Raw genomic sequence first — 62,418 nt, forward strand, 5'->3', positions numbered from 1 at the left:
TGACAAATGAAAATGGGTTGGAGTGTGGGAAATCGCCCGTGTCCAAAGGTTTATATTGGGCGTTGCAATGAGAGAACAAGCGATCCAAAGACTGGAACCCCTTCGACAAATACCTCTATTATCCATAGTACATGAACACGTAAATGTCTACATTAAACATCAAACACGCTGGCTATATTTATATATATATATCAATCACCTTATTATGCTAATAAGCTATACTATAACCTCCCCAAACAGGTGAAAGCACGTGAGGCGTGAAAAAAGGTTTTTAAACTTTTACGCAAAAACAAAATCAAAAAAACAAAACAAAAAACTGCGGTTCAATATATTTTTGGGGGAAATGTGGTATTAAATAGAAAAGTGTGTTTTAACGATCATGGAAATGCTGGTCTGAACAAAAAACTTTGCAAATATAAAAATATAATGGAAAAAAAAGCCTCACAGTCTGTTATCTGTTTGCTCCGGGGTGTGAATCTGTGCGGATGCCTGAAAAACAAAAGTACACAATGTCTCGCATCGCCCCACACTTGTGGACTTGATTGGTCGCCATATAACCAGAGGAGCTACATTAAATTCGCAGACAAGAAATAATCCCATTTTACAGGCTTCTGATTTATTAATAAATTGACGCATGTGTGACTGAGCACCATTTTTTTATTTTCAAAACTGGAATCTGTCAAACTATCAAACTCAACAGATAATCTGTTCTATCTAAATGTTGTCATCTGTGTCTCAAAGTTTAACCCTTACGTGCGTAACCGGGTGTGTATCTTTGCTGCTGACGCGGCCGAAGACCTGATCTTCATCTTCAAAAGCGTTCAGGCGTCTGTGCTGAGGTCGGGGTTAAGGCGAATGTTAGGTTTAAAAACAGTAAAAAGAAAGAAAGAAAGAAAGAAAGAAAGAAAGAAAGAAAGAAAGAAAGAAAGAAAGAAAGAAAGAAAGAAAGAAAGAAAGAACCAAAAAAATAAATAAAAAATAAAATAATATAATTGCAGGTATGCTTGGCCTGCGTAAAAATTTATATAATTCAGGGGTTTTCCACCCTGTAGCATGGTACTAATAGGCCTTCAGCCAGATAACCCCACTGGAACAATGAAAATCAGTGTATAAGAGGCTCAGCTCTTCCAGCATATCCAAAATAGTTCTGAGCAAAATTCCGTTTCAGTATTTTTCCTTTTCCACACGGCCAAAGATCGACTTCATAAACTCTTTCACTCATATAACCTACACGTTGAGACGTAGGCTATCTGTCATTTTGTGCCAGTGGTCACATGGCTTTGGCCCTCAGGAATGGATAGAGATGGATCCCGACGTCAGCTTGTACGTCTAAGGATTTCTGCTCCACCAGTCTGCCTCAAAGTGACTGGAGCGCAGCGTCGCGGAGGAACTATGCAAGGATTATTATAGGACGTTTTCAGCCACAGAATATGGATTTTGATGAACGGATCTCTGGCTCCAATATGTATTTACCGAGTTGCACTTACTACGTCTCCGGAGCAGAGTTCTCGGGTCTCCCTCATTATTTAACCCAGAGCCAGTCCTCTTGCCCCATGACATACTCCTACCAGTCCTCAGCTCTGCCACAGGTCCCATCCGTGAGAGATGTGGCTTTCAGAGACTATGGCATTGATACTTCAAGTAAATGGCACCACAGCAGGGGGAGCCTATCGCACTGCTTCGCTGAGGACATCGTGCACAGGGAAAGCTGGACGAGCCCGACCTCTCGGGGGGGAGAGATCCTGGTGAAAGGCAGCCCCAGCGCCAGCCACTGCAGCTCGTCCAACCCGACGCCCAGCTTCTATGGCAGCGTTGGCAGAAACGGGGTCCTGCCACAGGCGTTCGATCAGTTTTTCGACACTGCCTACGGGAGCGCAGAGAACGGCGCAACGCCGACGGCACACGCGACAGACACGGAGAGACACGCCAAAGCAAGCCCAGCTCCTGCGCACCCGGGCTCCGACACGGCGGAGAGCTGCAGCCCCAAGTCGTCCTCCGGCCACAGCGAGGAGAAGCAGAGCAAAAGCAACAGTGAGTGAACCTGCTTAATGCACAGAGAAAAATCTTACGCCTTGCTCTTAAAGCTTTTTATATGCAGTTTTATAAGCACGTAAGGTTTATGGCGGGCCTGCAGATTTACCCTACAACAAAACTATGTTATAAACGACAAGATCACGTGCTTGGGATTGAAATTGGCCGTGAAGACTTTGGCGTTAAGCTCGTCTTCAAGATTTCCAACATGGCCTCTGTTTTTTCTCCTTCATTTGTGTGCTTGTATGGACTTTTATAATTACCTTGTAAAACATTTATATGCCAAATGTTAATTTTTATTTTATTAAAAAAAAAAAAAAACTACAGACATAACAGCCTAACAGCGACCTAGATATTTTAAACACACCACAGAGCCTCTGCATTGATTATAAGCCATTTTTGGATCATTTTAAGATTTAGCCTTCTTGTTTATTCCGCGCAGTGTAAAGTGGAGTGCGTTGGGCGTTTAAATCTGACTCTGGACAAGAGTTTAGGCTTAACCCTGCGTCTTTGGATAAATATTTACAAATTCACTGGATTTGCAAGGCTTTAATGCACCAGCTGCTTTCCATGACAGCATTTACAGTGCTAAAGCTAAAATAACAGCTCTCTACCCACAGCGAGATCAATAGGGAACAGTAAAAGAATATCAGATACATGATATTCCCATGTGTCGTTTAGGCCTACGCCTTCAATCCCCAAAACAGCCAAGATGATCCCCCCCCCTCCTCACTTTACAGATTTCAATACGCTTTCACAACTTCCGACAGGCAATCTTTAGTGCCCAACGTGTTTTACTATCAATCCCAGCCTTTGTTTACAAGTCTTGATCCTGTAGGCCTGAGTGTAGGGGGAAGATACTTGAACTTATCAGCGAGAAATACACTGGCGATCTCACTCGGGTGCAAAGGGGTCCATGTTAATCTTAAGAGACAATCTTTTGCCTTTTGTTGTCTTCCAGGTGGCCAGAGGACGCGCAAGAAGAGATGTCCATACTCCAAATATCAGATCAGGGAACTGGAAAGAGAGTTCTTCTTCAGTGTTTACATCAACAAAGAGAAGCGTCTGCAGCTTTCGCGGATGCTCAACCTGACAGATCGCCAGGTCAAGATTTGGTTCCAAAACAGAAGGATGAAGGAGAAGAAACTGAACAGAGACCGTTTACAGTATTACACCACGAACCCCCTGCTATAAAAAAAAAACTGAACAAAGACAGCGGACACACACCTCTCTCTTTTACACACACATCTATATCATTACCTGGACAGGAGGACGAGATTTTAAAGTGCCACTCTCCATAAATAATTATTTATACACCTTTAACATAATTTGCTCTATTATTATTATTATTATTATTATTATTATTATTATTATTATTATTATTATTATTATTATTATTATTATTATTATTATTATTATTATTATTAAGCTCGACAGATGTTAAAGTCTAATGGTTGCATGGGGGTGCTTACGCATCTGTATGATTTCCCTTCATTTTATTTAATAATATACATCAAGATGCATTTAAAAAAAATCCTATCCTTTTTCCACTATATGATTAAAGTTTACTTGCGCACGCACGTGTATCTTTCTGTCCCCTTTAATGGATCTTGATTTGGCCCAATTTTAGCGCGAACACACATCTTTTGCGGGCCGAAACGTTTGACTTCCCCCCGCCATCTTTTCAGTGTTCCTGTGCAAATACAAGAAGTCTGGGGATTTAAAAACGTTTTTTTCTAGGTTTTGGAGTTACTAACAGACCCCCCTCCTGATTTCTGACACCATTGATAGTGATCAGCTGGTCCAAAAACGCTTGCCACGGCATTGCATAGTTGTGGAATGAGTAAAGTCATAATCTGATACAAATTTGTTCGTCTCATACACTTAATGAATAATAATAATAATGGATTGGATTTATATAGCGCTTTTCAAGGCACCCAAAGCGCTTTACCATGCCACTATTCATTCACTCACTGGTGGAGGCTGCCATATCGCGCCATCGGCCCCTCTGGCCAACGCCAGTGGGCAGTGGGGTAGGGTGTCTTGCCCAAGGACACAACGACCAGGACAGAGAGCCCGGGGAGCGAACCGGCGACTTTCCGGTTACCCCTGAGCTACCCAACCCCCTGAGCCACGGTCGCCCCGTGAGTCTGAGATTCACTGATATTTAACATCTGGGCTTGACCCTACTACATGCGCTTTGTTGAGCCCTTGCTCGTAAAAGTTGGATTACTTTCCAAATTCATCCAAAGGGCAAACCTCTGATAAAAGAGCAAAGCCTCCAAAAGAAACATAATCCAATATTTTGTTTTATATGCCAGCACGTGGGTCGTATCAGATGCATGATATGTAGGTCTGAAGCTTTTTATTCCCTCGTGGCTGGAAATCAGATCCTCTGCAGTTATTATTTGATATCCGTTACAAGGCTTTCATTCATTTCTGGGAGGGGGATGTGGAAAAGCTTATTTTTGACCTTACATTCCTATTAAGTCAATCTGAAACGATCTTGACACTTAAAAAATCGCGTAGATCTAATTAAAAAACAAAAAAACAAATGTATCTGTTTTCTCATGTGGCTCCACGAAGTGTTGTAGCTGTTACTGGACGCTCAAGTCAGCCGGTGTCAGCCTGAACCAGCAGTAGCACATGGGGTAAATAAAGACACGGAGAAACCCCATACTGTGAGTACAGTCACCACCAACAGTATCATCATTTATTTATTATGTGGAGTGATTTAATCCAAAGACCTTACACAAGTATGTTAGGACATAAACAAGCTGGGAATCTTACATGCAAACGGAGGTAACTGCACATGAAAAGATGGTAAAAAAGAAAAAGTGTTCAATGTGATTTTATAATCAGCACTAGGGCCCTGAAAACAACTTGAATAGCCTGTCATAAGCTAATAAGGGCCCTGTAGCCTTCCTTATACTGTGCATCCTGTGAGGCTCCCAGGAATGCCGCTTTGATTGCTGCACATCCTCCCAGTTGCTCCAGTAACTTGGCCATAAAACGCGGATTCGTCTGGAGCGTTTGGAGTGCAGTGCAATAAAGCGTCTGAGACCAAGGTTATTAACTGTGACTAAGGGCCTGAAAAACAACGGCTGGGAGCACTGAAACTTGTGTTCACGGACCTTTCCGGCCTCATTTGTATCAGCATCTTGCCGTGGTAGGAATATTCCGTTGGTGTTGCGTTCCAGTGTGGGCCTGTTGTGTTTGCCCACTGGGTGGCGCTCCTCAGATCAATGTCATTGCCGTGAATTGAGATATGAAGGAAGTTTGACTCGACGTTCAGCCGCTTTAAAATATGTAACCACCTCAGGATTTTATTGTTAAGGTAGGCACAGACATACTGTCATATTCATTTCACAGTGACAGGGATGTGTTTTTCTTTTTCCCCTTCTCTTCTTGTGATTTAAGAAAGTATATTTTCCCACAACATCCAGAATCATTTCTGTCTGCATATAACTGACCTGAAGATGTTTTATTGTATGTTATCATATAATAATAAGATTTCTGGAAAAGTTCCGCAAGAAAACTCTGCAGAAAATTTATTTCTGTGTATATTCAATTCAGCAGTTCTCAGGTTGAAATTGTGCAACGTAATGGGCATATCTAATGCGCACGAAGAAATAAAATCTCAAAGGTTTATATTCCAAACAGTTTGTGGGTCACTAATTTTTACAACACCATACAGTTTTGTTTTGTTTTTAAATGTAGATCATACTTCATTTAGTGGGAGAGGATTTGATCATCCTTGGATACACGCTATGGGATCAATACAAATCTTTTAAAAAGTGGAAGCCATGGTTCGTTTGGTTACTTTTGTTGTCCCTTTGTGCATGCGTGCGTAGCTGTGCGTGCTTTTCACTCGATTTCTAACATTTATTTAATAAAGTCAGATAAGTAAAAAGCCCCCTTTTTACACCTAAGTTTATGTTTTATGTGAATAATAATATGAGGGAATGATAATAATCAGCAGACGCGCAGCACACACTTAGACCTGACGAGAAATAATCCAGAGGGTTAATGGATATTCTCATTCATTCCAGCAAGACTGCTGCACGTTTGCCGCCATATAAAATGGCTGTATATAAACTGCAGCTCTGATTTCTAGACTTTATGGCTCCAGGCTTAAAGGGAGATAGACGTAACCGGTGTTGTATTTTAGGATAAACCCCACGATAAGCGACATTTTAGGCTGACCTAAATCTCTCGGCCACAAACTCAGCTTCTATTTTTATTTAAAGGCGTGCTTTAATGTATTATTTTTGTTTTTTATTTTTTTGCTTTTAACCCAACGCTTATTGTTAACTAGCTTTAACTGACTTTGTCATGATATAAAATGGAAAATAAAAATAAACTAAGATCCTCGATTTGCTTGCTTGGCCGGCCGACTGGGATATGATCCGTGTGAGGTTACTGGAGCACTTTTTTTTAAAGTAGTACTTGTTGTTTCCTGAGAAGTGAAATATCTTTATACATTTGTTTATTTATTCTTTTATTTTAAATACGTAATACTTAACAGCATCTCTCTCTATCTCCATATATATATATATATATATATATATATATATATATATATATATGACACTAAGCTTAAAATTAGGCTAATAAAAAGTGGAGTATGTGCATATGGACCTTGGTGTTTCTGAAGAAGCAAGGAATAAATAGGTGAGAAAATACGGCATCCCAGCGGTGGCGAACATAACAGTAGAATTAACAAGTTCCAATCTGTTAAATAAGAAACTACCTTCCTTGCAGTATTGCCACTATTAGGCGACGATTACGCAAATGCAGCTCCAGGGCATTGTTCAACTGTGGCGCCTTTACTTCAGTGTTCCTGCTCGCTGCCCTTATAAATGCTCAGCAGAGCATCTGCAATAAAAGTTGCCTTGTCGTGACATTTTAATCCATAATATTCACACCAAAACGTGACCTGAAGTTTTGGCATGAATGCGACAAAGTTGAGCAGCTGTCCACTCTGCTATTGGACAGTCCATGAGAAATTTTTAAAAGGTTCTGGCCAATAATATTAACAATCAGATGAGCACAAGAAAGCTTAAGAGTCCCTGGACCAAAGAGTCACACACATTTTGGATCCTCGACGCATCCTGAGATTCTCAGAGGCACCTCTAGAACCCCTCATTTTACAGTGCTGTAAAACTGGCCATAAAGCTATGCATTGTACATAATGGTTAGGGACAGCTTTCAACAACTGAGTTTTCAAATAGCAGTTGTTGTGCTAAACTTAAGGCAGGCACCTCGAGGCTTATAGGTGCAAGAGTTTAAGGAGATTTAAAGATTTTACTTAAACCCATCTGATACACCACTTTCCCCCCTCAAAATTTCTCTTTACTTAGCCTAAAACAAAATATATGACACAGTGGAGATGCCTGATCGGGACTGGGAGGAGTCTGTAGTCGCCTGGTGTTTTAATTGGCTACAGGCTACAGTGAGAAGCGTGAGTATCAGTAATTATTCAGCAATGTTTTGCACAAGAAATGTCAGCCAGAAAGGGCTATCTTCATCCACCGTCAAATTATACCACAGCGATGTCATGCCCCAACAACCAAGCTGGAAATTCCTTTTTTGTGGACTCCTTAATCAACGTGAGAACCGACAGCGGTTCGTATTACCAAAGTAACAGCGTGTATTTGCCACCGGCGTCGGAATATTCATATGGACTCTCCGGTGGCTCTTGTTTCACGGGGATCGGTAAGCGCAACGAGCCAACGACCCAAAGCGTGATCCCCTCTGCTGCTTCGTATGTTCAAGGAATGGAAACGTGGCTGGAAACGTCGAGATCCTGTCGGGTGGATCAGCCCAGCGCCCAGCATATGGCTCAGTGTTCATTCTCGCCGAGTATAAAAGAGGAGAGCGCTTACTGCCTTTATGAGTCTGATAAATGTCCTAAAGGAGCGACAGTAGATGACATATCCTACTCGAGCGCATCCTGCCCGGGTAGCGGCAACACGGTGCCAGTCCCCGGCTACTTCCGCCTGTCTCAGACATACACGTCCTCCAGGCTCTATCACGATGTCCAGCCAAACATGAATCACTTCACTCTGCAACGACCTGCCCGTTTGGACAGCCAAGCCTCCCAGCCGCCGGTTGCCTCTGCGGAGTCGGAGCATGGAGAGGGCCACGAGGAGGCGCCTGTCCCTGCGCCCTGCGCCCCGGCCAGAGGAGAGGACAGCCGCCTCTCCTCGGAAGGCTCGTCCTCCCCCGAACCAACTGAGACATGCAGTACGGAGTGTCCAGAAAAGCTCGTAAAAGGTGAAGAGCTGGCATTAGCTGCAGAAATATGACTAAAAAAATAGGAGATGCGATCATTGATTTAAAACGTATGATTTCTGACTGCAAAAATACGCGAGGAAGATTGGTGCTTTTGGGGAACTGTCAGGCACTTAGAAGTTTATCAGACAGGAAGCAAAATTAAACGTGGCTTATTTAGAGCAGAGATGCAGAGCTATTGTCTCTCTCGAAGGAAAAAAACTAAAACTAAAAATCCCCCAAAAAATATTAAAACAGGCCTCGTGTATTTATTTCAACTATTAATAATATAATTAACTGTTATTTAAGACACACCTTAATTTTATATATATATACTACACTGCTACTATCAGTTTCTGGTAAGATGCTGATCTGCAGCTTTACAGTCACTCGGATATTTGTGCGTAAAATCCAAGTGCCGATCATTTAGATCTCAAATATCTGACATTGTACGCGGACATATATACTTTTACTAACAGTTGCAAGTGCAAACATTTGCAATAAATACGTATAGTTGAGGAATTATTTGAGTGAACATTTTCATGTGTGGGCACTGGCATGTTGTTTATGTAATGTTATCCGTTCATGATTTCTAATGAATATGACGTTTGTCACACCTGTTGCCTAATATTTGGCTAATTTTCATTGTAGGGGATGGAAAGATGGAAAGTACGGCTAATTGGCTCACAGCTAAGAGTGGTCGAAAGAAGCGTTGCCCCTACACCAAACACCAGACTCTGGAGCTGGAGAAGGAGTTTCTCTTCAACATGTACTTGACTAGAGAGCGCCGTCTGGAGATCAGCCGTAGCGTCCACCTCACTGACAGGCAAGTCAAAATCTGGTTCCAAAACAGGAGGATGAAACTGAAAAAAATGAGCCGGGAAAACAGGATCCGAGAGCTTTCCAGCAGCTTCAGTTTCTCATGAGACTGTGCGTCTTTGGCGCCCTCCTTCATCCATGCCAAGGACGCCTGTGCAGACCCCACACCCAACTGTGAGAATGAAAATAGGATCCTACTGCTAACTTATTGATTGTTGGTCTTTTTTGAATGATTTTTGTTTTCATGTCTGGTTTATTTTGTCGTGTTTGTATTTATAAATAGTTACATTTGTAACGGTGATCAGCTGAATACTCTGAATGTGACCACAGTGTTTCAGAGCTTCAGGCTTGTACATATTCTTTATTCAACCTGAGTGAACCATTGGAATTTGCATGCTGGACTAACCCTTGGGGAAACTTGTGTTCCAGTTACATGTAGGTATTTGTGTGAGTGCTAAAGAAGCCCAGAGATTTGATTAATATTTGCACATTTTGCTGGTCAAATGAATAAAACCCATCCATGCAACTGCAGCCTTCTTATTTCATTCACAAAACCAGAGCAGGAGCTGCGGGTTGTTTAAATTTTAAAGCTGGCACCGGTACAGCGCAAATGCATTTGTGCTCTTTGTACTTTAAATTGTTTTTTTTTTACACTTTGACGTTCTTCATAGGCCTTCGGCAGATGCCTGTTACGTCGTTGTTTTTGTCCTTGACATTACATCTAAATGTGCCACACAAAGCGTGGAGTAACAGTGACTCCTTTGATTGCGATTTTCTGAACTATCTGAAATTGTTATTACGTCGGGGTTTCTTGCATTCAACTTTTTAAATAGTAAAATCCATAATCTAGACGCCTAAGCAATAACGCACTCGGACTAATTTGACGAAAAGCAGCTCCAAATGGGTGGCTGTAAAGCCGTTTTGGTGCATGATATCAACTTGTGGTTGCTAACTGTCTGTACACTGAGTTCTGCGCCTTTGGAAATTTCTAAAGTTGTTACTAGTAATAAAACAGGCTAGAGTTAAGCAAAATTTTACACTTAAAAAACAGAAAGAAAAGAAATCAAAAACCCCAGAAGAGGAGAGCGGGCTGTGGAGTGGTTTAGGTAGTCTCATGTTGTTGGGCTATATTATTTCTCCCACAACACAAAACTGCCTTGATTACCTCAGTAAAACTCTTCGCATCATGAAAAGTGAATCGCTCTTAATTACTAATTGCATTTATTAATTGCTCGGCGCACACTGCTTCAGAGGCATAAAAGGTATTATTCCAAAAAGTGCAATAATGTGTTTTATGGCTTTGCGCAAAGGGGATAGACCACTTTTTTTTTTCCTTTTTGGTTATAAAGCCAAGTCCACATGACTACACTTTGGGAATTAAAAATAATAAAAAGAAACACCAAGTTTTAACCACGTCCATAATTTTAAGGTCACCGCTCTGTATGATTGTGAGTACATGTGTGTAAAAGGAGCAGTGTTGGAAGCAGGAATATGAAAGAATTCGCAGTGGTATGCGTCCTGGAGAGGGGGAAAGGACAGACAAGGCCTCGGTTATGATCATTGCAGTCTGCCAGTTGCCTCGAAATGCCGGATGCGTCTGCCTGAGCCAGAGAAAGGACACAAAGGCTGAGCTTTATTGGTGATATTTAGCTTAGACAGCCAGGTTGTAACCTTAAGAAAAACAACCCAATTGCCCGTGATAAAAGGGGCCTGGTATATGGCACCCAAATAACCTCATCCCACTTTCCGTTTTAGATTGCCTTCAAAGTGGACCCACAGACACGCAGACGCAACTATGTGCGTTTTGGAAACTGTCCCAGAATGTTTAAATCTTCCAAAGCCTGGTGATTCTTTAATGACGTGTTTGCTGCTTTTGTATATATAAAAAAGGAAAATCTTGACATATTTTATCTGCCGCTACCACGAGCCTCATTTTTGTACATATTAGAAGTTTTATAGAGGTCATTAAAGTATTACAGTCTGTTTTTTTGATGGGGGGTAAATAACCCTATGATGCTTTTTTATGAATACATACATACATACAATATACATACATACATATATATATATATATATATATATATATATATATATATATATATATATATATATATATATATATATATATATATATATATATGTATGTATGTATATATATATATATATATATATATATATATATATATATATATATATATATATATATATATATATATATATATGTATGTATGTATGTATGTATGTATTCATAAAACAGCATCATAGGGTTATATATTCAGCTGAAGACCTTGTTTGATGATTTTACAAATGGATACTTTAAAGGATTATTACCCCCGTCCCTATTTACAGCTAGATTTAATTACACTAACATACCCTCTCTTGACAAAAATCATAACGTTTATTGCTTATAAACGAAATAGTTCCCAATAAAAGCGCGGGGATTTGCTATTAAAATATGGTGGGGGAAAATGGTGGCCATTTAGCCGAGAGCTAGGCTGATTTATTATTTATTGTTCTGTCCCACGGTCACGTGTTTGGGGCGCCCTATCCAGTCTTGGGCAAGGTTCAACTTACTGGACGCATTGAGTTTCTAGCTGGCGCACGACAGCAGCAGCTTATCATGCAATGAAACGTTTTTTTCTAAACGCTGCAGGACTGTAGAGTGCCGTTTTCTGACTTTGCGTCTTTGCAATGTCGACTTTGGGGACCAGTTATTACATTGACTCGCGCATTCTTCCCGAGCAGGAAGATATGGCACCGAGGTATTCCTCGTCAGCCGCAGGGGTGGAGCAGGCGGTGGTCACCGAATATGGCGGACAGGAGTCTTGCCCATTGCAGGCGAAATCTTCTATTTTTGGTGGCTCTTGGAGTGCCATCTCGGCCCACACTCCAAACACGGCCGCTCCGACATATATACATCATCCTTACGCGAGTGGGGACAGCGATGGCATGTTTACGCGCTCTTGGGCGCTGGATCCGGTCTCTGCGTCCCTGTGTTTGACGGGATTACCATCGACAGGCATGCACTATGAGATAAAACCGGAACCCCTGATTGGGACTGCGGAATGCACGACTTTGGAGACGCACACGCATCTTTTGTCTGACACTGAAAACGGTGCGTCTCTTGTGGAGGTTCCCTGCGAAACTGCGTCTAAAGCCACTGTAGAGAATCCGTCAGTAGAGGGAAAAAGGGAGGTGGATCCAAGTAAGCAATGCAGGGTTTGGATTTTTATTATTATCACTCGATGTAAACATTTAGATAGCATAAGCAAAAGGGTTTAATTTTTCGGGAATGTGGAGGAATTGTTTTGAATGCCATTGGCTTGTATCATCTTGAAAACGCGTATGACGCTATCATAAGAGTGCATTGTTTCAAAGGTACGGAGACATAGCGGTCTCCTAGCTGATTAACATCATATCCAAAATAAATAAATAAATAAAATAATAAATAAGGTGACTATAACCCTAATATTCACGTGAGATTCTGCGCATTTTTCCAAATTTGGCAGAAATGTTGCCAGAGAAAAACCTCAAAATTGCCTCTCTGCAGACAAAAAGAATGTCTCTAAAGAAAAAGGTCATACTGTGCGTAAAATGAATAAGCAGGACTTGTTTTATTTTTGTTTTGTTTTGTTAATTTTACACTCATCTCGATAGCGTTAACTCTCTTGTCTCATGGTTTCCAGATAACCCGTCATCCAACTGGCTTCACGCAAAGCCCACCAGAAAAAAACGTTGCCCGTATACAAAGCATCAAATCCTCGAACTGGAAAAGGAGTTTCTGTTTAACATGTACCTTCCCCGGGATCGTAGATACGAGATAGCGAGACTGTTGAATTTGACCGAGAGACAGGTAAAAATCTGGTTTCAGAACCGCAGGATGAAGATGAAGAAAGAAAACAAAGACCGGCGAAGAGACAGTTAACTGTTTTCATTTTTTCTTTGTTTTTTCTTGGACAGACCTGGGATTAGAGCCTGGTTGGGAGGGGAGGGGTGAGGGGTTGAAAGGGAAAACTGGTGTCTGTCCTTAATGTTCCTGTAACACATGTTGTTGTAAAGTTAGTGCTGTTGAAACAATGCTGGGTGTTTTTTTTTCTTATAATATCGAGAGGAACAAGTGTTTTATGAGAACTTAGATGTGTTGTACTGCCGCACACAGATAGCTACCTTAGGCCATTTGTTATTTGCATGGATCTGTTGACTACCTGAATGTCTTTCAGCTACCTATTTGCATTATTTAAGTTATTGTTTTGGTAACTTGATATTGTTTTTTTAATAGTAAGATTTTGATGCATTTGTGAACATATTGCGCACACGGAAAATACCTCATCGTTCTTGATTTAACCTAAAATAAAGTGTAGTTTGTGTAGCATTTAAGAAAAGTAGTAATGTGATGTCATTTTTGTATTTAATTTCTCCCAACAATAATACACAAATGTAAATCAACATTTAAATTCCTAAATGGTGCTAGAGGATTTTGTTTTTAAATGCTCCTTTGTTTCGATCGTGAAATGTTTTCAAATCCTTTTTTATCTTTTCTTTTTTCTTTTTTGAAGTTAAAGCTTTTGCTTCTGTTATATACAAATTAAATGAAGTGGGGGAATATTTTATTACAGGAAGAAAACGATAAAAATAGACTTTTACTACAAGTTCTGGGCTGTAACCTTCGAGCTTTATGGCGCAAACAACCCAAATGAACCACCGAAACTTCCCAAGCTAAGGTTTGCCAAGTTAGCCATTCTCTCTCTCTCGCTCTCTCTCTCTCTCTCTCTAACTCATAAAAGTCTTCTGTCAAAGCCTGCTGGTATAAATTTGTATTTTAATAATTATCTATCTAATTATATATGTATCAAAGCTGTAAAACGGTCACAATTACGTGAATTGTCCTTAATCCTTAAATCCTTAAAAAAGAAAGAAAGAAAAAGGAAAAACAAAATAAAAGCGTTAGACTGCAAACAGCAGAGGCCTACCTGTATCTAAGAGAAAGTTAAAAGAGATTATTGTTCCATTGTAGTGATTTTATTTTCCTTATTTGTCTGCAGGATACTGTGGGCCTTTGATCGTCTCGCTATATGCCCCCCCCCCCCCCCCCCCCCACAATAAACCACAGCCAACCTCAGCTGTTTATAAGGTGCGAAAACAGCAAAGCATGCAGAGGCTAGGGCAAATAGTCAGATATGTAGCCTAATATTTGTCCATTTGCGCGCGCACACACACACGCACACACACGGGGGGGGGGGGGGGGGGGGGGTTGGGTTGCAAATGGGTCTGTTTTAAAACGTCTAATTACTTTACAGCCGCCCACCAACAATTAGACCGTCTCGGTCAAAAAAGCATCCGCTTGTTGTTTTGTCACTACAGCAGACACACTATTGCAGCATGTCTGACAAACTGAGTAATCTGCCAATAAAAATGACCGTTTATAAAAAATAACATTGAATGACCAAACAGATTTTTTTTCTGGTAAAGCTGACTATTTTAATTTACACTTAAACAAATAAACGGGGTCAAACACTGTGCTGGTGATGGTGTTAAAGCTCCATGCTTTGGTGAATGCTGCTGCTCTCTGACCACCAGCAGGTGGAGGCAGCGGCTAATCTGAAGAGCAGTGCTCAAAAAGGATGATGCGTTCATGATGATGCGACTAAACACCACTCCCCACCGATTTCAGACCTCTACTTCATATCGTGTACATAAATATAAATATCTAACCCATGTTTCAGCTTCATTTATGATGATTTCATATCATGCTTCAAAAATTGTTATATAGTTAAAAACGGACTTTGTTATTCATCAATTTTGACGTGTTTTGTCTGGTTTGAGAAAAATATAGCAAATATGAAGGGGTTATCTCATGAATCCAGCCCATGTACAGTTTAAAAGATTATTTACACATACGGCTTTATCTCATGCAACAAAAATGAGAGTAAAAGGCTGGTTACACTCAAAATCAAGCCTACATATTTTTATTTTGTCATTTAGCAGTAGTACTAGGATGCTTTAGATAATATATGTAAGAAAAATCTCGATCATCTGTCATCATGCCATTTATTTGTATAGAGAAGCAGTTTGCCCCAACATCTAATTTGCGTATTATTTCCTCAACTGTGCTAGCTTGTGTTGGTGTGGGATGCTCTTGAATGTAATGGAACTAAGTGCCCTGTAGTGTTCAAAATCATTCAATCATGCAAATCAAGCTCATGTTTAGATCCTGTGGCACCATCCGCACCACAAACCTCTGTTCAGGATCGATCCCTGGAGATGTCTGTGAGTAGCATTTAGTTCCATTATGTTCAAAAGAAGGCGGGCGTCTCTGTAGCTCACACCAAAATAATCTAGATGGATAAATAGCACTACTGAGCAGGGGAAAACTCACATTTGATTTTTGCTGTGACCTCCCCCTTTATTCCTGCACTCACATGCCTACAGATAATTTACACCAAAATGCTCCACTGATCATGATTACTGCCACATGATTAAGTTTGTCTCAGGAGCATAGCCGTTAGCTTATGTCTCATGATAGACTTGAGGTCCTGAAAAACCGTGAGTAGGCTCCTCTTCTTTCACTACAGTTCCTCCATTTCTCCCTCTGTCACCTGAAACGGTCATCCATGTGTAGATCAGTATGTGTCTTTATCAGTTTGTGAGGAGGAAGAAGGGATACTTTGAGGACAAATTCAAAAACATAAACATTATACATATGCTGTTTTACTGGGCTGTTATGGCATCTGTGAACTCTCCTTAAGACACAAGAAAACACTGTTGCGTGCAAATGGCCGAAGGTTCCGGTCTGATCCTCATGAATGTTAGGCTGGATAGCGTCAGTGCAAACAGCCATGCCGGGAGTCCTGCTGCAGAAAAACAAAGTTCCTTAGACGTTGTTTGCCGTGACCTTTGGTGACCCCTATACATCAAACCTCATGACACCAGCAGTGGCAGAGGAGGCTGTAAGCCAAATCTGGAATAGAAGTTCAGAGGAGTAAAGTCGTGAGCACATGGGAATCTGTTCCATCCACTTATGCTCAGTGCCAGTAGCCTGTTGTTTTGGACAAATTCCAAAGAGAATGTGGAAAGTGAGGTTAACTTTGTAATATGTGTCTGGGTTAGCAGAAGCCCAAACATTTTGCAGATATAATGGATTGACCTCTGAGACGAACCATAGAAAAAAAACTCAGATTTATCCAGTCTTCAGGGGAAAGACTCTTTCACTTAAAGTTTATGCTTATCGGCCATTTGTTCTCAGCAGTCTCACATCAGTTTGCATCAAAACCTCCCTCATGTACATTTTTCCTTTCACGGGTGTGATTAGGCAGAGATAGCCCACTTGAGTCAAACAGGGAGAGGACTGACAGACAGGCTGGCTGTCTCCTAAAAGTGGGTTATAGGTGGGAGAGGTGTCATCTTACTGGGAAGCACAGGAAACGCTTCAAATATGTGTGTATATATATATATATATATATATATATATATATATATATATATATATATATATATATATATATATATATATGAATAAAGCTGGTCGTGTATATATGTATATATACGACCAGCTTTATTCATGAACGCCATTTATTCATTTGCTTTCATCACCAAAAATGGAATTTTATGAGATTTCATTTATTTATTTATTTTCACTTGTCGACTTAGAGGGAAAAAATAATTTTTGATTTGCAGGCCTATAGTGCGCCTGGAGTATCTGTCAAATCATCCCATGAATCCAGGCGGCTCAATAAATAAAAGCGTAATATGAAAATGCTGTCGTCGTGAACGCTGCTTTGTTTCCAGGACACACACACACACACACACACACACACACAGGCTCAACCCTAAATGTGTTTTCCAGAGTATTATAGCTACTGTGCGCCTTGAATGCACCCATGCAATTTCGTTTTAAGTGTCCTCTCGCAGGGAGAGCATGCTGTGATATGATGCAGCGCAAACGACAAATAGATGCAGCAAACACTCAAGCCTCTCCACCATTCCAAATCACCTTTATTTTACACACATGACAATATACCATTATTATATTTATTAAATATATTTTTCACGCTTAAAAACAAACAAATGATAAAATAAAATCCAAAACAAAAGCACATGGACACGCTGTAATTTTCCAGCTACTAAAAATTTCTATTTTTTTAATACATTTAATATCACGGTATCTGTCTGAAAAAAGAATATGTGCTGAATGAAATATATCCCCTTTAAAACAACGCATTAGTGTTTCGCCCCCTTGCCTTCCAGATGTCTCTCGTTGTTTCAGAACAGACGGGAAACGTGCCACTCCAGTTCACGTCCACGGATCATCCTCTTCTCGTCTGCCGTTCAGGACAAGCAACATAGAATAAAATAAATTAAAAAAACGACTTCAGGTCGTCAAAGATCTATACACGGATAACAGCATCGATTCGAATTTTGTAGCAGTACGAAATGTGAAATATACGTTTTCAGCTCTCAGTATTTATAATATGATCAAATATTGCTGGGGGTTATATTTTGAACAGGGCTCTGTTCTTTCGTTTCCAAAAAAATGTGTCAGAATAAGTAAACAGCGTCTTTAAGTGCTTTAAAATTATGATGTGCAAATTAAAAAAAATAAATAAAAAATGGCAGAATGACGTGATTTATTCAGACAGGTATTATTAGGCAGCTATTTTCAGAAAGAGAATTAACCGCCATTACGTCGAATTCGTTTAATTTTTGTAACTTCTTAAATTTATTTCTATGTCACCGAAGTTTAATTTAGTTTTCTTTTAGTAAAGACATGTTAAAGTATATTTTATGATTTTATTCTTTCTACAAGATCTCATGTCTCATATTCAGGACGCATTTTTACAAACAATAATAAACCGTTTTACGCTATGAGGATATATAAAATCACTTCTATGCGTAAAAGCAGAATTATTCCAGAAACAGGCCACACAAAGACTTTGTCTACATGGTTCCTGTCAGAGAGATAGGTATGGTGGTGAATGGGATTTCTGCTGAATGCCAACACCCACTCACCTCAGCAAACAATTGATCCTATGCACAAAAGAAAAAAAAAAAGAAAGAAAAAAAGAAAGAAAGAAAGAAAAAAAGAAAGAAAGAAGAAGCTGCTCCGTTTTCGTTTCTATACCATCCACCCAGTCAAGTCTTCTCTTCTTTCTTTATATGCCAGAAATGTCCTTTCTGAGATCAAAAAAGTGAGAGGGTCAGAATTTCGTCTGGATTTATCGTTTATTATCAAATAACAGAGCAAAAAGCTTTGTGCGCAAAGCCCATGCGTCTCATCCCTGCTTTTAAAGAAATCCCGACCTTTCTAAATTGAAAACTCATCCTGCAGCTCACAGAGAGGTCGTCCTCTTCCTGGCCACATATGATCCAAGGGAGTGTTAGATGGTTTAAATGTGTTCTTAGGGCAGGGAGCTGTCAGACCTTTTGGCGAGAAAGATTGATCACGCACGGGCTACCAGGGCTCTTTGTTTAGAGCCTGAGCAATAAACAGCCATCAGATCCCCACCTTTCCTAAGCTTCACAGTGCAGTGGCAAATCATTTCTGCTCTCCCCTATGTTATAACTAATAATGCTGAAATGTATGGATGCCGGCTAAGGTCAACATCATCCCAATAGGTGATATAAAATGAACGAAATTGGACGAGGGGAAGGGAGCAATAAACTGTAAAACGGTGACAAATGCACGTTAAATTACCAAGCTGCTTTCTTACCTTGACACAGACACACAAACACACTTCAAATAATTTATACATCACATTTTTATTTAGACTTTAAATCTAACCAATCAAAGGTTAAATAATTCGGGGATTAAAATGTAATTGATGCAAAATCAGACTAAAATATGAAAATTAATTTGTCTCTTTTCTCTCTCTGTAGTCTGGGCGGTGGGGGAGGGGAGGACATGTTGCTGTGTCTGGTGCTGCCTTTCCTTTCCTTTCCTTTCCTTTCCTAGTCAATCCTCAAGAAACTCTCAAGATTAACGTCTCGGCTAGAGATAACGACTGTGGGCGTCTTCGTATTATGAGGCACAAATGTGACTGCTGCAATGATTTGCGACGCGCCATGCTGGAAATAAATGCCCATAAACACTCGTGAACTGCAGGCTCGCACGGGCGCGCGCTCCCGTGGCAGACGTGCACGGCTTTGTGGTGCATTTTCGGGGTGCTGTAAGGTGGGAGGGGGGTTTAGGCAGTGGTGGACAAACTGAGAAGAGGAGGGAAAAAAATGTGTAAATAAAGCAACCCCTACCCCCGGAATGAGGCGTTACCTCTCAGACTTTCTCGATCAATCATAGGGGACAGTGGCTTCTTTTGATAAAAAACCCAAATTGTCATTGGGCAGATGCAATCATGTGACAAGCAGCACGGTCTAATTCCGACCATGTCCTCCTGAAAGCAATAGTTTATGGCAGAGGTCTCCCTATGACTATAACCAGTTAAGTAGTTTATCAAAATAAACCTCGCAAACATATATTTATATAGAGAGATATATATTTTGTCTTTATAATTCTTCTCTCCTCTGAATACCCGCGAGCTTTCCGAGACAAGCAGGAGGAGATGAATTACGAATTTGGGCGAGAAAGTGGTTTTATCAACAGCCAGCCGTCGCTTGCTGAGTGCCTGACATCTTTCACTAACCCTGTCGGTGATGCATTTCAAAGTTCATCAATCAAGAGCTCAGCGCTTTCACAGTCGACACTGATTCCTCCTCCTTTTGAGCAGACCATCCCCGGCCTGAACCCGAGCGTCCACCCACGCCACAGCCGCTCCAAGCAGGCTCAGAAGGGCTTCAGCCCGCTACAGGCTGTGTCCCTACCCCCGGAGTACCCGTGGATGAAGGAGAAAAAAAGCATCAAGAGGAACCAGGCTGCTTCTGCTTCTTCATCTTCTTCTGCTCCTGCTGCTGCTCCTGCTGCGACGACGGATGACTCCTCGCCACTCTACTTCTCCCCCCAAGGCAAGACATGATGATTAATAACCTCCATGTAAAAAAGGCTCCTTATTGTCTGCGGATTCTCCCTCTGCAAGTAGCTCCATCCTGGGGCCTTGTGCAGCGTGGGCGTCCCTTGTGAGCCAGTCTAGGATTTTGATTTAAGTATTCTTAATCTCATCAAGTAACGCACTGACTTGTGATGCAGTGTAAGAGTGCTAATGTTTGACAGTAATGGAGAGTGATAGATTATTCTTACACGGGCCAGCAGCTGGCATGTTCATTAATCTTCACCCTCCGTCCTGTCTTGTCCACGCAGACCCATCATATTCTGCCTGGGGCCCATAAATCTTCCCAGTCCTGGTGTTTGGTTGCCACAAGTTTCACCCCATAGCGCTTTTTCTCCCCTCCAAACACACCCCTGTTACGAATGTTTTAAATTATTATATTTGCAGTGGATTTTCTATTAATAATTTCTTTAAATTGTTTATTTATTTTAGGTTCACCTGATACACCAGAGAGTGGTGCTGGCGATGGAGGGTCATCAAGGAGGCTGAGGACTGCGTACACCAACACCCAACTTCTGGAGCTGGAGAAGGAGTTTCATTTTAACAAATACCTGTGCAGACCGAGGCGAGTGGAAATAGCTGCTTTGCTGGATTTAACGGAGAAGCAGGTGAAAGTGTGGTTTCAGAACAGGCGGATGAAGCACAAGAGGCAGACTCACAGCAAGGAGAACAGGGACAGCGAGGGGAAATACGCCTGCCTGGACGACGGGCCGGAGGACGAGTTGGAGCAGGCTACAGAGGGCAGCGCCGCCGGGACGCTCTTTGAGAGGGAGAGGTATTTCCACCAGAATACCTTGACTTCACAACACTGTCAGAACGCACACAATGGGGAGAGCCAAAGCCCAACTGTTACCCCTCTGAGCAGCAATGAGAAAAATCTGAAACATTTTCCAAACCCGTCAGCCATTGTGCCCATCTGCGTGTCCACAATAGGCCCGAACAATGACGATTCCCCGGACCTGGACGCCTCATTTCGGGATTTCCAAGTTTTCTCATCCTCGCCCTCTTTCTCACCGAGTTTGTCAGAATCAGCTCAAAGTCCCCTGCCTTTACCCTGCGAGACTTTCGACCTCTTCTCAGAAACACTCACAACAATCGACCTGCAAAACCTGAGTTATTGAAATGTTTCGACTTTGGTATTTGTAACTCAGACGGTTGTGCTCTAGTTTAGGGCGTCAGGGTGGAAATTTTTAATAGATGAGGTAAGTTAAAGCGAAATAAGCAAAGCTTTTTTTTCTTTTTTTGTTGCCTGTATGGACTGTTAAAGTAGGCTGGTAGAAGACACAGTGCACATTTATTTTTATATGGATTTGGACTATAATTGAGCACAATATTTTTATTGAAATAAAATTTTACATTGATTGGACTCAGATGCGTTTTGGGTTTTTTCCCCCCCCCCCTATATGCCCACAATAAGCAACTCTAGAGAGCTTATTGATTTTACCTCAATAAATGAAAATTATTAAGAGCATCGGCCATAAAATGAAATGAATTAGATTCTCAAAAATGAGAAAAAACAATATAAGCTGTTAATATAAAAGGATTATTTTACCATTAAATTAATTAGCCTGTGAATGCACTGAACACATATAAACTAAAATTAAAAGCTGTATAAATGTGTAATTTTTGTTGCTGTATTACATTTTTATGTTCATAGATTGTGCTGAGAGAATTTCTCCAGCGTGGCCGTGGGTCTGGTAGCATATAGTCCACAAAAAGACACACACAAAAAGAAGCACTGCGAGAGATTCATTGCCTCTCCATACTTAAACGCAGAAAAAGAAAATTTGCTGTGTGAATTGCCTGCTAGGAGTCCCAGGCCAAAAGCTATGACTTTTCCTGGCTTTCTAATTACGTTTTATTGCCTATAAAACTCACAGGACTGAGGGTGCTTGTTTATAGCCCGAGCCGCAATGTAATACAATCTCTTTGAATTAAGACGTGCGCCTTGCCCCATTGTGGTTTTCAAAACTTTTTATGATGTAAAATTAAGTAGGACTCATTCAAAGCAGCAGACGTAAGGCATTTTTTCCAAATTGATATATAAATTTATGTAACTGAGCCTATAAATTAATTGGATGATGTAACTATAAAACGGATTCGACTGCGAACAATGGTCACATATCAGTCAAACGGCTGAAGGTATTTATGTATATGAACCGTTTATTATTATTTTTTTAGTAAATCATCATGAAATTGAGGTAAATTTATGTTGGTCTGGATCAGAGGTAGTTCGACCCCGCTAAAGGAATTTCTCACACCGACCAGTTGATCCTCTGCTCGACTTAAAGACGCTTTTTCCACAAGCCCCCCCCCTCCCCCCCCCTCCATCCAACTCCCATTTTTTATATACATTATTTACTGTTTAGAATTTTAAAAAAAAATGTTTGGTGAAAAACCAAAGTCATTCTTCGGTGCTATATAAAATTAACCACCACAGTGATTAATTATTCTGAAAACAGTCCCCAGGCGGGAGATATTCATTTATATGCTCAGTGTACCTGCACACACACACACACCCTCTGCGTTTTCGAGACCGCACTGCCGGGCTAAGCGCCTCATAGCATCAATAAAAAAGAATGTGAGGTGAGGCGGTGAACTGCTCGTCCTCCTGAAAATGGTGATGCTGATTCTGCATGTTTTGAGAACAAGGACAAAATCGTGAAAGCCTAATATTAAACCCAGTAGGCCCAGAAGCAGTCGGATGTGGACTCATAATTGTAGATCCAGTGTTAACCAAGCAACACGTCCTTTTCTAAAAGCACAACAATGGTCCACATGATCATCTCCCACCTTTTATTTTACACACACCAAATAAAGTCTTATTATACAAAAACGATAAACTAAACTATGAATTAATCCGTGTTTTGCGTGTTTTAAACAGCTAGAGTGCAGTGTGCACTCAGTGGATTGCGACCCCTGTAATGAGTGTAATAAAAGGGGAAGGAACCAAAGGCGTTGGGCTGTTTTTGAGAGGACAGGCCAGTAAGATAGAGCTTTATGGAAACTAGATACATGGCTTTGCCTGTAAGAGCCCTCCCCTGCTCGCACACATGCGCTGGCACACAGAGGCACACAGAGGTCAGAGGTCAAAGCGGCTCTCCTCTAAAGCTGGGAGGAACTACCGGCAGGTCAGGAGGGGGTCAGGTTTTGAATGGCCGCAGAGCATTTGAGGCTCATAAACAACGTGCTGGCTGCTCGGACAAAGAGAAACAGGAAGTGACGTCAGAAAACGTGGATTAGGTTTACTTTTGCGTTATGATTTGTAACAACTCTAATACTGAGAACTTCAATCGTGATTCTGAACAAAAATCCTTGTTTAACGTTTAATGATCATGTGATCTGTTTGCAGAGTCTGACTGGCTGTGGCAGCAAAACTACCTGCAGCCAAGCCAACACCTGAGACTAAAGCTGTGCCACAAACGCCTCGTCTCTTCTGGCTCCTTCCTCCAAAACAACAGAGTATACAGTTCAAAGGCTCAGTCTTTTAACCCAGATTGGGTGATACCGCCTGTCAAAAAAGACGAATAAATGACTGACATCTTTATAAACAATGTGACAAAACAAAAAGAAAAGGCCATTTTCCGTAAATGCACCAGAGGCGCTGACTTAACTTGATGTAAGAAGTCATTCTTTCCTGGTTCTGTCGTTTTCTTTTAAAATAGCCTGCATATTTGTTGTTTCTTCTTCCTTTTTAAAATGTCAAAAATATAGTCAGAGTTCAAAGCAGTGCAGCAGAAGTAGCACAGACTCCCGTGAAACAACTGAGGAAGCTGGCACAGAAGCATTCAGCATTATATGATTGACTTTTTAATCTATTAATGATCCCTGTTTTGGATTACAGCCCTGACATATTCATAGACTCAAAGCTTGCATCGCTGTAAAACAAAAGACGCCCCTAATGTGTTCAGCGAGTCAGCCGTAGAGAGCAGACTTAAGTGCCAAAAAATATGATCTGGAATCAATCAACAGTATGATCGCGGCGTTATGCTCGGACTTTATTATTCCATAAAGACCCGTTGCTCCATTAAAGCATCAATTTCCTGTCTACGGTGGCAGTCAAAAAATAAATAAAGGCCAATAAACGTCAACGTCAGTGAACGCCGAACACCAAGCAGGCGGCTCTGAGTGTTTGTCCTGCAGCGGAACTGTGTGGTCACTGATAAATAATTAGCAGATTAACTTCCGTATATCTTCGAGCCCGAGCTGCTGCTTCCGTGTCGTGCAGGCTAGAGTTTCCCTTCCTCGGGCTGGACGCTCAATCGCTTCAGGCTAGAAACTGCGGTAAGAATGCGTGCGATCCCCGAGGAGTTAACGACGCTCATTTCAGGTAAAGCTGTCGATTCATAGTTGCCTTTGGAGTAGAGGAGAGTTTATTTCCGCATCTTATAAAGACGTGTTTAACTTTAAGTCTGGTATATAACAAACTGCTTTTCTTTTTAAAAAGAGGAAGCACAGTTTTCCCCCTTTTTTCTGCTATATTCACTCAAATCGACGGTTGTGCTGGCATTTCATTAAAAAAACCAACTCGCTTCAAGTCTCAAACTTGAGGCATGAGCTGGACGTCAAAGCTGCAAACTGCTCCTTTGTTTATGTTGTGGATGTGCATCAGTGGTGTGGCCACTTGACTGCTATCAGCCATCAGAACATGTTAATGTTTTACCTCTTGTGCTGTTCAGATCTCGAAAACTACCTCATTGATGGGTTGAAGGCAGAAAATCTAAGCAAGAAGGCAAAAGAGAAGAGGGAAGCCTTCATCAAGAGGATAAATGAGGTCAAGCAAGGGTATGACTCATGACTGGAACCAGCATACATGAAAATACTCCAGTTTTGATTTGCTTTGCAGGTGCATAAGTTGTTGTGATTAACTTTATTTGCCGTCTTTTTCTCCCAAACAGTTTTCCACAAGATTTTAAGGACAAAGGTAAGTTGTCTGTCTGCTGAATAATCCTGTAGGTGTGTTTTGACATTAATGCGAAGGCCCACAAGTCGATTACAAACCTATCCCACAAATTTGAAAAAGCAAGGGCAAAAAAAGAGTCACGTTTCATAATAAACTGGCCACATAACACCTCTAACACCACACAATGGCAACTTCTGTGTTGCACTGTGTGCAGTTACTTCACAGCCCTCTGTGTTTACTGCAGTAGGTGGAAATGACTCAGATGACGAGGAGGAAGTTGACAGCAACAACGACGGGGGGTCGCTGCAGTCAGAGCGCACGGACAAGGATGATGATGCTTTCGAAGGTGAGCCACAAACACTTAGCAGACAAACAGAGTTGACTCGCTAACTGCTCGCAAGCTGCGGATTAGAGCACCGAAAGCTCCGTGTTGGCAGGAAAGTATACAGATCTTTGCTCTGGCTCCTTGGAGAAAGCGACTTTGAGCGGCACAATGAGTGAGACATTCCAACTGTAACTTGGCAACATACTTGGGAAGCAATTTGGGTGCACAACTGCTACTCCTACCACCTCCCTCACCCCTCCCCTTTGATGGCTAAAGCACACTTTATTGCTCTCTCAGCCACAGTCTAGGGGCTTAAAATTACTGCTGTGGCTGCAGGTTATGACACAAAAACATTCCCCGATAAACACTAGCTTTAATCCTGTTTATTCCATTATCCAAACTGTGACAGATTTTTGCATTTGCAGTTTTGTTTTTGCCCCCCCTTTTTTCCCACCACAGAGTATCAGGGAAATCCTTATGAAATGGTGATTGGGGGACTGGGGTTTATGGCCTATAAGCAGCTGCCAGTTTTATGGCTGCTCTTTCACACAATGCAACTTTGACACGGCATTTGAATATTTGAAGTTAGACAGAGCAAGGGAAACCTTCTCCAGTGAGACTAAAATATTACTCAGAGTGGCTTTGCTATTCAATTTAATATCGGTTAAACAAATGCATGATAGCAAAGTAGCTCATAAACCTTCTGGTCATGTTTAACTTTAAGACCCCCCGCCACAAAAACAACAGTCAGTTATTAAGGATTCAGCAGCAATGATGACGGGTCACATATTTGGATTTCCTTAATTCTTTTTCCAGGTTCCCAGCAGTCCCCACCTGTGGCGGCCCAGGACCTGCCATCTGTCTTTAAAGCAGGATATCTTGAGAAGCGCAGAAAGGGTTGGTGCTCTGCTTATAAGATATGTACAAGGCAGCTTTTCCAAGGGGGAAAAAGCTGTAAAGCAAAAGGAGGCTGCCTGGTTACTGAAATATGCAAGCTCTCAAATATCCTTGGGCCAGTGTGTGTGGGTTTTTTTTTTTTTGTTTTTTTTTTTTTTTTTTTGGCTTTTTATCAGATGTGAACAAAAAGGCTTTTTTGTTTTTTAACCTTTAAAAAGAATCTTACATAATGCAAAACACCAAAAATCTGTAAAAGGTTAGTTGACTCTACTGTGTTGCACACAATACCCTAAATAAAGACTGTAATCTAATACACATTTTCTTTACAGTTCAGGTATTTTTGTCCATTCTATATATAAAAATCACAATGCTTACAGCCATCAAAACACACTGGAAAATTCTCTGTGCATGTGGTTCTCTCCCTCCACAGATCACAGCTTTTTTGGTACTGAGTGGCAGAAGAGATGGTGTGCTCTGAGCCATCACACCTTCTACTATTACGGCAGTGAGAAAGGTACTTTCTTCATTTTTAAGTGGGTGAATAATTTCCCTTTTTCCCCCCTTTTCTTTTTAACAGTATTGATGCAGTTATTGCATCTGCACCAATAATGATGATGCTTTAATTTTCTAAACCAGACAAGCAGCAGAAGGGTGAGTTCAGTATCGATGGGTACGGTGTCAAAATGAACAACACCTTACGCAAGGACTCGAAGAAAGACTGCTGCTTTGAAATTTTGGCCCCAGACAAGCGCGTCTATCAGGTACGCTCATCTCTCGATGGCTGCTTGAGTTTCTTTCAGTCGTTGCCTTTTTTAAATGCTGTTAAACTGAAATAACCAAAACCAAATACGAACTTGAGACGTGACATGTTTAAAACTTGGCACAGTGTGTCTATCCATGCACTTCAGTAAATCTTTATTTTAATGCTTTTCCATTTGACACTACTGCCTTTGCAGTAGCTCAGCCTGACACGTACTGAATAAGGCTAAATGAGTGTTTCTAACATTCAGACTTCCATGTGGAACGTTTTACTATGCATAAATGCAATATTATTTGCTTATGTTAATTAATATATATAGAGCTCCTCCTTATTGCACATTCACATTCATTTCTCTTCCCCCTTTCATGACAGTTTTGTGCGTCATCACCGAAGGAGGCCGAAGAGTGGGTGAAACAGATAGACTTTGTTTTGAAAGGTTTGAACTTTGCCATTCATAAAAAAAAAACAAAAACAAAAAAACATTTATGCTCTTTAAAGTTAGTAGCACCTACTGGGGAAAGAAAATCTGCATTTATCATGCCTAGCAATAAAATGAAGTTTGCTCTCCTGTTTGTAGATATGTCGGGCATCATCCCAGAAGACGACGAGGAACAGGAAATGTACGATGACGTAGGGACTATAGCTCAGCCAATCGATGAAGACATCTACGAAGAGCTTCCAGGTCTGACCATGTGTTACATTACAATGATAACCTCTAACAAAGTGCGTGGATCTTGTTTGATTTGATCTGATTTTATTTTTTTATATCGTTTTGTTTCTCCAGAAGAAGAAGTTCCGGCTGTAGCAAAGCCTCGTCCTCCAAAAATTGAGCCGGCAAGCAAACCTGTTCCTCCTCCTGCTGCAGGTACACAAAGCACTTACATTTGTCAATCCCAAGTGGTATATTTAGTGAATTAGAATGTAGTAAGTTTCTTAATAGACAGAAGAAACTTTAAAAAATGATCCGCCTTTTTGTGACAGGCACACACAGCAAATGAAACCTAGCAGTTATGAAGAAGTGACATACGCAGAGGAAGTTCTCGTGAAGGAGTGCAACTGAAAGTTAGCACAATACTGGAAATAACTTCAGCCTAGTTGGCCAAGTTCCTTTTACAATAACTAGCATGTTATAGTTCTGTAAATAGCTGGTACCTTTCCTCCAAACACGATCCGCCTCTGTCTGCTCTGCACATTTGAGCAAACTTCCAGTTACTAACCACCAAGTCTCACCACACAACTCAGAATGGCCAGCTTTATAGACTTTAAAAACAGACTTGCTCAGAAGTGGAAACTCCAGCTGCTAAAACAATAGCTGCATCTTGGTTTCAAACTACAAACCAGTTGAATCCAGCATACTAATGCACTGCACTACATAGTAGTTAGTTGTCATTGTACAGTTTACTACTAAACACCACTATTTTCTTTTTAATTCTGAAAGCAGTGCCCAGCTTTTACATTTCTCTTTGTGCATTTCTTCGTGATTAAAAAATAATTCACCAACAATACACCCCAAAACCTTTTTTTTTAAATTGTTTTTTTAAAATGAGAATTTATTAGGTAACTGGGACACTGCTGACCTTCTTGATTTGGTTTTTGATCCAACCAAATTCTGCCATAGGCTCTTGGCTGCCCCCTGTAGGTTTGGTTCAAACTAATAAGTAATTGCTATGTGAAATCTGTACATCTAGAAGGATTACTCTGGCTAGAAAATAAAGCGCTGATCTGTCATCACCTTGCTTTTTTTCTTTTTCAGTTGATAAGAGCACAGACTATCAGAACTACTACCAAGGCTTGTGGGACTGTTCAGGGGACCACCCAGATGAGCTGTCCTTCAAACGTGGAGATGCCATCTACATCCTGAGTAAGGTATGGTGAGGCTAAACCCTAGATGTCAGAGATAAACTGTGGCGATTCTTGTCTTGACGCACGATAAAGTTGGTATTACCTTAAATCCAACCACACTGCAAAAGTTTGAGAGGTTTGTAGACCGAGTGGCTGGTTTCAGACCACCTAAAGTGAGTTATTTCTAAGCTCTTAGAGGAACTGACTATTCAGATCCTTTACTGGCAGCACCTGGCCCACCGCCTAGAGGTGGAAGGCTGATGGTAAGAGGCAGACTGGGCTTGGTTCCTTCTCTAGCGCTCTGATGGGGATTAGTTGTGTCACAACGGAAACGGTTTTAGTGCTGTTGGCGGAGGCCGAGCTTAGCTGGCACACGGCGTAATTCCATCACTTCCATCTGGACTGTTTCAGCACACTGTCGCTACTGCTATGCCAGGCAGTGAGCAGCCTTCAGCCCACACACACCTCTCAGAAATTTCTCTCACCTCGCCAAATAGGAATGTGTGTTTTCAGGAAAACCAGGCTGGTCAGCCACTCTATTCAGAGCAGGTGAGGACGTGTAATGGACGCACAATTTCCGAGGCTTGTCAGCTAGTCATGAGCCGGAGAACTGAGAGGCAGTTCTTTACCTTTATTATGTAACTAAACAGGAGCCCCTTTGTACTTAACCGCTTCGTATGAACGCTGAATTGGATTTTGTTGTGATACATTTAACAAGATTTGTTTTGGACGCTGGACAGAAAATGAGCAGTGGAATTTTATACTCGTCGAGATGTGTGGTTTGTCTTTAAAAAATATATATAAATAATGTGTGAAATGTGCTCCATCCAGACGGGCAATATTTCCTGTCTGGTTTGGTTTCTATGGAGCATGGAGTCAATTGAGACATTCTGTTGTCAACGGGCCAGGTTGCTTTTCAAATTCAAGTCTGCCATCTACTGGCTCTTTAAGGCAAAGAAGACTTGGGGGAAATTTGAGAGGCATGTGCTGTACATTAAACAGAGATGCACAAATAAATAAATACAATTGTAATATGCTACATAGTCATATTATTAACTCCATGTATAGCAGGAAGCACTAGAAATTTATTTTTCACCTTTTGAAATGTGTAAATAATTTTTAAAGCCCTTCTCAATTTTATATTGAATATGATGTCAATATAAAATCCAAGACAAATTCACCTTATTATCACGTTTAGGAGACTGGGACCAGAAAATTGCTCTCTCTCGCTCTCTCTTTTAAATACACTACAATAAAACTAAATAATGAATTATCAGCACTGTTGGTTTTCTTTTCATCAAATCAATTGATTGTTCCTTCAACACTAATGGAGGGACACAAATGCACAATGCAGACAGACTGTCCAATCCTCATTGACCAAATGCCTGTTTATGACTTCTTCTTGGTGTGTAGAAAAGGCCCAAGAATCAAGTTGCCCTTTCACTTAGACTGGGAGTGCCATTAGCTAAAACCTTGGTGTTGGGGGTTGTGGCCTGCTGCGAGGGCAATGACCATAAAACCTGTCTGGACTGCAGCAGCCAGCTGCAGCTAAATGGACAGCCGACTCCCCCCCCCCGCCATTCCCTCTTCCACTGTTCTCCTTTCTCCCTCCTCCAATGTGTCCCTCCCCCATTCTGCAGACCAGAAATAGCTGTAGTGTTACAGCTGGGAGACCCCCCAGTCAGGACCTGGGAGCTGATTATAAGGCCCGACTAAGGGCGATTGTGTTGACCGGATATGCTGCACACCTCGTCGCCCCCAACACACACCCAGCCTCCCATTAGTAACAAACTGACTGAGAGATGCAAGGTCTCTCTGCTTAAAATGCCACAATGTCAATTTGCTCTCCTTGCACAGCGTTTTATCCTATCACTGTTTTACACTTTGTGTTTTAACTAACGCACCGGGACTCTTTCATTTGGTGAAAGTAATCAAATTACAGGACGGTTGTTTTGACTAGCTGAGAGTATTTGTGTTGATGTGTGTTGTTGCGGTGTGTGGTGTCATTAGTCATCCACAGCTCTACATATTTGTTCTCATGTTGCGTCCAGCACTTACTAAAGCATGACTTATTTGTCAGCCGGCCAACGACACAATGAGGTGTTGCCGTTTTCAAAGGCTGGTGGCAGGAAGTCGTAATGTGGACGCACACTCCTTTACACACACCTCATGTCAAGCTGCTATATTAGCCTCCAGGGGCTTGTGATGAAATGACATTCTAGGAAAGTGGATTTAACATTTTCTGTTTGTCTGTGGTAGCTATGTAAACATAATTCTTTTTTTTATTATTTAAATTTAGTGTTAATAATTTAGATGTTTCAAATGGCTTTCTACAGCATTATATCGATTTGGCTGATACAGATACTGATACGCTGTGTCAAGCCTGTCTTTATCTGATGTGATAAATGGCCCGTCACCAGAGACCTGTCAGTGTCAGCCCTCACTATAGTGAGTCTAATCCCCCTCTGTCTAATACTAGCATATGATCGCTTACATCCATTGCTCTGTCTTGGGAATAAGTGGACACAGATGTGGCCCTTCATTGTCCCCGAGTTCTGACTTGGATGTGAAACGTTGTCCAGGTTCGTCTTCCTTCAGCCTTGTCAGAACGTGATCTCCGGTCTTGATTCATGCGCAGGGAAGACTTTGATGTAAGGTCAAAGAGAAGGGGGGGGGGGGGTGAGAGAGAAAGAAAGGGAGAGAGTGAGTGAGTTATTGTCGTCTTGTCTCAGATCTCTCCTCGCAGTGTCCTCCTCACATCTCAGCATGCTGACAGCCATTTGGAGCTATTACTTGTCACGCTTTGACAGATTTATGTGCGATGTGCTTTATGCACACTGAGCTTTTTGTGTGGAGTGGAGGGAAACGTGCAGTCTCAAAACTGACACCAGGTAAAGAGGCAGAACGGAAGGCAAGGAGGTGTACAGGTGTTGATGGGAGATAAGTACTGTAGAGTGGACGGAAAACAGCCGAAAGAAAGAAGGCGTCATTTGTTCTTCTGTTTTATCAATTTTGATTTCAGCAGAATATTATCTGCTAGGATGAAGGAGCACTAACACGCTCTTCTTTTTCCTTCCTTGTTTCTGCTTCTCTGTGTGCTTCCAGGAGTATCAGAACTTTGGCTGGTGGGTTGGAGAGAAGAATGGAGTTATAGGTATTGTTCCCAAAGACTATCTGCTGGAGCTGTATGCTATTTAAATGCACCCGGTGTAAACTGCTAACATCTTGTGGCTTTCCAATTGCTCGTTCCAAATGCTCAAAAGTTATAACTGAAAAACTAGTAATTATAAATATAAATATGGTAAACTATTGTGTTTTTTGTATTGAATTATTATTATTTTTGAACATTCCCTGTGATACACATTGTAAGAGACTGATTTGATATAAGGATTTAACTTTTTTTTTTTTTTTCTTTTTTTTTTTTTTAAATTTGACTGATACATGTAGGGTTTTCTGCACTTTGCACTGCTTTCTTTGTTATTTATTCTGTATTAGTTTCTTTTTTTCTTTTTCTTTTTTTAAACAGTATGATCTCACTTGCTGCTTTTGGCAAATTTTGAATTTTGCAACTGGTGAAATAAATAAAAATGTAAACACATGACGTTTGGACTTCCCTTGTGTTTTTTTTCCCCCTAAAAGTCCACAAGGTGGCAGTAGAGAGTTTTGGAGTGTCAGTTTATCTTTAACAAAGACGCTGATAGAAGTGTCTACACATCTGTATCTTCTTTCTTGTCTAAGAACCCAGTTCTTGACATAAAGTTTAAATAATTAATATTATCAAACAGAAGAAATATTTGGTTCTTGAGGCTTTGTGTCATTTTCTGATGGGGAGAAATATTTATAAAATATTTATACTTTATATGCACTAAGTGCATCTATGAATACTAATCTACCCTGAATAATAAATCACATTATTTGTTTTCTGTAATGCTGTGCGGTTAGGTCAAAGGCAATATTTAAACCTGGGTGCACACTAAAGACGTGTATAGGGTCTCCTGGTTACAAAAATATTTATTTATTTTAAAATGACTTTATTCATCTGCTCAGCACTTTTTGCTCCAATCTTCAAAGGGACACTTTTTATTTTATGGCACCTGAGAGACTTGCCTGGGCAGAGGATCGCAGCGTGGCAGATGGTTGCTCGTGCTGCATGCCTGAGTGAAATGGTTGAGGTGCACTAATAAGACAGCCACCCACACAGATAGTATGGATGCTTATCGCCCTCTGAGGGGCTGTTTGACAGCAGGCGAGGTGGTTGCGGCTGGGCATATCCCTCTGAGGTTACATACATACTGTACATATCTTTTTACAGTCTCCTCACTGAATGAAATACCAAAGCTATGTTTTTATATATGCTCATTTTTGGTTTGATACAGACAAAGATTCCTTGTCAAGGTTTCTCAAGGTTGTGAGAAAATGAGCAGGGAAAATGCATTCATTAACCGATAACTCACTGCATCGTTCCCTTCATCTTCCCTCTATTTTTTCTCCCTTTTCTGTGTCTCTCTATTTTGTTCTTCTTGAGTGATGAGCTCGTCTTCTGTCCTCTGGGTGACATTCAAAGACAACATAAATCCTGCCCTTTATGGTATAGTGCAGCGATAAAGCTTCTCTACTAATTGGCGATGTAATGAATTACCATAATGAGTTATTGAATATAGAGAGGAAATGCTTTTGTTTTAGGGCAGAGAAAGAACGTATAATCAAATAATGCAATATTCTGCCATATAGATGGTCAAAATTGTGATGACAATGCTCTGAAATGCTTCCATCAGGTTTTGGGCTTGTTGCTAAATTATGGGCTATAATGTCTAAACAAAAATATTTCCTTAGTGCTGACATAGCGTTCGTTTTAATGTTTGGCAATGGGTTAAGTTGCCAAAGGCAAGTAAGGCTAAATGTTGCCTCTCATTTTTATGTGCCAATAAAGGATTTCCTTAATGGATGTCAACTTCACCCCCACCCACCCACCCCACTCCCCCCATCTCCTGTTAGATTTGGACAGCCATATCCTCAGAATATACAGGGTCTTTTATTGCAATTTAACATCAAGATATAATGTTTCAAAGATAAATGTCACCGTGCTATTAATCTGCCGGGCACTAAATTACACTAATGATACCAGAATATCACTAATTAATACTTTTAACCATAAAGCGACAATTCTGCCAGCCAAATGTGTATAGATTGAGCTGTTGAGTAATAATAAATAAAACTGGATTTACAGAGAAAGATGATGGAAATATAAAACGCATTTCCCTTCAGGTAAAAACACATTTGTAATCATTTTCTGCTGATAATGACCGAGAGTCCAAAGAAGTTACAGGTGACAGTGTATTTTTCCCCCCAGTAAGACTTCTTTTGATGCTACTGCTCTCATAATTCGTGCCATGTGCAAACATAAATAACTCAGAAGAATGACGGTACACTAATATAACCCGCTCATCTTTGTTGATTATTATTATGCATCAGGCTTGTTGAGAAGGCTAAAGGCTTGATCTATACCACTTTGGAGAGGTAATTTTGATCAAGCTGTCAGCTGCTTCTTCTGCTCTTTAACCAGGTCACAGAGCAGTAGATCACAGCTTCATAGAGAGTTTCTGTCAGGCATAACAGAGTGTTATTTATGTGGTATCCCCTGGCATTTTGCAGGAAATGTATTACATCTCCAACTGGCCCTATGTCAGCATTCCATTAAAGCTTCTTTTCCTCAGTCTAAATCTTAAAATCTGAAATAGACACACTTTAAAGGTAAGTCACTCTTAATTGAGGTCAGTTTCTGTGAACATAACTCATAGCAGCTGACAAATTAAGGTTTTTTCCGCTGGCTCATGACACTGTGGGATGATATGGTGTATTCAAAGTGAATGCTAATGACAATCACAGCAGGAAAACTCATATTTCTGGAAATTTGAAGCTTCGATTTTTAAAAAATTTATTTTAGTGTTTTTTTGATATCTACCATCTAATGTTATGAGCTGCAGAACAGGGTTAGCGGTGGGGCACTAAATATAGGTCTAGACAGGCCATTTATTAGAAGCACCACGCCCACTTTTCTCACATGTTATAGGTGTCTGCTCTCTCTTCACGTTAATAGCCTTCTGGGTGCTGCAGACAGCGATGTCGAAGGAGGACTTGTATATTTCTGGAGCGGGTGACAGATGTGGCTCCAACGTCCGAAAGTCACATTTCCTGGCCTCAAAAACCTCACCATCAACCCCCTACTTGATACTACGATTAGCACCATCACATCTAAGCTGGTGTTTTCACTAACGAAGCTGTTAATGCTGTGGCGATGATTGTCAGCCCTCTCATATACATCAACGTTTCAAGCAGTTCGTGTTTCAAGGGTGTAGAGTCCAGGCTGTCAGGCAGGTTAGAGCTATGTGCTGACATGTCACTCAAAATAAATCAGGCTTATCAAAGTGACAGGTGTTTGTCCACCTGCTATAAACATCTCCCACACCTCGCTCCTGCTCCATCTCTTCATAGATTATTTATAATGCTGCAGCCTCCATAGCCCAGCCCTGTTTACTCTCTTGCTGTGGCTCTAATATCAGGTCAGTGCTCTGCTGCTGATTTACTATACTAGTTAGCGAGGTGAGTAATGACCCGGGATGGTTTGGGAGGATAGTTTGTAATCAAAGGAGGTCAGAGATGCAAGCGATGTTCTAACTGTAATTACAGCCCTCTGTACCCCTTTCACCCACATACACTGCAGCTGTCTGCCTCTCAGTGCTACGTAAAAGAATCACCCCCCATCTCTTGCCAGCTCCTCTTTTACTGCCCTGCGTTAGATGCCCCTGTTTAATGACCCCACCTTTAAGTTGAGGTCCCATGTCAGTGTCAGGTCTTTATATAGCAGCAGTTTTCAAGACAGCCCTCCAGCAGTGGAAGTGAAGGTCTGAGGTTTGAATTACAAGAGCTTGCTGAGCTAACTGAGGCACTGGATAGCAGATTGTTGCCATCACTCCCATTTAGTGTCAGCTTTGGCATGTATCCAAGCTCGGGTCCTGCCAAGCTAACCTGAACTCATTTAGTGCCCAAAGTACACACAGAGGTATTCATCATTACACTGTGACAAGACCACATTTTCATAAGTAAGAACACTGCGGTAAGATTCACATTCAGATTGATTGATTCAGACGTTTCAAGTTATTCAGCTTTACTGCTTTATATTTTTTGTATTCTTCTCTTCTCATCCTATTTATAATACAGTACATATTATATAGAGGAAAATAAAGAGGCAATGAGATAAAATGTTATGGTGCCATTCATCCTCATATCCACATTATGAGGAAAACCCATGCAATACAAGGAGAACGTCTACAGGTGCATGACCTAACTGCTGTGAGGCAACTGAGCTAACCAGCCAGCACGATAAACAACTTAAATATGGTAATGTACTTTCAATGAATTCAATGTCCGCTCCATAGCTTCCACCTACAGGTCACATGATGCCCCCAAAACCATCCTGCTGAAGAGGGCCGGAAGTTCTAACTTCACAAAGCTAGACAGTAGAGCTATGACACTGTGTCATTACATGGTTTGCATATACTGCTCCCAAAGGTCAAGAACAAGCATCCACGCTCCAGTGGTGGTGTATATTTAACATCCAGAGTGTTGGTAACTTTTAAGTAAGACTTTATGTGTGTTAACTACGTCTGCAGAACTTCAGACTTCCTGGTGTGACAGTCCATATCATTTTACGTGCATATTAATGAATTTGACATAGGTCTATTAAGGGTACCATGAATAATAATCATGCAAATTTAGGATACCCATTACATATGTATTACATGAGTAGCAGGTGGGGTAATTTGAGTAATTTGTGGCTATATGCAGATATTGGGATGATGGACGGTGTCTGAAGAAGACAAGCTGAGCCGGTCAGTGGATCTACTGCAGAGTAAGGAGAATTTAGGCTCATCATAAAAGATTTCTCCTTGCCTCTTATTTCACTTGGACATTTTTATGTTTTTTTTATTTTCTACCTCATTGCAGCCGTGAGCTGCCTGCTGATTTACACACACTGCCAGTGAAGCTCAGAGGCCCCGAGAGATGGTGCCCTCTACCCCTCTGTTTTTCCCCCCCTTCTTTCTCCACCCTATGTCGTCTTCTCACTGCCACCACTAGCAGTTTCTCTGTTCCCTGAAATGGGTCTGACCAAAGAGCTCCCCCTCTACTCATACCTCATCCCTAACAAGACATTTCGTCTGGAGGGGTTGTTATTTACACATGATCTTGTGACACACAAAAGGCTCTGTTCCCCTGTGCCAAGATGCAAATGCATGCAAAAATGTACTACACATCTCCCTCTCTTTCTATCTCCATCTATCGGTTGAGCTATTGGTCAACCTATGTACTAACAATCATTACACAAGGACTTGCTTCTACATTTTTTGCAGTTTAAAGAATTTGTACTTCGAATAATACAGCAAACCTGCAGCTGGTGGCTTTGGAGGCTGTTTGTATGTAACAACCTGTTCCTATGCCAATGAAATGATCACAAGTTTACACGACTATGAACTGTAGTAAAAAAAAAAAAAAAGACTAAAAATATTTAGTTTCTTGTCATTTCAATTTAAGGAGTTACCTACTAAATTATCATCTATTCTTTTCTTCTTTTTTTTTTTTTTTTTTTACCTAATTCTAAGTCAAAGTTAACAATTTAGAAAACTCACTCAAAGCACTTTATTTTAAATTGCATTCATGCATACTTTATAAAAAATGTTATCAAATTTAGATTTAGCAGTTAATCTAAGATGCATTTTTTTTGCACCGAGGGAGGATACCTATGTAGGCGCAGGGAGAACATGCAAACTCCACACAGGAAGGCCCCACCAGGGGAACAATGCCCTTCCACTAGTGTGTGAATGTGAGAGTGAATGAATAGTGGAATTGTACAGCGCTTTGAGGTTCTTGAAAAGCACTATATAAATGCAATCCATTATTATTATTACTCTGAAGCAGAAGGGAAATCACTGTAAGGCTGTGCTGCCCTACATATATATAGTTATGTGATAAAGCAATTCTCATGCTATGCTAACATTAAAAAAACAATAGATGCCAAAAAAATAAAGACCCCTGTTTGTACAACCTGCAGGCATATGTTCCTTTCTATATAACGAAGGGATTATTTCATTGATTAATGAACATTTGTGATTATATATGATCAAACACTTGCTGTTTTAAGACAAAGTCCCTCCTCATCATACATCTGCTTTTAAGATGCACAAACCAAAGGAAACACATCTAATTTTACACACCATATTATTTGAGGAAATTACCCAGCAGTGATCTCATCTTTTTTTTCCCTCCCTCAAGCCGACGCACTCAAGGCAGAGGAGCTAGTTTCATGCTGATCAGCTCTGATTCTAGGGGATGGGAAGCTGGTGCAAGCTTGGTACAGTGATCACGTCGGTTCCCTGTAATTGCTACATCCACACATCAACAGGCGACACCATTTGCAGGTTTAGCTATACAGAACTCAGAAAAGGTAAGGCTGCAGAATTTGATGGATGGCTCGTGTCATCTCATTTCCATCTGTGACATTTGAGTGACACAGAAAAATGTTTCAAACCTGAAGATCTTTTTTTCCTTTTTGTTTTTGCTTTTTGGTCAAACTGAGGGTAGGTTTGGCTTTTGAATGTGCACATGCACAGACACAGACACACACACACACACACACACACCTACACACACACACACACACACACACACACACACACACACACACACACACACACACACACACACACACACAGAAGGACAGAGGCACGCACAGCTGCAAGGACAGATGTAAAAATCCTGTTTTGGCTGTCAGGTTGTGGAAGCTTTGTGGCCCACAGTAAATCAGCACTCAGTACTGGCATGAAATATAAGAGACCTTGAAAAATGTTCAGTTTCTTATTAACGCTTCAGTAAATCCCCAGCTCCAAGATCTGCCTATAGTGGAAAAACATGCCGTATCGCCTGCGTGTGCTGTTGTCATATCACCAATAATGTATATTCATGGTATCGTTTTGTTTAGGCATCAGCCCCTGTCCACTGGCAGTGCAGCTGGCTTTCTCTGATATTGACTCATCCTGGTTCAACGGAGTTGCAGTCACAGAGATTTAATATCTCAAATGGTGCTGAGCTCCTATTGCTACTAATGGATTCTGTATAATGTGGCACTTAAAATGCATGAGCAGGCTCTGATTTATCTGTAATTTGCCTCCACTGGAGCATATCTCCCTCATTTCTTCCATTTGTTTTTGGCTTTGTAGACATACCCTGATTGGGATTTCATATTGTCACATGTTTGACAGTTTGGTTAATTCCAAAAGATAAAATGTTTATTTTTGCTTATTCTGATGCAGTGTTAATTACAAATCAGATGTAATAGCAAGTCAAGCATGTGATCATAGACATTAGATGTGGTTTATTTGAGCTGTTGTGGCAGAAAGACATGCTGACTTGGTCTGAGGCAGATGGGTCTCTCCCAGAGGGGCCATTTTCATTTATTTCGTCTTCGACTACTTTATGTGTCAAACAATAAGCATACTAATTAGATTACGCACAGTGAGGGTATTTGCCGAGGGAGAGTGAAATTTCATCTTCTACTTCTTCTTCATTTATTGTCCCAGTGTTTTCACTCCAGCTGACCACACTGGGGGTCACACAACATGGAGCAGGGAGCCGCTAGCAATTGATCTGATGGGTTTAAATGTCTCCTTGTTGTCATGGTAGCAGAACTGCAGCGGTAGGTTAGGCTCAAGGTTAACGGCCAGTGGATCGGAGTACTGAACCATCAAATGATGGGTCAATACTGCAGGACAGGTCAAATTGAAACTAGCAAATGGAAACATTTCAATCCACAAGACTGTTAGTGACAAAAAGGAGTTTGCAGTCACAAAGCTCTGCAAGGGGAACTTAGTTCATTGTGCAACCTGCAACTCCAAAGCTCCCCAAGATTACTTCTTCCCTTTTACATTTTTGGCATCTCTTACACTAGCATCTCAAGGGCTGTGATACATCCTTCATTGGTTTCATTAATATTATGAAACTGATGAGTCTGAAATGTTTTAATTAATTAAAATTTACATGACAGCTTTTCTTTTCTTTTTTTGACAAAGTAATTTCATTCTGAATGACTGAAGTTTATTTTTAAAATACCCACACAATACCCAAAATGTTGCATCTTTAACTTCAAGAATTCCTTCAAACACTGACATGATACAGTGTAGCATTTTGCATTTAGGCTTCTTAAAAGTCTGTCAGGGTGACACGCAACAATATTGGAAAGTCAGATATCATTAGACTGAACAGTTCCTGTTTAAATAGCTTCTTTGCAAGCTATTTGCAGGAAGACAAGACAAACATTTTTCAAAATGTATGAAGTGGAAATGGTGAAAAACATTCATATTTTTGCACTTGAACACCTACACCTTTTTCCGAAGGTGCAAAATAATGCTGACTACACGTCAAGCATTGGTAATGGTTGCACATACATATATTTCACTATAGTAGATGCAAATGAATACATATCTACTGGATGCACATCTTTCGGAAATGTGTCCCACCTTCCCGTGGCAGCTCGGTCGGTGGCTGTTCATTTGCATCTCAGTGTGTTTAAGATGATGTCACTGCTCCGTTCTTTCTAACATAAGCCTACTATCTCTTCCACCCTCTGAATTCACAATAAATCTCACCCAGCTGCTGCAGAGGAAAAAACCAAACTAAGCAAAACACTTCATCTAATGAGTTTTGCAGATATGTCGGTTTTTCCACTCCCTTTACTCGTTATTACATCTGCAATTAAAAAAAAAAAGCACGGTGGTGTTCACTGTGAGAGCAGGCATGTGTGTTTACTAAACACACATGAACAGACACCCTGAGATGTGACTGCAGTAGGTGAGCTCAGACTAACCCAAAGCAAAGGAGACAGGTAGAAAGGGTGTCTTGTCAGTGCAGCTGGCATTTTGTTCAGCAGGGAGCAATGTAGCCTGTCTACCTGATAGCCCTCTCAGACAGGGGCAAGTCCATTGGGATCCCACAGGACCTCCTACCAGCCACACACCTGACAAGGGGGCTGTCTAAAAACTCTGCAGAGACCCTATTACACATGTCATACTGCTAAGCACTGCAGTGGCCACCAGATGACAAGCTTTCCACACCCTTCCCTTGATTGGGAGTGAAGCACAGAGAGGAGAACAAAAGGCTTTCACTGCACTCATATCTGACCAGTTTCAGTCTCAATGATCAAAATTCAAGCAATGTTTATGAAGCAAAGATTATACAAACGCATTGCTGTTACAACACTGCCATCTTCAGGCAAATTGTTGGTACAACTTTGTATTTATTCAGACAATCTCAGAACGTGCAGGTAGATATAGATAGATATAAATGTAGATAAATAATAGATATGTAATATACAAGAGGTAATTTTTTATTATCATTTACTGTGCAAATTTCAAACTAAAACGTCTCATCAAGAACAAAAGAAGCTGTGACATTTTTTTAAAATAAATGAAATAATTAAGACGAGTCATGTTAAGTGCAGTAACAGGTTTACGGTAATAGCTTTTTCCTTCGCTCATCCAAAACATTGTATGGGTGCAGAGACTCCCACATTCTGTCAGCAGTATGAAGATGATGCTTTCATGTAGAACGAGATAAGCAGCTCAGCTCTTCCTCCTGGCTTGTTTCAATGAGATCAAGAGAAGAAGCTTCCAAATCTTTAATCTTGTGTTCTGGATCCCTACCCTCGGAGCTGGAAAAAAAAAGAAGACAATTTAGTGAATTAGGTAGAGTGAAACTGACTTCTAAAGACTTTCAGTTCTACTCATGCGGTGAGATCAGATCTTTTTTTTTTACCTATCTGAGTCAGAGTCACAGGAAATTTTGAGGTTATTGTGCAGATCCTCTTCTGAGTGGAATCTCCGGAGGCCGCAGCGCTGCACAGCCTGAACCACAGAGTAGTGCGTCCTTCCAGCAGCGCAGGCCTCTATCATAGGCACGCTAAGCTGTGACTGTAGGAAAAGGTGAAGGCAGCTGTCGGACAGCAGCAGAGGGTTCTGAAGGACTCTGAAAAAAGAATTGGGAAAAATAAACACTTTAAAACTTCTCCCGGTATTACCTTTAGAAAGAGTCAGTCATGTGGTTCTGTGTTTGTACTCCGGTTTTTGTTTGACTAGGTCAAAGTTCATAAATGCATTGATCTTTGAGTTCTCACGTACTGTTCCAAAAATGTCTGGAGCCCTTTCATTCGATCAGTGATCTGCCGAGCGTTATTAAGACTGAAGAAAGGGTTTTTAGGGGGCAGGCCTGGTACATGTACCCTGGAAAATCAACAACAAGAACAACAAAATGTCAGGAACAACTGAGCACACTACTTTAACTATGAGTAAGTAAACTTTAAATTCAAATCTCAGTGGATGAACTTACATTAGCATCGAATTTGCCTGCAGTTTTCGCCTGAGCCATACAAACTCACTGTATCTCCTTCTCACTTGTGAGATCTTCTTGGTGAAGCACACACTGTCGGTCTAAAACACACCCCAGCGTCACACACATATCACAGTAAAGCTACCCTAAATGAAAGAATAAAGATTCGACCAACTGTCTTAAGCATTTTACTTACATGTAAACAAATTTCATAGTCTATGTAGGCATGCCAGAAGTCATTCTTTTGCATCCGTGGGTCCCGTACCCAGACACTGATGACCTGCTGCATGGAGAAGGCAGGACAGAGACTGAAAGACTGAATGGAATGCACTGTGTTGTGAAAAAGGGAAGGATTATATTGGCAGATAGAGGAAGTAGAATGACTAACATCACACGAACCAGGATAGGAAAATCCAACAGAGAATGGTTTCATGTTTAGTACAAACACGGTTATTTTCAAAGTTGTGCCACAGTTTAAGGAAAACACAAAAGATCTTTCTTCTTGACAATTAAGAAACTCCGTCACATTCACAACATTAATTCAGACCTACCTGATTCTCCGTGCTGTCAGTTTCCTTTCTCATGATCTAAAAGATTCAATCTCAATAACCGTAAGTCAGATAGATAATGGTGGTCCTTAGCACTGCATTTGTGTCTTTTATTTCCACCTTTACTGTTATGGAGCAAAGGTTTCAAAATAAAGTCACAAGACTGATATAAGCACCTCCCTCTAACTGTCAACTCAGCAAAACGGGCATTCCTAATTCGGAAGCACTGTTAGAGAACATGTGTCAGCACAACCAGATCAAAGCTGCTAAAGTTACAGGAAATCCATACTTTGTTAGAAAAAGAGACAACTGCTGTAGGTTTGGTTCTTTCTTTCTTTTTTTACACCATCACAGTGGATTTTACATGACACGATCAAGATATGATTGAAGTGGAGACTTTTGGCTTTAATTCACAAAAGTTTAACAAAAAGTTTAGTATTAACTGTTTATAAATTACAGCATTTTTTATACACAGTCTTTCATTTTAAGAGGCTCAAAGGTAACTGCTAGCAGTTTTGTGGCCAGGTGAGGCCTGTTCATTTGTTATATTGTGACAAATGAAGTAGACATAAGATCTGGCGTTAATTCAAAATGGTGAAAATGGTTTAGATTTTAAATATAAGGTCCAATGAGATGCCAATCTAAGTGAGGAAGGCCGTCATTAGGCTGAAAATGAAAAATAATCCTCTCATAGAGACAGCAAAAACTTTAAGAGAGGCCAAATCAACAATCTGGTCTGTTCTTAAAAACAATGAGATGCCTGAAAGATCACAGGAGACAATTGAAGTGGATGCTGGTAGCCAAGTACCCAAGGGTACTGCAGAGGCCTGTTTTTAAGTCCATGCCAGAACATTTTCTGTCTAACTCCTTCCACTCTCTCCCATCTTTTCTGTTTACTCTCAGTACTGCACTATCTAAAAAGATAGTGCAGAAAACAGAAGAAACAGAAGAACATAAAACTAAAATACATGATGACAGAATCGTTTCCATTTGTAAGGAAAAACAACTTTACAGCATCTAACCAAGTCAAGAAGAGGTAAGCATATCATTGACAGGGTCCAGAGTTTAGAAACACCTTCATGAATGTAAATACAGAGAGTTTACAGCACGGTGGAAACCACTGGTTATACTCAAAAACAAGGCGGCCAGATTAGAAAATACCTAAAAGAACCTGCACAGTTCTAGAAAAAGTATCTTTGGACAGATAAACTCAAGATTAACTTGTACCAGAATAATGAGAAGAGAGAAGCATGGAAACAAATCATTATCCAAAGCATACCACATTATCTGTAAAATATGTGGAGGTAATGTTATAGCATGGGCATGTATGGTTGCCAATGGTAAAGGGTCACTAGTGTTTATTGATAGAAGTGTACAGCACTATACTTTTCACTCAAATGCCACAAACCTGATCACTTTACATTGCAAACAGATAATGACCCGAAGGACACCACAAAAGCAACTCAACCATTCCTGAAAGCAAAAAACGGGGATATTCTTCATCAACCATGTCAGTCACCTGATCTCCGCCTAACAGCGTGCCTTCCAGTTACTAAAAACAAAACTGAATCCAGAAAAACCCACGAGCTGCACCAGACAGTAACCGCAGCATAGGGCTAGCAGAGCCTCTGAAGCATGGGAAAAAAAGTACGTGGTGGTGTCGATGGGTTCTAAACTTTAGGCATTTATTGACTGCAAAGGCTTTTACTTTTTACAATTACAACAATCCATCCATTTAAAATGTTGTAAGTTTGTCCAATTGATTTCAGCCTCTGAAAATGAAGCACTGTGTAAAAAAAAAATCACTGCAATTCCTAAAGAGCTGCATTTTTACAGTAAAACCCTTGAATTAAGATTAAAGGTCTGCACTTTAAGCACATCTTAACTGTTAGCTTTAAAATCCACTGTGGTTGTGCACAGAGGAAAAAAGAAAATCACAAAGCTTGTGTTTCTGGACCCAACTCTGTGTAGCCCATTTAATGCCAGAAATGTAATGTCAAATGAATCATCTCATATTAATGTTGTTGTTTTTTTAATAATTTGGAATTGGTTGTTTATTTTAGGAGTAATTGGACCACATAATGTGAGAAATATGATCAAAGTGAACCAAGATGCAAAAAGTGTCAAAAAAGGTTTCATTTATTCACAGACTTCACAGATCCATGGTCAACAGTTACAGTAGTTCTGTAGCAGATGTGTTTTTAGGAGGTTTGAAGTTCAGCTGAGTGTCCCATAGCAGTCATGGGGGATATGTCGAGTCAGAACAATGCCACCAGGATACAGATATAAAGTACACAGAACTGTATAATTACAGTCAATGAATGCCCTGTGTAAACTGCACAGTCTCAGATCTAAAGTGCTACATTTAACAATCGTCTTACGCATTTACGGTGCACAAGAGTTCATTTCGATAAGTGTAAATCTCATTAGATTTACTTAAGAAAATTCATGACCTTCTAATTCAACTCAATTTTAGTTATACAGTGCCAAATCACGACAACAGTTGCCTCGAGACGCTCTTATTCTGAAGAATTCTGCAGGGCTTCACTTTTTGGATCAAAGCACCAAATATTTAAATAAACTGAAACGTTCTAATTCAATAAACAGGAGAAAACAGCTAATTTACAGCAGCTGATTAAAAAAAAACAAGGGAATTTTTGATGGGCAACATTTTTTAAAAAAATATATATTATTTAACATCAACCACAAGGGTCATAAAGAGATACAGTAAAAGCTGTGTCCATTAACACTTCACAACCTCACACAATACAAGTTCAAACAAGAGGCATTCCAACAACAGGGCTACAATCTTCAGCTCTAGCCAAAAGCTACATAGGCTGAAGGCATGGACTTGGACAGTAGTTTGCTGGCTCTGGCAGTAGAGTGTTGCCGTACAGGATGTAAAGCACACACTAAACAACCGCAGGGCCCTTCCAGTGTAAGATACTGGCATCTAAACAGGACTATAAATACTATATTACTCATAGAACAATATCTTCAAAATAAAACACAACCACAGTGATCGAGTCCGCTACATGATGACACAGGAAAAAAGCTGCAACGGGTTAGTTTGACCTCAAATCAGCCACTCTACATAAAGGTTAGCTTGAGCCTCCATCAGAGTGTCTGCAAAGTCACAGTGACCTTTTTTGAGCACCACAGGGCAGACAGCACTTAAAATCCACCACCGCCGAGGATCTCACACCTGCCAGAGCCCGAAATTTTGCCTGACGCAGGGATGCGATTTTGCGCAGAGTGCTTCCGATGCCAGCTGAAGGAGGACATTTGATGGAGGCTAAAGTTAAGCTTCAGCTGAGAGCACAGCTGTTTATTAGTTCTCCTCTGCACACAACCCACACACGTTTTTACTGCTCGTCGTCTCCACAGTGCCAGGTCAGCTTCTGCTCATAGAAGTCGATGACCACCTGGGGACATCTGGCGCTCGCTTCACGGGCCGGCAGCAGGGCAACGTCATCCGAGTTTTTCCTGTGGGGATACGCGCAGCAGAAGGAAAAAGACTGAAACCGCCTCTCGTTTTTAATGGATGTAAAATGTCTTAACAAAAACAAATATTTTTGACAGTTTTTTTAATGGAGAAGTGAAGGGTAAGGGGACTCTACTCAAAGGGGGCACTAGATTTTAGCTTTTGCTTCCTTTAGCTCATGCTCCATTGTTCCACCAAGTCTGTTAAATTTAACCAGTAATTTCTCACAGCGTCTTGCTGACAGATCAGCAAATGTAATAAAGCATACCAACACTGATTTTCAAGAACAAGGATGATGCGTGCCTAGCTGAAATAACTACAGAGGGATAAAGCCATGAAAACATGGGACAGAGCCGCCAAAGCTCAGTTAAGAGGAGAGGTGATGATCAGTGGGCAGCAGTATGACTTCATACTGAGAAAGAGCGCTAGAGACACGATGTTTGTGCTAGTTTGCTTAAAGTGTTCATGGAGAAGTACAGAGAAGGAGTTGCACTGTGTCTTTGAGGATCCACAGAAAGCATATGACAGTGGACCAGGCAAAGCTGAAATAGGTAGGACATGTGCAGAGGAGGGATAGTTGATACACTGGGCAAAGGATGACTGAGCTCCCAAACAGCAGGAAAACAGCAAAACTGCAGAGAAGATTACAAGAATGACAGAATGGGATGCAAGGGACAGACTGAGACAAACAAAGGGAATTAAACATTTTCTGACTGGCTATGCTCTTGTGGAGGAGAAGTAAAAAAAATGACTTGTTTGCTTAAGGGAGCAATATAGGACTCTGGCATCTTATCATCATATCAATGCCGTGCTTCTTTGAATGACGCGGACGTTTGGGTAAGTTCAATAATTTGTGGAATTGTGTGCAAGTGTTTGCTTTCCGTAGACCTCTAAACTTCCAGCCCTAAACATGAGCACATCTTTCACACTCAAAACTTTCAAAAAATTCCAAGTTCTCCAACCTAACAAAAGTCATCGAGCATTTTAAAAGACTTCAGCCAACTGTTTTACAAACTGTGTTTACAAACTTTACAATCTGATGTAATTCAATATAGCTCCTCTTTCAGAAAGTAACTACAATCATAGGTAGTGTTGCGGCTCTGCTGGACTCCTGGACACTAACATTTGTGTATGTAAATAAGAAGAGAAAAAAAATGGAAAACGATCTAAGCCGATCACTTGGAGCCTCATAAAGGTAGATCTTTGCAGAGCTGGACTTAATAGTCCAGGTATGCATAGTTAAGAGCCCCCGAGTCTATAGCTTAATGGTTGTGTGTAATGATAAACCCAAAGCCCATCTGCTCTCTCCAATCTGTTACTAATAAGGTTTGAGGTGGTCAGTGTCAACGTCCAACTTCTCCTCTCAAGTAAATGATCAAGCATATATAAAATGTTGGAAAACTGCAGTTTCCCACAAAGCAACAGCAACAAAAACATCAAGTCCCCCCCCCCCACACACACACACACACACACTCACACACTTTGCTGTCTGACTCTGGCTTTAAATATTAACATTTTTCACGTTTACTCAAGTGCTGGCATTTATTATTCAAGGACAGAGTAAAGAGGAAGCAGTCACCATTTGACTAGGAACATGAGCTCTCCCTTTCTGTCCGTTGAGCCGATGATGCATTCGGGCTCGAGATAAGTACTGAGGTCACTGGGGGAGTTTGTCTGCTCATCATTGGGCTGAAGGACGCTGTTGTCCGTCTTCACAGCCTGAGCCTCCTGCACGCAGGACTAAAAGAACAAAATAAGAAAAGGCAAAGTTCAAAGTTGCAGCACAGATTTACTAGACATGATAAGAAGGTTGCTAAATTGAGCCATTTCATTTTTTCTCCCTCACTGTACACACCCATTGCGGAAAAAAAGGGGAAATTTAACTGGTTTCATTTTCAGGAGTTTGTGTAAAACTAACCTCTTTAACACGACATTTAGTTTCAGATTGAGCCTTAAAACAATTTCTGACAATGAGTCAGTTGACTCCATTCCAACCTTAGTCTACAACTAAAGGGAAAATGCTACCATACTTCTATTGTGTTCCCTATACTTCTATATTTTTCGTTGTTGTTCTCCCTTTTGGCAGATTTAGCTGCAGAAGTTCTGTAAATAACATGGAAACATACAGACGTTCCAGAAACTCTAAAATTCCTAACATACTCACAATTTCTGTCTCTTCCTCTGCCATTTCCTCTTTGGGAACAAACCCTTGCTCGGGTTGCTCTTCTTCATTCTCCTCGGTGAAGTGGGCGTTTCTCAAGAACTCCTCTATGAGTTCAGGACAATCCAGGTTGTCCTCAGGTTCCCACGTGTTTTCTGCACTGCGGTTAGAGTTAACAGGAGGAAGGAAAGGCAATTTTTACTACGGTGGATAAACGGGTTACACAATCAAACCGTTCAAATGACTGGTTCTGCAACATCCCACTCACTCAGTGAAGCCCTTCCACTTCAGGAAGTACTCCACTCTCCCATTCGAGATTCTGCGGCGAATTATTTTTTCAACCACAAACTCCTGGACAACTGTAGTCTCCTCAGTCTTCCTCTGTTTGGCAGTCTGCTTCTTTCTCATTCTGCCACGATAGAGAATAAGCGAATGAATGAAGGCCAGGGCAATCACAAGAACAGGGAGTTCATTTCTTTTCTTTTTGTGCTAAAAAACAAACTAAACACGGTGGAGTCAGGAACATTCACTTTTATCTCCCTGCTGCTGGGATTTTTTTTCAGCATAACATGGCAGTGGCGACTACTCTGCTGTGCCCTTCATACAATGATCGGCACACTTGTTACAGCGCTCCACCTGCTGTTTCTGTCGGGTGATTGTGCTCCTTCAGTCCAAAAAAAAGCAACATGTTAGTATCACCGTGAGCGTCGTTCACTCACAGCCTGGTTACGAGCACATTTAGCAGACAGCAGCCCGAAACATGAGTGAATAGAAGCGTGCCTCGGTGATGCATTAGACGCTGTAATGAACAATATGCACGTACGCTCTCGGTGTTTACTTAATCTCGGAGGATAGCCTGCTGCGGTGCCGCTCGGCTCTGCTCTGTGCTTATCGCTGGAAACAACATGCACACAGCGCCGGTGACGCTGCTTTGAGCTCAAATGTGTCGGTCGATGTGAGTAAATGAGCGAAACAACTTTTCATGAATGAGTTAAAATTAAAGATGGCCGTTGATGCTCGGAGGAAGTGGTTGCCAAGGGAAAAGGTCATGCCAGGAAAACCGGGAGGAGACGACGGGGACGCGCACAGCAGCGACCAATCAGGGAGCAGTCCGCTCGACCGTCCCAGTCCAGCGGTCCGGAACAGCCCTGCCACCCATGGGCGTCAGCAGGGTATGGCAGGGCATGCGCACTTCCTATAATGTATTTCACAAATTTTGTTTTATTTTATTGGAAACAAAAAGACAGTCCGATAACACAATAAATCAATATATGTATTGTGTCTCCTCCCAAGGATCTTGGTGCACTTTAGTTTTATTTAATTTTAGAGTACTTCCACGTATTTCCAATTGATGTTACATAAAGTTCAATACATTTAAGAGAAAAATACCATCCACTTTAAAATGATACAGGGGTGGGTTTATAAAGCAGTTGCAATGAATATAAAATTCCTGATGGAAATAATATACTGAATCGCTTCATTTTGCATTATTTTAAACGTTTAATGCTATTTTTAATATTTAATTTTGCATGATATTGTATAGTAGAAGTTCTAATACAGAAAGTGTTACTTAGTATTACTTGAGAATACTTTTTTTTTTTTTTTTTTTACTATTTTCAGTGCTGTAAAGACACTGGGCTTTGTCAACGGAGATCTGCTCCCCTCAAACTCTGAGGCTGTACTGCTGAAATCGCAGAAAAAACAGTCTTTGGGAGATTTGACTGACAGTTCCCCTCTAGCCAATGAGTAAACTCAGAGCTACTGATTGGCCAAATAGCCCCCGCCCCATTCCATCCCGACCAAAGAACAGGCCTTTCCACTTTGCTTTCCAGCAGTTACTCCACACTGTTTTGTAAAATACCACTGGGGGACGCTGCCAGCCTGTATTGGACTAATAGCACCTCTGTTAACCGCTGTCAATAGATTTATACTGGAAAGCTCACAGCCAAAAGGCAGCACTCTCTCGCAGGAGCTGTGCAGAATACACAGCTTCTACTGGTACCATTTCATTGTCAAGGATTATGCAGCACTTGGTGTATTTGATCATAAATTTATGTATAGACATAAACTTACGTAGTCTAACAACACTACAAAAGTCCACAGATGTATCGGACATACTATAATCAGAAAGGCAGTCAGGAGGAGGACAGGTGACTGGTCTAAAGCAAACAGCTACCATTATTTATATTTGGACTGACCACCTATCCCCTTTGTGCAGTGGAAACCTTTAAATGAGGGGGCCTGTAGATATTAACTTCATGAATTGTAGATTCTCTATTGATAAAACCAAGGTAAGCTGCTGTTTTCTACACTGTTTAATTATTAACACTGTGTTGAAGATACTCCAGGCCTCCAGATACAAATGCTATGAACTGTTTTCACACCAATTTATAAGTACATTAAGAACTTAGGGACCCCCGCCTCACTCAACAGACACACTAGAAATATAATCATAATTATAAGGGTTGACCATTTTCAGTGTCTATATTAATACTGCAATACAATATTCCCATGTTGTGAAACATTATTTTGGCTGTCTCTCTTATAACTATGTAGGTCAGCAGTTTACAATCTAACATCCTTTATGAGGTGTGCTTTATTAAAAAGCATTTTTCGTAGAGCCACACCATCCTTACAAGACATCTTTTTCCTCCATGGATCGGTGTATTAGTTGACTGAGACACTGAGGCAAGACATGTGTTGGTTATCAACCAAATGACCCACTTTTGCCCTTGGACCCCTTCCTGTCTTCTCTTCTGGGGATTTAGTACAAGTTGCTATAGTAACGGAACAGCTAATAGGGTTGGGCTGTCGCTGTAGGCCCAAGAAAGGCAGTAATGCATGCAGTGAGGTCCTGTCTAGATTTACTACTGTATATATTGTTTTGGGGGAAAGCAGGTTATTTTAGTTTTGCATCCTAGGGCGATCGTGGCTCAAGAGTTGGGAGTTCGCCTTGTAATCGGAAGGTTGCCGGTTCGAGCCCCGGCTCGGACAGTCTCGGTCGTTGTGTCCTTGGGCAAGACACTTCACCTACCGCCTACTGGTGTTGGCCAGAGGGGCCGATGGCGCGATATGGCAGCCTCGCTTCTGTCAGTCTGCCCCAGGGCAGCTGTGGCTACAACTGTAGCTTGCCTCCACCAGTGTGTGAATGTGAGAGTGAATGGGTGGATGACTGGACGTGTAAAAGCGCTTTGGGGTCCCTAGGCGGGACTAGTAAAAGCGCTATACAAATACAGGCCATTTACCATTTACCATCCCAGAATTAACATTAACAACTTTTCACGAGGAGATTTTTTTCCCCACCGTTATTGATTAAATGACAGTATTGATTGAGACATTGAGAAGACATAGTAGGTGAGTAAAACTGACCCTGTAACACTTAATGTTATGGGTCTCAACCACTCCTCCACCACAACTTACTATTCATATATAGACTAAAAACTGACCAATAAACATTTACATAAGCATCTGTTTTTGATAGTTGTGGGAAATTTGATATTATTGATCAGCCTCTGGATTGCAGTAGTTAGATTTAGGTGAACACTGACATATCTGAGATGTTTTATAAACATTTGTTTTATGTCTTACACATATTTGTAATCTAAATAATGCTACTACATGTAATAATAAAGTGATTTGAGGCCTTCCTGATACCTTGAATGCAAACTGACTGAACCCCCAAATTGACCAAGGCACTAAAAATGAAATACAGATGTTGATGAAATTACATGCTCCAGTGTACAGGGTGAAAAGATATATTGCGTTATGCCGTCATCCCTTAAATCTACTAACTTCCCTCCCAGACAAGCACATTCCACACACCCACTGTGAATGGAGCCCTAATACAGATGGGGCTTGAGAGCCATTCTGTCAGAGCAGAAATTAGTCCAGATGGCTAGATCCTGCTGTGAGGGAATGTGGATGGAGTGAGTAGTGGTCTGTGTGGCTCAGGAGAGGCCCGAGTGGACTCTTTTCACATGGAGGGCCCCCGGCGTTCCCTTAGTTCCAACTTTGAAGCTCTCGGATTACAACCACGGTGAAGGAATTCATGTCAGTCCTTGTGTTCTTATCAAGTCTGTGGTTATATACAACACAGAATCCAGTAAAACGTTACTAAAAGTACTGCTGGTCAAAACGAGATTCAAATAAGTCCACAACAATTCACTGACTGCGCATTTGTAAAGCACTTTCTTGGATATCGTTTTTGCATGTTTTAAAAAAATTCAAGTTCTTTACCAACTCTCCCTCCACAGCAGGAACCATCAGCACCTTCATCAGCTTCAAAAACTGACTTCAGATCATATTCAGAGTCACATACAAAGTCAATCAGGGTACTAAGTAGCAGGCTCCAGTGCACTTTATGTCCTCGACATTTATGCAGCAGTGGCAGAGAAAAAGAAACTTTTCACGAGCAACAGATGACGTGGAACCACAGACCACCTGGATCTACTTGCGGAAATCTGTCTCTTGTTTCAGAACATTTATGGTGCCCCAAGATACTTTCCTCTGTGTCATTCTATACCTGACACTCCAGGGCTAGAGCCGTGTAGTCATTACCAGTCTTTGTGTCTGCAGAGTTACTGGGAATGCATACACTAGGAGTATGCATTACACTACAGGTTTCAATCAGACAAGAAGAGATTAATATAGCATAAATGTATTTTATTTAAACTACTATCTGGTCAAGAATGCTCATCTAAAAGCCAGCACAGAGAAAAAGAATTATAATTATTTAAGGTAGAAACAGTGATGACTGATCTCACAGTAAGTGCAGCTTGGGGGTTTTCTGTTGCAGATCAGCTGTAACTTAGTTTAGCAGAAAACAGGGAGTGAAAAAAAATCTCAAAGGTGTAATATAGTTTACACAGTCATGCAGACGTTCATCCATGTGACATTATTGTCACCATAATAGAATATAAAACATAAAAAACCCATCAAAATTAAAAAAGCAACCAACAGGCTTTGATTGTGCTTGATAAATACAAGGATCTAAGGATTTTTATTGCCATGAGGTGAAACTAAATTTTGCACTCAAGTCCCAGTTAAGACCAACAAAAATAACGCACATCAAGAGCAATATATACAAAACCAAGAAACAGTATGAGTATAAATAAGAGCTTGAAAAGCAGCTGCGTCTCTGTGCGTCGTCAGTTTGAATAAAGAATAAACCTGAACCTGGTGAGATGAAAGTTTAAGCAGCACAAAATTGACACTTTGAAGAACTTCTACCATCTTTCCAAGAAAGTAAATCGTTTCCAGCTTTGGTTTCATACCGTATGTGCTTATTTGGAATATTCAGAGCTCGGCCCTTTGCAGTACTCAAAGAAACTCCATGTAACCTTTGTAGAGATAATAAATCTGTTCATCTGCTGAACGGAGGGAGAGGGACAAGTCACACAGTGGAAGTGGTGCTGACTTCATCGCATGTGGGTCTCTGCTGGGAGATTCCGCCCCACAAAGCGAAGCCCGTAGGATCTTGTAACACTGTGACTGATGGGTGAATGGCATCAGTGACAAGCAACTCCCATTCCCCCTGGGGCCAATGTGGCGCAAAGTGAATGGATAGGAGTGGTAGGGAATAGATCGCCTTTGAACCTAAAAAGAATAATTCCCCCTTCTTCCAGTCCTGCTCTTTACTCCCGCTCTCTCTCTTAGTTCGTGCCATTCTTCTTTCACTTTTTTCCTTTCTCTGCAGTGATTTTTTTGTCCTTTTGAGCTTTGTGGCTGACGATGATGACCTGGGGAAGAGTAGAATGTGAATAAAGTTGCAGTCATTTCAAAGAAGCGATGTGTCACTCAGCTCTTGTCTGACTTTATGATGTCAGAAAGAAAATTTTAGCTTTAAATAACACGGCACCGACGTTGTCCTGCAATTATTGCATAACCCTAAATGAACGTAACTCGTTTGTTTTGGATAAATGTAACTCTGAAAATAGACTAATGATCCAGGGGCATTTTTGTGAACAAATTTCAAGAAAAGATTTCATGATGTGACATTTTCACATGCCCTCAGGAGCGCCGAATGCTTTTAATCACGAGCAACAGTTTTTGAACAGGTTACAATCAAATTTGTTCCTTTTTGTGTTGCACTTTAAGGCAGCTAGTCACTAACTAAAGTTTGATGGATTACTCTCCTCTGGTTACCCGCACGGCAACGACTGCTGCTGTCTGCGAGGAGATTGTTTGCTTTTCTGTGGCCAGCTTTTGTCAAACATCCTCTTCCATTTCAGTTTCTTGAAATGTTAAGTGTTCCTTTTCACCGCTGTCCATCACCACCCAGCAAATCCAAACAGGGAGCGAGCTCCTCTTCTGTCATGCAGGGAGAAATTGAGACAAAGGAGAAGAGGGAAGAATGGACTGGCTTGGTGTGATGACAGTGCTTTGTTTGAATCCACAATATCGTTGCTGGCTGCTTTAAGTCAACATGTGAGGGTGTTTTTTTTTTTATTGTATACTGCATGTAAGAGTCCTTTTTAATGGGTTGGTATACTAACTGACATACAGTAAACTCCTATAAGTAGTATAGTCTTTATATTTATCACATGAATATGAGCGTTATAAACACTGGCCTGACTCCTAATGTAAGTAGACAGCTGAATAGTACTTTATCCTGGTGAGAGGACCTTTGCCTTGGTAAATCTCCTTGTCACTGCGCAGCTGCTGACTATCTGCTCTCATCGGGCGCAGCCCCACAAACTGCCGAATCCAGTCTGTTGACCTTTCACTTCTTTTCTCTAACACAGCTGTAGGCTTTGAACTTTAGATCTGCTCCACATCCCCCCGTTTGGCTGCAAAACTGGCCCATCTGAAATCAAATCGCATGTCTGTTCTTCACAGGTCCCCCCTCAGATACAGAGCATTTGCTTTTTGGCTTCTGGGAATCTGAAGCTTTTCTTCTTGAGCCAAAAGAGCTTTGACTATTACATATTTTTACTCAGTCAGGCCTGTAGCAGCTCTATGCCATCTGAAGTGATACTGAATAGGCTCCAGCTTCAGCACATGGTGAGCGCAACCAGCTCTTATGTCTTGCCTGCCTGCCATCTGGAAAATTACAGCTTTAAGTAGGCCCTTTCAGTAATTACCCTGCCAACTCTGAAGAAGGGCTCCGAACACACTGTGATAAAATCTACATGACTGAGGCCATAGCAACTGAGAGTATAGTCCAAGAAATTAAATATCTGCTTTTGCGTTTCTTTTTATTTGTTTATGTGGAAATGCTACATGCTCAAAACCTGCTCTTGTTTTTTAAGAAATGGCTACTTCTGAACACTGACATTGCTTATGATCTCTACTACAGTCTTAGTTGTATTTCTCTAAACATGGGTGAAGGTCTCAAACTCACCACAAAACCTTTAAGTTTTGTTCTTTTATTAACGAGTAAGTCAAGTTCTCTGACACTGGAAATCATTTATATCAAATGATATTTGATATAAATCTAAAGTGTGTTAATAATATTATAATATCAGACTGAATCTCTAAAATACATTATTTTTGTCTGAAAATAACTGGCTGCTAGCCTATAAGCATGCTGATTTCAAGAAGAGGAGGTTTTATAATCTACTTTGCAAAAATAAGAGCTTTTTTTTAGGGATCCTGGGGGGAAATGGTAAACTATATTCAAACTATAACTATAGCATTAGACAGAATAAACATGCAGCGTATCAGTGTCAAAAGTCACTCAATGTTTAAATATAAGTTTAAATATGTAAGTTTACATATATTCGTGAATGTCTTGGTAATTTTAGGGCTTTTAACAATTTCTTAGAATTTAAAATGAATCTTTGAAAAACAAGAATTAGGGTGAACAAAGTTTGAATTTATTTGGATTTTTATCCACACAGAGTCGAAATTATACATGAACTCACTTAAATCTTTTAGTAATGAGACCCAAACTGATATTACAGAGGAAATTGGTTATGATATTCAAGAACAATCCAGGAACCACAAAGGCTCAAGTTTATGATGAACGGGAAACTGCCAGAACACCAGCATCAATGTCCACAGCCTGCAATTACAGTAATATTTATGCTCATGATGAGTGTATGCAAACTTCTCACCACAACTGTAAATACAATAGCAAAATACTGTTGGAAATCACTGGACATCCTGTCGCTCCTGTCTCTTTGCTACTGGTTTTAACACTTAAAGGTCTGACTTTTACATCAATCATTAAATTGCCTCCATTTCTACAACAATACTCTATACTCGGCTCCTAAATTATGTCTACACCACCACACACATCCTTACTCCTCTTCCACTGGCAGGTAGTTACCTTCATAAAATATTTATCAGAGTAGTCTCCTTCATGTTCACAAATTGTTGCAACTCACTCGCTCTCAGGCTCCATAAAAGCTTTACAATACTCGTACATCATAATCGACACCTGTGCGCTCAGCAGATTTTAGCAATACGATGAACTATTCTAACACGTGATGACTCACACAGTGAAACAATGTAGTGAAGTGCTGAGAGTAAAACTGTCATATCTGGTGATCACTAAAACTTATTTAAGCAGTCACTGTTCAAACTGAGGAGTGGAAATTTCAAATTTAAGGATTATCATTTTTAGAGAGTTGGCTTTAAGATTTGTATTTATTTATTTATTCTTTCAGATGGGGCTTCTGTATAGGATTACATTTTGGGTTAGGATCATGACTTCTTGCAGTCTCAGCTGGCTGGCAACTGCAGTTCATGAAACAAAGTCAGTCCCCATTGACACCCATGTTATAAAAAGTGCTGTTCACAACCTGATGCAAAAGAATAGTTTGGACCTTGCGGATACTTTTCATAACAACTGTTACGGTTCTGGGTCAGTGTTGACCCAGCATTTTGAGTTTCTTATATTTTGGTTTATTTTTGCATTATGGATTGTTTTCTGATGTTCTGGTGCTTTGTTTATTATTATTATTATCATTTTAGATGTGTTTCTGTTATTCTTGGTGAGGGATCAGTTCTTAGGTTTTGGGTTCTCAGTGTCGGGTCTGCATCTTTGTTTCCTGTTTTATTGTGAAAGTCTTTGTCCTATGTTAGTGTGTGCAGCTTAGCTCCCCCTGTCTCGTTAGCCCTGATCTCTCCCAGCTGTGTCTCCCTCCTGTTACCCATTCCCAGTGTTGGGTAAGTTACTTTAAAATAGTAACTTAGTTACATTACTAGTTACTTCTATCAAAAGTAACTCAGTTACTTCAAGTTACTCGTTACTTTCACAGTAACTAGTTACTAGGGAAAGTAACTTTGGTTTTACTCAGAATTCTCTTGTTAATGTGTTGCTTCCACAACTTTGCCAGTCTTCTAGCTTGCTTTCTTGCCACATGTGCACTGTGCCACTTACCAATAGAAAGGAAAAGATAATGTGCATATTTCCACGAGAGAAATCCCACGCCTGGACCGTCATTGACTGCCGCCATGATTCTAGCCTACGTCACAGCGTCATGTGCGCTTTTTACATCCAACACAAAAACTGCAGTCGTGGTGCTTTGATTGTACTCAGAACTCAGAAATTCTGCCTTCTGAATAGGAAGATGTAGGTAACAGCAGACTGCAGATGAGCTGCATACAGAGCTGGACTGGGACAAAAAATCGGCCCGGGCATTTTGACTAGAGACCGGCCGCCATTATAGGAAAAATCATAAAGCCTTTGAATGAAAACAAACGCTGTTGTGACAGTGATGTACACTGTTCTGATGGTATATATGTATCAATCTATCAATCGTTTGTTGTAAGATTCAGGTAATTATTTATTAAAAGCGAGACATTTTAAATGAGAATAAGAAAGAAAAGTATTTCTTTGTGCCCCCCTCTCCCTGTTAATGCCCTACCTGGCCCCCCTGGCAAAACTTTGCTAGATCCGCACCTGCACAGTTACCAGCTGTCAGCTACCTAAAAAAGGATCCTGGGGTTATCCGTCTCTCAGAAACAGTTCATAACTTCCCTTCAACTCATTCATGTCACCTAAAAGGTAAACCTGTTTCTCCATCACCTGTTCAGCTCTGATGATTCAGTAAGGACATCTCCTGGTTTCATCTTCATGTTTCCCTCTCACCAGATAACCAAACCGACATCATGACCAGCAGCTTTTTTGCAGCTGTGGCTCCAGCAAACATCAGCTGATACTAGAAATTAATATTAAATAAATTCTAACAACAGCTGATCAAGCTTAAACGTGCTGCTGTTGTTTAACGAGACATTGGCTGGTTTCCTCTTTCTGGCGCAAAGTGGGAGATAAACAAACAAGAGAGAAGATCAGCTGATCATTGATCAGTTTTCATGATTGAAGTAGAAACGGGAGAGGGAGGGAGAGAGAATGAGAGAAGAAGAGGCAGCTGTGCAGCAAAGACACAGAATAACCAACACGTTCTCACTCCCAAAGCGTCACATTTTAGGCTAGGTGACAAATCGTCAACATATTACGTTTTCGGCTATCCACCACGTTCCTAAATGACGACCTCGGAAAAATGAGGAAATATGAGAACCGTATGGACTCAATCCACACATGTTCGCTCTTTTTCTTCAAATCGCTTAGAAACACGCTATTTAACATAATTAAAGTCATGGTTAAGGTCAGGAAAAAGGTTATGGTTAGGGCTAGGGATAAGGTTAGGTTTAGGGCTGGAATACAGAGCTGGAACGCCTATTACCGCGGGAGCGTCATTGCACTGGATTTCGGCCATAACCCGCTGCGTACCATAAGAACTCCGAAGGTCTCCTTTCGCGTTCCTCAGGAACGCCGCGGGACGTGACAAAACGTCGGCATGTTACGCCTTGGGAGTGAGAACGGGCTGAAATAACTCCAGCTTTGTGTCTTTTTCATTGTAGCTGAAGTCCGGGACAAACTGTTTCTTTTCACCTCAATAAGAAACGCATAACATTTTCTCTGAATACCAGACGGGACGGTTGGCAACTCTAATAACTTATGAACAAAATAAAGTTCAACATCATTAACTTCATAGCACCCACCCAGCTGTATAGAAACTCCTCATGCTAGCTAGTACGCAGTTCGGAAAAAGTCAGAATAACGAAAATAAACTTCACCTAAACTTAGTTTATATCTGACCCAGATAGACTGCAGGTCATAACTTCTTACCTGAAGTTCAGTTCACACTTGGACCAGCGGCCTCGGGTCTCTTTTCTTCTGCGTCCCCTTTCCCTCATCGTCCTGCTGGCCTCCACCACTTGCTAATGTTACAGAATCTGTGGAAGCTCCGTGATAGCCACCATACGAAGTAACGAGTAACGACCCTATCTAAATCCCAGTAACGACTAACGCGTTCCTGATTTTGGCATAATAACTAGTTACCGTGCTCGTTACCACAATAATAACGTAGTTACTGTAACGCGTTACTTAATAACGCGTTAGTCCCAACACTGCCCATTCCCTGATTACCACCCTGTGTATATTAGCCCTGTGTTGTCCTCAACCCAGTGTCGCGTCGTACCATCAGATTATGCCTGTGTGTTTCTGTTCTCCGGTTTCAGTGTTCACGTCATGTTTTGTTTTTGTACCAGCAATAAAGCTGAGGTTTTTGAGTTTCAAGTTAGTGTCTGAGTCCTGCGTTTGGAGCCTCCTCTCCGCCTGCCCGCACACAGAGCCCTGACAGAACGACACGACCAATAATGGATCCAGCGGACTCACTGAGGAAGCGCAGCTCCCGTTTTGACGGGACCCGGCTAGCGCTTGGAGGGCCTCCGTGCTGCCGTTCCTCGCTAGCAGCCTACCCTTCGGCCCACGTACCTGCTTATTCCCCCCGGACGCCCCGGTCTCACAGAAAACGCTCCAGCCGGTCCCGGGAGGATTACTATGAGACCGCAAGCAATCAGCTTACACCTGCACAAGCTTTTTACAAGATGTTAGGGATTATTATCGTGCCACCTGACTCACCCAGCATTTCCACATCACAGCAGGAGCAGCCACCGCAGAGTCCTCCCTCATCACATTCCGCCAGCGCTGCTCCCTCTTCAACAGGGAGGCAGCGAACACGCCGCCAGCACTCACAGCTCCAGCAGGAGCCTGGGATTCTTTTCAAACAACCGCCTAGGGTGAGTCTCCCTTCATTCACCTTTCGTGCCTAGGGATAAACGGACTGTTTCCCCCAAGGCTGTGAATGCCAGCTTAATGAACACTAGAGCTCGTGTTTCTCCTGTTTGGGAAAATAACAGTATTAGTTTTGAGAACGATTATTTTCCCCCTGGTTCAAGAGACTGTGCTCCTGATGTTCCTTCGGACCCAGGAGTTAGGACTGTTTCGTCTGGAACTCTTTATTCTGGGGCTATGTTTATTCAGTCAGCTGATCAGCAGCCGCCTTCAGCTCAGTCAGCTGATCAGCAGCCGCCTTCAGCTCAGTCAGCTGATCAGCAGCCCAGTTAGCCACCCGGCCTGTAGCCCAGTCACCAACTCCACCACCATCACTTTCATCTCAAGTTCAGTCACCCATAGCTCAGTCTTCACCCCCGCTATCTATAGCTCAGTCGCTACCACAATCGGATTTTCTGCAAGCTTTGTTACAGTCCATAACCCAGTCAGTAGCTCAGTTAGTGGAGGAATCATTAGCGTTGTCATCTGCTCAGTCAGCCACTCATCTTCACCCTCAGCCAGGGGTCCCTATTGCCTCTGGCCCTGCATCTGCTCCAGCTGGAGGGTCCGAGGGGCCCGTTCAGCCTCCTGTCTCGTCCGCTGGAGGGTCCGGGAGGACCCAGCCAGCACATCCTCATGTCTGCTGACGGTTCTGGCAAGACCGTTCAGCCACCACAATCTCCAACACCTGCAACCTCGCCGCCGCCTGCAGCGCCACCGTCTCCGGCTTCCACGCCGCTGCCTGCAGCTCCATTCTCGCCTGGTCCAGCCTCTGCCTCAGCTTCGCCTGGTCCAGCCTCTGCCTCAGCTTCGCCTGGTCCAGCCTCTGCCCCAGCTCCGCCTTCGTCTGGTCCTGCGGTTGCCACACCGCCGTCAGAGCCAGCTCGACCTGTTTCGCCTCGCCTCTGCCGGCCGTTTTCCGGGCCTCTGAGTTGGCGTCATGGCCTTCGGGGACGGCCCCCAGAAAGAGTTCGTCGCCGCCGCTGGCATCGCGGCCGACCTCCGGACCTGCTCTGTGGCCGCCGCTGCCTTCCAAGTGGTCGGCCTCCTGATTGGTTTTGCCTGCGCCGCCGCCGTTGCCGTGTGCACGGTCGGCCCCCTGAACTTTTCATGGACTCTTGAGCTCTAGTTATTTTTGGTGTGCTTTCCTGTGTTTTTGGACTCCTGTGCTCCTTGTGTTTTTGTTTTGTTTTGTTTCTGTCCCTCCGTCCTGGACCCCCTCCGCCCGCCCTGGTTTGGTGCTCTTGTTTCGTTCTGTTTTTTCGTTGGGGCTGTCGGGAGCCAGCCCTTGGAGGGGGGATACTGTTACGTTCTGGGTCAGTGTTGACCCAGCATTTTGAGTTTCTTATATTTTGGTTTATTTTTGCATTATGGATTGTTTTCTGATGTTCTGGTGCTTTGTTTATTATTATTATTATTATTATCATCATTTTAGATGTGTTTCTGTTATTCTTGGTGAGGGATCAGTTCTTAGGTTTTGGGTTCTCAGTGTCGGGTCTGCATCTTTGTTTAGTGGTTTCTTGTTTCCTGTTTTATTGTGAAAGTCTTTGTCCTATGTTAGTGTGTGCAGCTTAGCTCCCCCTGTCTCGTTAGCCCTGATCTCTCCCAGCTGTGTCTCCCTCCCGTTACCCATTCCCTGATTACCACCCTGTGTATATTAGCCCTGTGTTCTCAACCCAGTGTCGTGTCGTACCATCAGATTATGCCTGTGTGTTTCTGTTCTCCGGTTTCAGTGTTCACTTCATGTTTTGTTTTTGTACCAGCAATAAAGCTGAGGTTTTTGAGTTTCAAGTAAGTGTCTGAGTCCTGCGTTTGGATCGTCCTCTCCGCCTGCCCGCACACAGAGCCCTGCCAACAACTGCATGATTCTTTTTTAAATA

The 62,418-nt window shown here is 41.4% G+C and overlaps 7 protein-coding genes across 8 annotated transcripts; 5 read left to right on the plus strand and 2 right to left on the minus strand.

The window, feature by feature from the left end:
- The first annotated feature begins 737 nt into the window (after window positions 1-737).
- Window positions 738-3,913, plus strand: hoxa11b (homeobox A11b). Its single transcript, XM_085176575.1, has 2 exons — window positions 738-2,031; window positions 2,993-3,913. Exons 1-2 carry the CDS (start codon window positions 1,431-1,433, stop codon window positions 3,223-3,225), a joined length of 834 nt encoding a protein of 277 aa, XP_085032701.1. The 5' UTR covers window positions 738-1,430; the 3' UTR covers window positions 3,226-3,913.
- Window positions 3,914-7,164: 3,251 nt separating this feature from the next.
- hoxa10b (homeobox A10b) lies at window positions 7,165-9,676 on the plus strand. The gene is made up of 2 exons (XM_085178827.1): window positions 7,165-8,310; window positions 8,959-9,676. Exons 1-2 carry the CDS (start codon window positions 7,536-7,538, stop codon window positions 9,231-9,233), a joined length of 1,050 nt encoding a protein of 349 aa, XP_085034953.1. The 5' UTR covers window positions 7,165-7,535; the 3' UTR covers window positions 9,234-9,676.
- Window positions 9,677-11,486: 1,810 nt separating this feature from the next.
- On the plus strand, window positions 11,487-13,508 carry hoxa9b (homeobox A9b). Its single transcript, XM_085178828.1, has 2 exons — window positions 11,487-12,331; window positions 12,813-13,508. The coding sequence occupies exons 1-2, from the start codon at window positions 11,818-11,820 to the stop codon at window positions 13,049-13,051; spliced, it is 753 nt and encodes a 250-aa protein (XP_085034954.1). The 5' UTR covers window positions 11,487-11,817; the 3' UTR covers window positions 13,052-13,508.
- Window positions 13,509-19,539: 6,031 nt separating this feature from the next.
- hoxa2b (homeobox A2b) lies at window positions 19,540-21,483 on the plus strand. The gene is made up of 2 exons (XM_085178183.1): window positions 19,540-20,079; window positions 20,553-21,483. Exons 1-2 carry the CDS (start codon window positions 19,680-19,682, stop codon window positions 21,239-21,241), a joined length of 1,089 nt encoding a protein of 362 aa, XP_085034309.1. The 5' UTR covers window positions 19,540-19,679; the 3' UTR covers window positions 21,242-21,483.
- A 2,759-nt stretch (window positions 21,484-24,242) lies between these two features.
- Window positions 24,243-32,454, plus strand: skap2 (src kinase associated phosphoprotein 2). Its single transcript, XM_085178184.1, has 12 exons — window positions 24,243-24,450; window positions 24,800-24,905; window positions 25,019-25,044; window positions 25,268-25,369; window positions 26,165-26,245; window positions 26,676-26,759; window positions 26,882-27,006; window positions 27,378-27,441; window positions 27,583-27,687; window positions 27,790-27,870; window positions 28,759-28,871; window positions 31,953-32,454. The coding sequence occupies exons 1-12, from the start codon at window positions 24,411-24,413 to the stop codon at window positions 32,043-32,045; spliced, it is 1,020 nt and encodes a 339-aa protein (XP_085034310.1). The 5' UTR covers window positions 24,243-24,410; the 3' UTR covers window positions 32,046-32,454.
- Window positions 32,455-39,978: 7,524 nt separating this feature from the next.
- Window positions 39,979-42,976, minus strand: snx10b (sorting nexin 10b). Of its 2 annotated transcripts, XM_085177886.1 has the most exons (6): window positions 42,830-42,976; window positions 42,475-42,561; window positions 42,279-42,379; window positions 42,071-42,172; window positions 41,709-41,918; window positions 39,979-41,604 (listed from the first exon to the last, which is right to left on the minus strand). In XM_085177886.1, the coding sequence occupies exons 1-6, from the start codon at window positions 42,860-42,862 to the stop codon at window positions 41,493-41,495; spliced, it is 645 nt and encodes a 214-aa protein (XP_085034012.1). In that variant the 5' UTR covers window positions 42,863-42,976; the 3' UTR covers window positions 39,979-41,492. The 2 variants fall into 2 exon arrangements, with proteins under 2 accessions (XP_085034012.1, XP_085034013.1); XM_085177887.1 differs by lacking the exon at window positions 42,830-42,976 and having other exon boundaries at window positions 42,475-42,775.
- A 1,971-nt stretch (window positions 42,977-44,947) lies between these two features.
- On the minus strand, window positions 44,948-49,533 carry cbx3b (chromobox homolog 3b). Its single transcript, XM_085177888.1, has 5 exons — window positions 49,295-49,533; window positions 48,740-48,880; window positions 48,475-48,631; window positions 47,890-48,050; window positions 44,948-46,312 (listed from the first exon to the last, which is right to left on the minus strand). The coding sequence occupies exons 2-5, from the start codon at window positions 48,877-48,879 to the stop codon at window positions 46,192-46,194; spliced, it is 579 nt and encodes a 192-aa protein (XP_085034014.1). The 5' UTR covers window position 48,880; window positions 49,295-49,533; the 3' UTR covers window positions 44,948-46,191.
- Window positions 49,534-62,418: the final 12,885 nt, after the last annotated feature.

Source organism: Neolamprologus multifasciatus, chromosome 11 (genome assembly GCF_963576455.1).
Source record: "Neolamprologus multifasciatus chromosome 11, fNeoMul1.2, whole genome shotgun sequence".
Lineage (NCBI taxonomy): Eukaryota > Metazoa > Chordata > Actinopteri > Cichliformes > Cichlidae > Neolamprologus > Neolamprologus multifasciatus.

What these genes read in the sequence shown, in the direction of transcription:
- hoxa11b (XM_085176575.1), top strand. Translation starts at nt 1,431, where the DNA reads ATGGATTTTGATGAACGGATCTCTGGCTCCAATATGTATTTACCGAGT. An exon ending in GAAGCAGAGCAAAAGCAACA is followed by an intron (nt 2,032 to 2,992) that starts GTGAGTGAACCT and finishes GTTGTCTTCCAG; the next exon opens with GTGGCCAGAGGACGCGCAAG.
- hoxa2b (XM_085178183.1), top strand. Translation starts at nt 19,680, where the DNA reads ATGAATTACGAATTTGGGCGAGAAAGTGGTTTTATCAACAGCCAGCCG. An exon ending in ACTCTACTTCTCCCCCCAAG is followed by an intron (nt 20,080 to 20,552) that starts GCAAGACATGAT and finishes TATTTATTTTAG; the next exon opens with GTTCACCTGATACACCAGAG.
- skap2 (XM_085178184.1), top strand. Translation starts at nt 24,411, where the DNA reads ATGCGTGCGATCCCCGAGGAGTTAACGACGCTCATTTCAG. An exon ending in GGATGATGATGCTTTCGAAG is followed by an intron (nt 25,370 to 26,164) that starts GTGAGCCACAAA and finishes TTCTTTTTCCAG; the next exon opens with GTTCCCAGCAGTCCCCACCT. An exon ending in GATAGACTTTGTTTTGAAAG is followed by an intron (nt 27,442 to 27,582) that starts GTTTGAACTTTG and finishes TCCTGTTTGTAG; the next exon opens with ATATGTCGGGCATCATCCCA.
- hoxa10b (XM_085178827.1), top strand. Translation starts at nt 7,536, where the DNA reads ATGTCAGCCAGAAAGGGCTATCTTCATCCACCGTCAAATTATACCACA. An exon ending in TCCAGAAAAGCTCGTAAAAG is followed by an intron (nt 8,311 to 8,958) that starts GTGAAGAGCTGG and finishes TTTTCATTGTAG; the next exon opens with GGGATGGAAAGATGGAAAGT.
- cbx3b (XM_085177888.1), bottom strand. Translation starts at nt 48,879, where the DNA reads ATGAGAAAGAAGCAGACTGCCAAACAGAGGAAGACTGAGGAGACTACA. An exon ending in CAGAGGAAGAGACAGAAATT is followed by an intron (nt 48,051 to 48,474) that starts GTGAGTATGTTA and finishes TTGTTCTTTTAG; the next exon opens with TCCTGCGTGCAGGAGGCTCA. An exon ending in CTCATGTTCCTAGTCAAATG is followed by an intron (nt 46,313 to 47,889) that starts GTGACTGCTTCC and finishes GTATCCCCACAG; the next exon opens with GAAAAACTCGGATGACGTTG.
- snx10b (XM_085177887.1), bottom strand. Translation starts at nt 42,711, where the DNA reads ATGAAACCATTCTCTGTTGGATTTTCCTATCCTGGTTCGTGTGATGTT. An exon ending in ACTATGAAATTTGTTTACAT is followed by an intron (nt 42,380 to 42,474) that starts GTAAGTAAAATG and finishes GGTGTGTTTTAG; the next exon opens with ACCGACAGTGTGTGCTTCAC. An exon ending in TGTGACTCTGACTCAGATAG is followed by an intron (nt 41,605 to 41,708) that starts GTAAAAAAAAAA and finishes TTTTTTTTCCAG; the next exon opens with CTCCGAGGGTAGGGATCCAG.
- hoxa9b (XM_085178828.1), top strand. Translation starts at nt 11,818, where the DNA reads ATGTCGACTTTGGGGACCAGTTATTACATTGACTCGCGCATTCTTCCC. An exon ending in AAAAAGGGAGGTGGATCCAA is followed by an intron (nt 12,332 to 12,812) that starts GTAAGCAATGCA and finishes CATGGTTTCCAG; the next exon opens with ATAACCCGTCATCCAACTGG.